This window comes from Pleurodeles waltl, chromosome 9 (assembly GCF_031143425.1).
Source record: "Pleurodeles waltl isolate 20211129_DDA chromosome 9, aPleWal1.hap1.20221129, whole genome shotgun sequence".
Taxonomy (NCBI): Eukaryota; Metazoa; Chordata; class Amphibia; order Caudata; family Salamandridae; genus Pleurodeles; species Pleurodeles waltl.
Genome location: NC_090448.1, coordinates 170172481 through 170244569, shown reverse-complemented (window position 1 = coordinate 170244569; position 72089 = coordinate 170172481). Strand labels below are relative to the sequence as shown.

The 72089-nt window shown below is 44.6% G+C and overlaps 1 protein-coding gene across 1 annotated transcript; it reads left to right on the top strand.

Annotated features, from left to right (window-relative positions):
- Nucleotides 1-22431: 22431 nt before the first annotated feature.
- Nucleotides 22432-71459, top strand: C9H3orf49 (chromosome 9 C3orf49 homolog). Its single transcript, XM_069205954.1, has 5 exons — nucleotides 22432-22585; nucleotides 45026-45360; nucleotides 50763-50893; nucleotides 64737-64847; nucleotides 69404-71459. Exons 1-5 carry the CDS (start codon nucleotides 22503-22505, stop codon nucleotides 69596-69598), a joined length of 855 nt encoding a protein of 284 aa, XP_069062055.1. The 5' UTR covers nucleotides 22432-22502; the 3' UTR covers nucleotides 69599-71459.
- The last annotated feature ends 630 nt before the right edge of the window (nucleotides 71460-72089 follow it).

Sequence of the window (72089 nt, the reverse complement as noted above, 5' to 3'; positions counted from 1 at the left end):
GGCCTGGCGGGGATGGGGGGCATGTTGGGCCTGGCGGGGGGCCTGGCGGGGATGGGGGGCATGTTGGGCATGGCGGGGGGCCTGGCGGGGGGCCTGGCGGGGATGGGGGGCATGTTGGGCCTGGCGGGGGGCCTGGCGGGGATGGGGGGCATGTTGGGCATGGCGGGGGGCCTGGCGGGGGGCCTGGCGGGGATTGGGGGCATGTTGGGCCTGGCGGGGGGCCTGGCGGGGATGGGGGGCATGTTGGGCATGGCGGGGGGCCTGGCGGGGGGCCTGGCGGGGATGGGGGGCATGTTGGGCCTGGCGGGGGGCCTGGCGGGGATGGGGGGCATGTTGGGCATGGCGGGGGGCCTGGCGGGGGGCCTGGCGGGGATGGGGGGCATGTTGGGCCTGGCGGGGGGCCTGGCGGGGATGGGGGGCGTTGGGCCACTGGAAAGGAAAATGCTGAGTAACTTGAACGTGGTATTTCTCCCTCCCTGTACGTGTCACATAGGTCCGCGCCCATGAGAAGATCGGGATTTGGCGTGCCATCGCCAAGGAAGTCCGGGCCCTGGGGGTCCACCATCGATGGGGCACCCACTGCCGCAAGAGGTGGGAGGACATCCGCCGCGGGACCAAGAAGACCGCCGAGTCTCTGCTGGGGATGGCCTCCCAACGTAGGCGGGGTGCCTGCCGTCAACTGAGCCCCCTGATGTTCCGGATCCTGGCGGTGGCCTACCCTGAATTGGATGGGCGCGTGAGGGCAGCACAGCAGACACAAGGGGGTGAGTACAAGCATTATCTACTCTGTGGTCGCGCAGTGGAGGTGTCTGGTTGGGGGAGGAGGGCTGGGGGTCCCCCTAGGCCAGGGCGATATCTGTAGGCTGGGCACCCCCGTAAGCCCCTGTGTCCCCAGCCACCACCCTCAGTAGTTTGTCAGTACAGCCATCCCTGGGCCGTGTCATCCATGGGTGCAGTTGTCAACTCTAGGCGTGTAGGGCATGTTCCACGGAATGCGTAGCGGACCCCAAGTGCGCAACTTAGTGCTGGGGGCATCTGTGTCTGTCATGTCCGCTAACTGTACCGGAGATCCATGTACTCAATATCCCTTTATTTCTCTCTCCCCCCCCCTTTTTGTTTGTCTTTCTGTGCTTGTGTGCATCAGCATCATCAGGCGGAGGAGAAGTGGCATCGGGGCAGGAGGGAGCTGCATCTCACATGGCCCAGGAGGGCCATGCCACAGAGTCAGACTGGACCAGTGAGACGGAGGGCGAGGGGAGCTCCACGACGGGGACGACTGGAGCCTGCAGCGACACGGACACGTCCTCGGAAGGGGGCTCCCTTGCGGGGGTGGCACCATCCGTGCCCCCCGCCATTACAGGTACAGCCGCCACCCAGCGCACCATCTCCGCCCTCCCAGCAGCCCCTCCGCGTTCGCCCCGTGCCCGCTCTGCCAGGAAGCCGGGCATCTCCTTCGCCCCAGGCACCTCAGGCCCTGCCCCTGTTACCCCCGCTGCCCTCAGTGAGGAGGTCATTGACCTCCTCCGAACGCTCATTGTTGGGCAGACTACCCTTTTGAATGCCATCCAGGGGGTGGAGAGGGAGGTTCATCGCAGCAATGCGTACCTGGAGGGCATTCATTCGGGTCAGGCTGCCCATCAGCGATCGTTCCAGGCTCTGGCCTCAGCACTGACGGCAGCCATTGTCCCTGCCTCCTGCCTGCCTCTACTAACTCCCTCCTCCCAGTCTCCTGTTCCTCTGCCTGTCCCACCCACACCATCAGACCAGCCTGCACACACCTCAACACCCAAGAGAAGCTCATCCAAACATAAGCACCACAGATCACGCAGACATTCACACACGCAACATTCCGATGCAGACATGCCAACAGTCACTACCACCTCTGTGACCCCCACCTCCTCGTCTCCCTCCTCCCTCCCTGTGACGTCTACACTCACACCTCCATTCACCTCACCATCAGCCAGTGTTTCCATCACCAGCACACCCTCCACTCCAGTCCGCACACGTGCAGTCACCACCCCCACTGCCATTTACACGTCCCCTGTGTCCTCTCCCACTGTGTCTGTCACCCCCTCTTCCACACCACACAAACGCAGCCACCCACCCACCCAACAGCCATCCACCTCACGACAGCCTATCCCTCCTGCACCTGCACCCAAAGACAGCAAACGTGACTCACCTACAACCACATCCTCTCCCTCCACTCCCATTCCCACTGTACCTACCACTCTCCATTGTCCCAAGAAGCTCTTCCTCGCCACTACTAACTTCTTTCCTGACCCTGAGCCCCCCCCTCCTTCTCGTCGGGGTAAGAAGAGCACCTCAGCCACCACCAGCCCTGCAGCCCCCTTGACAAGGGTGCAGGGGTATTGGAGCCCGCCAGCCCGCATGTCTGGATCTTCGCCCAGCAGCAAGGGGACAGCCAGCCCACCCCCTGGGAAGAGGAGCAGAAGGCGGAAGGGTCGCCGCAGGAGCCCGCCTTCTACATCCCCCCCGGACACCACCCAGAGACAGTCACCAGCCACAGCTCCAAAGGGAGGAAAGGGCCACAGGCCGACGACTAAGGAGGGCAAGGGCAGCAAGTTGGAGAGGTCAGGCAGCAGGCCTGCTGCCCAGGAGGAGCCCACAACCCCCATAGCCGCTGCCCCGGGAGGAACCGGCACAGCTGCCCCGGGAGAGCCCACCAGCCCCATAGCCGCTGCCCAGGGAGGACCCAGCCCAGCTGGCCAGGAGGGCCCCACCACCCACAGCCCAGGTGGGCAGTGAAGGAGCACCATCCCCGCTGCCCAGGAGGGCACCACCAGGCATTTAGCAGTTGGCCATAGACCGTCCGCCGTCTCAAGAACCGCTGAACTGGGCCCTTCAAGGCAAGAACCGCTGAACTGGGCCCCGCCGTCTCAAGAACCGCTGAACTGGGCCCTTCAAGGCAAGAACCGCTGAACTGGGCCCTTCAAGGCAAGAACCGCTGAACTGGGCCCTTCAAGGCAAGAACCGCTGAACTGGGCCCTTCAAGGCAAGAACCGCTGAACTGGGCCCCGCCGTCTCAAGAACCGCTGAACTGGGCCCTTCAAGGCAAGAACCGCTGAACTGGGCCCTTCAAGGCAAGAACCGCTGAACTGGGCCCTTCAAGGCAAGAACCGCTGAACTGGGCCCCGCCGTCTCAAGAACCGCTGAACTGGGCCCTTCAAGGCAAGAACCGCTGAACTGGGCCCTTCAAGGCAAGAACCGCTGAACTGGGCCCCGCCGTCTCAAGAACCGCTGAACTGGGCCCTTCAAGGCAAGAACCGCTGAACTGGGCCCTTCAAGGCAAGAACCGCTGAACTGGGCCCCGCCGTCTCAAGAACCGCTGAACTGGGCCCTTCAAGGCAAGAACCGCTGAACTGGGCCCTTCAAGGCAAGAACCGCTGAACTGGGCCCTTCAAGGCAAGAACCGCTGAACTGGGCCCTTCAAGGCAAGAACCGCTGAACTGGGCCCCGCCGTCTCAAGAACCGCTGAACTGGGCCCTTCAAGGCAAGAACCGCTGAACTGGGCCCTTCAAGGCAAGAACCGCTGAACTGGGCCCTTCAAGGCAAGAACCGCTGAACTGGGCCCCGCCGTCTCAAGAACCGCTGAACTGGGCCCTTCAAGGCAAGAACCGCTGAACTGGGCCCTTCAAGGCAAGAACCGCTGAACTGGGCCCCGCCGTCTCAAGAACCGCTGAACTGGGCCCTTCAAGGCAAGAACCGCTGAACTGGGCCCTTCAAGGCAAGAACCGCTGAACTGGGCCCCGCCGTCTCAAGAACCGCTGAACTGGGCCCTTCAAGGCAAGAACCGCTGAACTGGGCCCTTCAAGGCAAGAACCGCTGAACTGGGCCCCGCCGTCTCAAGAACCGCAGAACTGGGCCCTTCAGGGCAAGAACCGCTGGCCCTTTGGCAGACGTGCCAGGGCAGGATCTATCTCGGGCAGGGCTGCAGGATGTCCTCTGGCCAACTTGCCTCCTCCAGTGGCAGTGGGGTCTGTTATGGACTGTATGGACTGTGGCTTTGCTCTCCCCAGGATGGCCCAGTGGGCAGGCCACCCACTGTATGGACTGTATGGACTGTGGCTTTGCTCTCCCCAGGATGGCCCAGTGGGCAGGCCACCCACTGTATGGACTGTATGGACTGTGGCTTTGCTCTCCCCAGGATGGCCCAGTGGTCATGGAGTCCCCTCGTGGATCTGGCGTCGTGTACTCAAGTGGCTGAGGTGCCCCCCATTCCCTTCCCCCTGAGGTGCCTGTCCTATTTTCTTTCTGATGCCCCTGCAGTGTTCTCTCCGTGGAGTTCTTGTCGTGGGACTGGGCCTTGCCCCTTTGCACAGGACCCCTGTGATCCACGGACAGTGGTTGGACTACATTTAGTAGCTGTATATATTTTGTACATAGTTTATTTATTTATTGGGATTACTGGTGTACATATTTCAATATATCTGCCCGTTTATGATCTCTTCTTTTGGTCTTTGCATTATTTCGGAGGGGGGTGGTTTGTGGGTTGTGACAGTGATCTGTGGGAATGCATTGATGTGTGTGTTGTAGTGGGTGTGGGTGGGTGGGTGTGTGCCGGTAATCTTTTCCCTCCCCTGTGTCGTAGGTGCAGTACTCACCGATGTCTTCCGCGCCGCCGGGCGTGCTCCTGGTATATGAGGAGGAATAGGAGTGCGGGGATGACCTGTAACTCTGGCTCCATACTGCCGGAATCTCGCGTGGAGTGCGTAGAGGTGAGCGTTTTCCCGTTCGTAGTCTGTTTCCGCCGTGTTCTTATCGGCGGTGCTCCCGCCCCGGAAAAGGTGGCAGATTGGTGGGTCGTAATAGGGTGGGCGGTACTTTGTCTGCCGCCGGGCTGTTGGCGGGAACCGCCGCGCTGTTTGTTTGTACCGCTGTGGCGGTCGGAGTGTTAAGTTGGCGGGCTGTGTTGGCGGTTCCCGCCAGGGTCAGAATGCCATTTTTAATACCGCCGGTCTGTTCGCGGTCCGACCGCCGCCTCTCCGCCGACCGCCAAGGTCAGAATGAGGGCCATATTGTTATTATTACTTCACCACAAGGTTCCTGAAAGACGAGATTAGTAGGTTGGAAGCACACGTTTAAAAGTAGTCGCAGCAATGAAAGCAAAATATATCAAAGTACTTCTCAATTGCAATGTACATAGCAAATACATGTGATTATATTATAGCATAACTTCAAAGCAAAGAATAAAAGTCAAAATTGCATCACCGTAGGGCCTATCAATGCTTGTCCTCCTTCTCCTATCTTCAAGTTGATGACTCCAGTTCAACTGCGAGAAAGAGACTTTCCACCCAAACGGGAGATAGGCAGCTGACGTCCGCTCCTGACTGAAGTCCTGAAAGATCTCCCCTCGCTGCTGCCCAGGGCCATCGTTCCAAAAACGTGCCCCTTCCTCTCAGACTCAGGAAATGAAAACAAGCCTTTGGAGACTTGCCAGATCTCCTGGGCCCCTCCTCTTCCCAAGCCTGAGCAGAAAGGAAAACACCAAATATACGCTCTCTTATCACGTTAGGGTTCGTGTGAATTCAATTTGAAAAACACAGCTTGGTCTATCATGTGGAAAAACACAGCTTGGAAAAACACAGCTCATCTGCAATGTCTCAACTGCAATGTCTAACTCCACGTTAAAGCCAATAGGCAGCTAAACTGAATACCAAATGTAATGTCTAATGCCATGTTAAAGCCAATAGGCAGCTAACCTAAATACCAAAGGTAATGTCTAATGCAACGTTAAAGCCAATAGGCAGCTAAACTGAATACAACATGTAATGTGCTACTGGTGAACATTGAGCAACTAATATGCGCAGTGGTGAAACACAAAGTCATTGGTCAAACATAATTAATAGCAAAACACCCCTGAGTGCCACGCCCCCACACCCCCATGGCAGTGCTGGAAGGGGAATTGCTTCCCCTTCTACCCCCGACCCCCCAGTGATGTCTGATGACGTCAGCACGCGACTGCGTGCTGACCTCATCAGAGGTCACCTCCAATCCAGCGCGATGCGGAAGAGAAATGTTCAACATTTCTCTTCCACTCAGGGGGAGTGGGCAGGCAGAGGCATGAAAGGAAAGGAAAGGCCTTTCAATTCATGTCTCTGCAAGCATTTCTGCTGCCCAATCGCAATGCGATCGGGCAGCAGAAATGCACACTAGACACCAGGGAATGTTTTTTATGTGTACACTTACCCATAAAGGTAGCCGCTCCTTGGGCAACTGCCTCTCCCCAGGGGGGGAAATATTTTAGTCCCTTTTCTGCCCCCGCGGGCAGATCGGCCTATTATAATTAGGCCGATCTGCCCCCGGGGGGGCAGAAACCCCAAGACACCAGGGATTTATATTTGTTTTGTTTACTTTAGGTTTTGATGTATGGGGAGCGACCCATTAGGCAAGGGGCACTCCCCTGGGGGGCAACTTGTATTTAGGCCATTTAGATCAGCCTATTTTTATTCGGCCAATCTGCCCACAAGGGGGGCAGAAACAACTTAGGCACCAGGAATTGGTATGTGTGTATGTGTGTGTTTTTTTTAGGGGGGCAGTCCCTTGGGTAAGGGTCGCTCCCCATGGGGGCACATTACTGTTGGCCATATATCCCCACCTTGGGGGCAGATCGGCCTGTTTTTGGAAGGCACATCTGCCCCCGAGGGGAGCAGAAAGCCCACCAGAGACAAGGGAAGATTTTTTTTTTCAAAATAAGAGGGTGGTGGTATGGCCATACCCCCACCCCAAATAAATGGGGCCAAAGTTGTTCTGCCCACCAGTGGGCAGATGGAGCAATTACCCCTGATCCACACCCTGGGGGGCAGAACATCTACTAGATGCCAGGGAATAAAAATAAAAAAAATAGTGTGATGGTAGCTACCAATCAGTATGGGCATGGTTATGCCCACATCCCAACTGAAGAGGGTAACAGTCCTTCAGCTCTTGCCCCGCACAGTAAAACATCTTATCCCACGGCAAGCAAGAGGAAATTTGATTATTTGGGGTTTTGGTTTTACATTTGGGCCATGAGAGCTTGGCTAACTCTCAAAATCATCCCACTTGGAATGGTGAGGGTTGCACTTTTTGGACTTTGGGACGCTGCCATATAGAAAAATCCACAAGACCTAGACACATCTGAAAATGAAACATCTGGGTGAGTCCAGGGTGGTGTGCTTCACATGCACCCCACACCATTTTCTTACCCACAATGCCCTGAAAACCTCCAACTTTTTCGGGGCATTGTGGGTAAGAAAATGGTGTGGGGTGCATGTGAAGCAGACCACCCTGGACTCACCCAAATGTTTCATTTGGAAATCACAAATTTTTTCCACATTTTTGTGATGAAACCTTCTGGAATCTGCAGGAATCCACAAAATTCCTACCACCCAGCATTGTCTCATCTATACCAATAAAAATGTTGCCCACTTGTCAGCCTAAAAATTCTTTTTTTTCAAACTGCCCTTTTGGACGCGCTTTGGTTCCCCCTCAATTTCAACATGTTTTTGGCTCTTCCTTGTCACGGGCACTTGGCCCACCTAAACAAGTATAGTACCATTTTTACCGGGAGACTGAGGGGAACGTTGGGTGGTAGGTAATTTGTCCTGGTGCATTAATCCCACACAGAAATGTGAGAAAAATTAGATTTTTTAAGCTAAATTTTAGGTTTTGTCAGGAATAAGCCTGTGCGCAGTCCAGGACCCGCCCTGACCTCTGCCTCACGTCTTTGCGGCACATCATGCACGCCGCTTGTCATCCCCGCTTGCTCCAGAAATGGTCATCAGCATCACCTGCCCTGTGGTACAGCTCATGTAGCTGCAGGGTCAGGACCTTGGTGGATTAGATGCACTTATCAATGCCATTCTATGAAGGGACTACAACTCCCAAGTTTTTAGAGGCAGCGTATAAAGCCCAGCCACACCCCAAGCACATTGCTCACTATTTTGGAGACTTCAGTGCAGTCCGACCTCGTGGGGAGTTCCTCTGAAGAAAGCGGATTTCCTGCATGGCAGAGTGGCAGCATGTCAGAGTATCCTTGTTTCCATGGTGAATTAAAAGAGGAGTAGGTCGTACTCGTATCGGTAAGGTCTTGATAAGTCAAATCTTGAAGGGGGTTGTTTACTCCCAAAAGTAAAGCGCCCCTTAGCAAATAGAGCAAAACACTTTAGACCAAAAGTAAAGCACCCCTGGCACGACGATCAAAGCGATTCAGGCCACACGAGTAAAGCTTTCCTTCGCACAACGAGCAAAGCCCTTCAGGCTAAACGAGTAAAGCGCCCTGGGCACGACGATCAAAGCGCTTCAGGCTAAACGAGTAAAGCGCCCTTGGCACGATAATCAAAGCGCTTCAGGCCACATGAGGAAAGCACCCTTGGCACGACAATCAAAGCGCTTCAGGCCACACGAGTAAAGCGCCCTTGGCACGACAATCAAAGCGCTTCAGGCCACACGAGGAAAGCGCCCTTGGCACGACAATCAAAGCGCTTCAGGCCACACGAGTAAAGCGCCCTTGGAATCGACGATCAAAGCACTTCCGACAAAATGCAGTTCACAAAGGGTCTCAATCCGATATCACGGAGACACCTTTGTTCCAGAGTTTATTGGTGAGTTTATACTGTTATGAAAGAGTATATGCATATTTGTCCTAACCATTTTCTTTTCAGATCTCTTTCCCTGCAGTTCCCTACCCTAATTCCCTTCCCCCCGTCTGGCTTCATCAATACTCTGCGCTCTGATAGCTTTCTGAGTTGTTGACGCCGGGAGGTGGGCCTTTTGGTCAGCAGCATGCAGATCCCGAGGAAAGGGCACTGTGACAGGTGTGCTGAGGATTCTGGGTAAGAAAACATTGGGAGATCCATGCAAGTCACACCTCACTGGATTCCCTCGGGTGTCTAGTTTTCAGAAATGTTTGGATTTCGTACGTTTCCCTATATGGCTGCAGAGACTAGGACCAAAAATGCAGGTCCCCCCCAGAAAATCAGGTAAATTAGTATTTGATAATTTTGATGTGTTCATGTTGTGTTTTGGAGCATTTCCTGTCGCGGGCACTATGCCTACCCACACAAGTGCGGTACCATTTTTATCGGGAGACTTCGGGGAACACTGGGTGGAAGGAAATTTGAGGCTCCTCTCAGATTCCAGAACTTTCTGTCATCGAAATGTGAGGAAAAAGGATTTTTTTAGCCAAATTGTGAGGTTTGCAAAGGATTCTGGGTAACAGAACCTGGTGAGAGCCCCACAAGTCACCCCGTCCTGGATTCCCCCAGGTCTCTAGTTTTAAAAAATGCACAGGTTTGGTAGGTTTCCCTAGGTGCCGGCTGAGCTAGAGGCCATAATCCACAGGTAGGCACTTTGCAAAAAACACCTCTGTTTTCTGTAGAAAAATGTGATGTGTCCATGTTGTATTTTGGAGCATTTCCTGTCGCGGGCACTATGCCTACCCTCACAAGTGAGGTACCATTTGTATCGGGAGACTTGGGGGAACGCTGGGTGGAAGGAAATTTGTGGCTCCTCTCAGATTCCAGAACTTTCTGTCATCGAAATGTGAGGAAAAAGGTTTTTTTTAGCCAAATTGTGAGGTTTGCAAAGGATTCTGGGTAACAGAACCTGGTGAGAGCCCCACAAGTCACCCCATCTTGGATTCCCCTAGATCTTTAGTTTTAAAAAATGCACAGGTTTGGTAGGTTTCCCTAGGTGCCGGCTGAGCTAGAGGCCAAAATCCACAGGTAGGCACTTTGCAAAAAACACCTCTGTTTTCTGTAGAAAAATGTGATGTGTCCATGTTGTATTTTGGAGCATTTCCTGTCGCGGGCACTATGCCTACCCTCACAAGTGAGGTACCATTTGTATCAGGAGACTTGGGGGAACGCTGGGTGGAAGGAAATTTGTGGCTCCTCTCAGATTCCAGAACTCTCTGTCACCGAAATGTGAGGAAAAAGTGTTTTTTAGCCAACTTTTGAGGTTTGCAAAGGATTCTGGGTAACAGAACCTGGTGAGAGCCCCATAAGTCACCCCGTCCTGGATTCCCCCAGGTCTCTAGTTTTAAAAAATGCACAGGTTTGGTAGGTTTCCCTAGGTGCCGGCTGAGCTAGAGGCCAAAATCCACAGGTAGGCACTTTGCAAAAAACACCTCTGTTTTCTGCAGAAAAATATGATGTGTCCACGTTGTGTTTTGGAGCATTTCCTGTCGCGGCACTATGTCTACCCACACAAGTGAGGTACCATTTTTACCGGGAGACTTGGGGGAACACTGGGTGGAAGGAAATTTGTGGTTCCTCTCAGATTCCAGAACTTTCTGTCCTCCAAATGTGAGGTAAAAGTGTTTTTTAGCCAAATTGTGAGGTTTGCAAAGGATTCTGGGCAACAGAACCTGGTGAGAGCCCCACAAGTCACCCCGTCTTGGATTCCCCTAGGTCTTTAGTTTTCAAAAATGCACAGGTTTGGTAGGTTTCCCTAGGTGCCGGCTGAGCTAGAGGCCAAAATCCACAGGTAGGCACTTTGCAAAATACACCTCTGTTTTCTGTAGAAAAATGTGATGTGTTCATGTTGTGTTTTGGAGCATTTCCTGTCGCGGGCACTATGCCTACCCACACAAGTGAGGTACCATTTTTATCGGGAGACTTCAGGGAACACTGGGTGGAAGGAAATTTGAGGCTCCTCTCAGATTCCAGAACTTTCTGTCATCGAAATGTGAGGAAAAAGGGTTTTTTTTGCCAAATTGTGAGGTTTGCAAAGGATTCTGGGTAACAGAACCTGGTGAGAGCCCCACAAGTCACCCCATCTTGGATTCCCCTAGATCTTTAGTTTTAAAAAATGCACAGGTTTGGTAGGTTTCCCTAGGTGCCGGCTGAGCTAGAGGCCAAAATCCACAGGTAGGCACTTTGCAAAAAACACCTCTGTTTTCTGTAGAAAAATGTGATGTGTCCATGTTGTATTTTGGAGCATTTCCTGTCGCGGGCACTATGCCTACCCACACAAGTGAGGTACCATTTGTATCGGGAGACTTGGGGGAACGCTGGGTGGAAGGAAATTTGTGGCTCCTCTCAGATTCCAGAACTCTCTGTCACCGAAATATGAGGAAAAAGTGTTTTTTAGCCAACTTTTGAGGTTTGCAAAGGATTCTGGGTAACAGAACCTGGTGAGAGCTCCACAAGTCACCCCGTCCTGGATTCCCCTAGGTCTCTAGTTTTAAAAAATGCACAGGTTTGGTAGGTTTCCCTAGGTGCCGGCTGAGCTAGAGGCCAAAATCCACAGGTAGGCACTTTGCAAAAAACACCTCTGTTTTCTGCAGAAAAATGTGATGTGTTCATGTTGTGTTTTGGAGCATTTCCTGTTGCGGGCACTATGCCTACCCACACAAGTGAGGTACCATTTTTATCGGGAGACTTCGGGGAATACTGGGTGGAAGGAAATTTGTGGCTCCTCTCAGATTCCAGAACTTTCTGTCATTGAAATGTGAGGAAAAAGGTTTTTTTTAGCCAAATTGTGAGGTTTGCAAAGGATTCTGGGTAACAGAACCTGGTGAGAGCCCCACAAGTCACCCCATCTTGGATTCCCCTAGATCTTTAGTTTTAAAAAATGCACAGGTTTGGTAGGTTTCCCTAGGTGCCGGCTGAGCTAGAGGCCAAAATCCACAGGTAGGCACTTTGCAAAAAACACCTCTGTTTTCTGTAGAAAAATGTGATGTGTCCATGTTGTATTTTGGAGCATTTCCTGTCGCGGGCACTATGCCTACCCACACAAGTGAGGTACCATTTGTATCGGGAGACTTGGGGGAACGCTGGGTGGAAGGAAATTTGTGGCTCCTCTCAGATTCCAGAACTCTCTGTCACCGAAATATGAGGAAAAAGTGTTTTTTAGCCAACTTTTGAGGTTTGCAAAGGATTCTGGGTAACAGAACCTGGTGAGAGCTCCACAAGTCACCCCGTCCTGGATTCCCCTAGGTCTCTAGTTTTAAAAAATGCACAGGTTTGGTAGGTTTCCCTAGGTGCCGGCTGAGCTAGAGGCCAAAATCCACAGGTAGGCACTTTGCAAAAAACACCTCTGTTTTCTGCAGAAAAATGTGATGTGTTCATGTTGTGTTTTGGAGCATTTCCTGTTGCGGGCACTATGCCTACCCACACAAGTGAGGTACCATTTTTATCGGGAGACTTCAGGGAATACTGGGTGGAAGGAAATTTGTGGCTCCTCTCAGATTCCAGAACTTTCTGTCATTGAAATGTGAGGAAAAAGGTTTTTTTTAGCCAAATTGTGAGGTTTGCAAAGGATTCTGGGTAACAGAACCTGGTGAGAGCCCCACAAGTCACCCCATCTTGGATTCCCCTAGATCTTTAGTTTTAAAAAATGCACAGGTTTGGTAGGTTTCCCTAGGTGCCGGCTGAGCTAGAGGCCAAAACCACAGGTAGGCACTTTGCAAAAAACACCTCTGTTTTCTGTAGAAAAATGTGATGTGTCCATGTTGTATTTTGGAGCATTTCCTGTCGCGGGCACTATGCCTACCCACACAAGTGAGGTACCATTTCTTTCGGGAGACTTGGGGGAACGCTGGGTGGAAGGAAATTTGTGGCTCCTCTCAGATTCCAGAACTCTCTGTCACCGAAATGTGAGGAAAAAGTGTTTTTTAGCCAACTTTTGAGGTTTGCAAAGAATTCTGGGTAACAGAACCTGGTGAGAGCCCCACAAGTCACCCCGTCTTGGATTCTCCTAGGTCTCTAGTTTTCAAAAATGCTCAGGTTTGGTAGGTTTTCCTAGGTGCCGGCTGAGCTAGAGGCCAAAATCCAATGGTAGGCACTTTGCAAAAAACACCTCTGTTTTCTGCAGAAAAATGTGATGTGTCCACGTTGTATTTTGGAGCATTTCCTGTCGCAGGCACTATGTCTACCCACACAAGTGAGGTACCATTTTTATCGGGAGACTTGAGGGAACGCTGGGTGGAAGGAAATTTGTGAATCCTCTCAGATTCCAGAACTCTCTGTCACCGAAATGTGAGGAAAAAGTTTTTTTTTTTTGCCAAATTTTGAGGTTTGCAAAGGATTCTGGGTAACAGAACCTGGTGAGAGCCCCACAAGTCACACCGTCTTGGATTCCCCTAGGTCTTTAGTTTTAAAAAATGCACAGGTTTGATAGGTTTCCCTAGGTGCCGGCTGAGCTAGAGGCCAAAATCCACAGGTAGGCACTTTCCAAAAACACCTCTGTTTTCTGTAGAAAAATGTGATGTGTTCACGTTGTGTTTTGGAGCATTTCCTGTCACGGGCACTATGCCTCCCCTCACAAGTGAGGTACCATTTTTATCGGGAGACTTGGAGGAACACTGGGTGGAAGGAAATTTGTGGTTCCTCTCAGATTCCAGAACTTTCTGTCCTCAAAATGTGAGGAAAAAGTGTCTTTTTAGCCAAATTTTGAGGTTTGCAAAGGATTCTGGGAAACAGAACCTGTTGAGAGCCCCACAAGTCACCCCATCTTGGATTCCCCTAGGTCTCTAGTTTTCAAAAATGCACAGGTTTGGTAGGTTTCCCTAGGTGCCGGCTGAGCTAGAGGCCAAAATCCACAGGTAGGCACTTTGCAAAAAACACCTCTGTTTTCTGTAGAAAAATGTGATGTGTTCACGTTGTGTTACGGAGCATTTCCTGTCGCGGGCACTATGCCTACCCACACAAGTGAGGTACCATTTTTATCGGGAGACTTCGGGGAACACTGGGTGGAAGGAAATTTGTGGCTCCTCTCATATTCCAAAACTTTCTGTCATCGAAATGTGAGGAAAAAGGGTTTTTTTAGCCAAATTGTGAGGTTTGCAAAGGATTCTGGGTAACAGAACCTGGTGAGAGCCCCACAAGTCACCCCATCTTGGATTCCCCTAGGTCTCTAGTTTTCAAAAATGCACAGGTTTGGTAGGTTTCCCTAGGTGCCGGCTGAGCTAGAGGCCAAAACCACAGGTAGGCACTTTGCAAAAAACACCTCTGTTTTCTGTAGAAAAATGTGATGTGTCCACGTTGTATTTTGGAGCATTTCCTGTCGCAGGCACTATGTCTACCTACACAAGTGAGGTACCATTTTTATCGGGAGACTTTAGGGAACGCTGGGTGGAAGGAAATTTGGGGCTCCTCTCAAATTCAAGAACTCTCTGTCACCGAAATTTGATGAAAATGTGTTTTTTAGCCAAATTTTGAGGTTTGCAAAGGATTCTGGGTAACAGAACCTGGCCAGAGCCCCAAAAGTCACACCGTCTTGGATTCCCCTAGGTCTTTAGTTTTCAAAAATGCACAGGTTTGGTAGGTTTCCCCAGGTGCCGGCTGAGCTAGAGGCCAAAATCCACAGGTAGGCACCTTCCAAAAACACCTCTGTTTTCTGTAGAAAAATGTGATGTGTTCACATTGTGTTTTGGAGCATTTCCTGTCACGGGCACTATGCCTCCCCTCACAAGTGAGGTACCATTTTTATCGGGAGACTTGGGGGAACACTGGGTGGAAGGAAATGTGTGGTTCCTCTCAGATTCCAGAACTTTCTGTCCTCAAAATGTGAGGAAAAAGTGTTTTTTTTGCCAAATTGTGAGGTTTGCAAAGGATTCTGGGTAACAGAACCTGGTGAGAGCCCCACAAGTCACCCCATCTTGGATTCCCCTAAGTCTCTAGTTTTAAAAAATGCACAGGTTTGGTAGGTTTCCCTAGGTGCCGGCTGAGCTAGAGGCCAAAATCCACAGGTAGGCACTTTACAAAAACACCTGTTTTCTGTAGAAAAATGTGATGTGTCCATGTTCTGTTTTGGAGCATTTCCTGCCGCGGGCACTATACCTACCCACACAAGTGAGGTACCTTTTTTATTGGGAGTCTTGGGGGAACGCTGGGTGGAAGGAATTTTGTGGCTCCTCTCAGATTCCAGAACTCTCTGTCACCGAAATGTGAGGAAAAAGTGTTTTTAGCCAACTTTTGAGGTTTGCAAAGGATTCTGGGTAACAGAACCTGGTGAGAGCCCCACAAGTCATCCCGTCCTGGATTCCCCTAGGTCTCTAGTTTTCAAAAATGCACAGGTTTGGTAGGTTTCCCTAGGTGCCGGCTGAGCTAGAGGCCAAAATCCACAGGTAGGCACTTTGCAAAAAACACCTCTGTTTTCTGCAGAAAAATGTGATGTGTCCACGTTGTGTTTTGGAGCATTTCCTGTCGCGGGCACTATGCCTACCCACACAAGTGAGGTACCAAGTTTATCAGGAGACTCGGGGGAACATAGAATAGCAAAACAAGTGTTATTGCCCCTTGTCTTTCTCTACATTTTTTCCTTCCAAATATAAGAGAGTGTGTAAAAAAGATGTCTATTTGAGAAATGCCTTGTAATTCACATGCTATTATGGGCACGCCAGATTTCAGAGATGTGCAAATAACCACTGCTCCTCAACACCTTATCTTGTGCCCATTTTGGAAATACAAAGGTTTTCTTGATACCTATTTTTGACTCTTTATATTTCAGCAAATTAATTGCTGTATACCCGGTATAGAATGAAAATCCACTGCAAAGTGCAGCTCATTTATTGGCTCTGGGTGCCTAGGGTTCTTGATAAACCTACAAGCCCTATATATCTCTGGAACCAGAAGCGTCCAGCGGACGTAACAGTATATTACTTTCAAAAATCTAACATTGCAGGAAAAAGTTACAGAGTAAAACGTAGAGGAAAATGGCTGTTTTTTGCACCTCAATTTCAATATTCTTTTATTTTAGTTGTTATTTTCTGCAGGAAACCCTTGTAGGATCCACACAAATTACCCATTGCTGAATTCAGAATTTTGTGTACTTTTCAGAAATGTTTAGGTTTCTGGGATCCAGCAATGGTTTCACACTCATTTCTGTCACTGACTGGAAGGAGGCTGAAAGCACAAAAAATCATAAAAATTGGGTATTTCCCAGTAAAATGCCAAAATTGTGTTGAAAAATTGGGTTTTCTGATTCAAATTGCCTGTTCCTGAAAGCTGGTGCTTTTATCACTGCAAACCCTTTGTTGATGCCATTTTCAGGGAAAAATAAACAATCCTTCTTCTGCAGCCCTTTTTTCGCATTTTAAAAACAAAAAAACAAAAATGTCACTATATTTTGGCTAATTTCTTGGCCTCCTTCAGGGGAACCCACAAAGTCTGGGTACCCCTAGAATCCCTAGGATGTTGGAAAAAAAGGACGCAAATTTGGCGTGGATAGCTTATGTGGACAAAAAGTTATGAGGGCCTAAGCTAGAACTATTCCAAATAGGCAAAAAAAGGCCTGGCACAGGAGGGGGAAAAGGCCTGGCAGCGAAGGGGTTAAACTGAGATTATCCCTTTCTCACATGAACAACATGGTTCAATCAAACACAGGCAATGAAGAAGATGCAGTAAAGTTTTCAATAGGTTTTATTAACAAAACTGCAATCTACGATAAGTGCCTGGGCTGCAATGATAAGGGTAATGAACAATGCAAGAAACAGAACTGTGAAGACAAGAGTCATTAATACAAAAACCCCCACCATCTTGCAGTGATATGAAATGACATGAGATGTGAAATATGTTCTAATACCCTAGCATGATGAACATACTCTCTAACCTAGAAGAGAGCTAGGTGTGTTAAACCTAATCTGCCAATGCCATGTCCATGAGAAGAGCCCCCCAACCCCCATTACCTTGGAATGAGGCCTCTAGCTCAGACTCAGTAGGGTTACGAAGACTGGGTTAGCATCAAGGTGACGTGCAGCATCGAAAGCAGCAATGGCATCTGGTCGGAATCCCTCTGACTATCTGTCTAAGTGAGGTGCATTTATACCGATCTGCTCAGACCCTTGACATAGGTCTGTTCCCAAACAATAGCTAACAAGACATGCTTGGGACGTTAATTTATGTAAACAATTCCTGTGAAAGCGTGAAGAGGGAAAGTACCTCATGTAAATACCTACAGTTGGTTTATATTTATTGCTTCATATTGACGCCTAAGCGCGTTGTACTGATGAAGAGAAACTAAAACATTGGCCTAACTAGAAACAATGCAGCCATCTTGGAAACATATAATTAAATAATTGCACTAAAACAGAGTAAGCTTAGTAGAGTAAAAGTCACTAGGTGAAGGGGGCACAGGTCCGCAAACCAGAAGGCTAAGCTAACTCCTGTTTCCCATTAAAACAAGGTAGGGTTCACTACAATGTATTTTATGTTTTTCACAATAGAATTATTCCCTTGTCTTGGTTATATTCACAATAGGATATTGAGTAAATTGTGTAGCGTTTTTTAGATAAATGTGTTTAAAATGTATGTAATCTTTGTATGTGTTTGTGACAAGGTCAGAAATAATGGAGGCTTTTCAGCGTTGTAGTATTTGGTTTTTTTCCTCTTTTTCGTAGTACTGTGTGTTATAGTCTTTCTACACGATTGTCTCTTTTCTCTCTCTCTCTCTTCTGGTAAGTCTTCCAGGAGTTATTCAGGTTCTTGACTCTGTTTCATCTTTCTTCTCTCTTAGCTTTCAGATGGAGTCTCAGGGATCATCCGGGAGGTTCATAGGAGAAACAAAGAGAAGAAAAGACCTATAGAAGGTGTGTATTGTTTCATTTTCTCTTTACTTTCTTTTATGACCGTTGTTTTCTTTCTGCTGTCTCTTCTTTGTCCCTTGGTTTTGTCTGTCTCTTTCTCTTCTGCCCTTTTGTTTTCTGTCAATACTTTTTCTACTCTTGGTTTTCTCTTTTCCTGTCCTTCGGATTTCCTTTCTTTCTTTCTTTTGTATTCCGGGCTCTTCTGTAGTTTCCTGTCTCACTCTGTAATACCTGGACTGTCTTTACTTGCCCTTTTCCTTGTATTTATTCTACTAATAGTAATACTAGCTGTTTTGTTCTTCTCTGTTTCCCTTTCGTTTTCTCTATCGTACCTATATATATATATATATATATATATATATATATATATATATATATATATATATATATATATATATACATGATTCTCTCTTCTAGTAATATCTTTGATGCTCCGGAGGTAAAAGAAATTAACAAAACTTATTTTGTGCACTCTCGTGATGGTTCCCTTCGGTCCCCACTCCCCCTTCTGTTTTTATTTAAAAAAAATCCCGCCTCCCCGTGTCTGCTGTAGCCCGTACCTGACTGGGCTACGTTCTTCCCAGAACGTGGCCAGCCTTTCCGCTTCTCCTTCCTCCAAGATGTCCTCCGTGATCTCTGCTTCTGTAGTGGTCGGTGCTTCCCCTCCACGCATTCCTCTTCCGGGTTTCAGCCTCAACACTGGTCCGTCCTTCTTTCTGTCCTCCATTCGTCTTCTCCTCCTGGGGAAAACAACACCACCTCCTCTTCGTCCCGCTCAGGGTTTAAAACCCATATGGTTTCCGAGTCATTGTTGCGGTCACGCCCCCCAGAAGCTCCCACCTCTTCCGGGTTAGCGTCAGCACCATCTGGAGTGCCCCCGGGGTACTCCTCCTCCGGCTCCGGGCTCCGCGCACTGCCACAGTGTTATTTTGTTTAACCTTAAAGTTCCTTGTTGTTATGTATATTTGTATTTATATGTGTTGTTTGGCACACTGTAAGGGGATTATATTTATTGTATTAGAGCCCTGAAGAAGTCCTCTTTTAAGGATGAAACGTGTTGGTTGTTTCTGCTATGAATATGTACTGTTTTAAGAAAAAAGAATAAAGAGAAGATTTAAATGGAGCTACATTAAATAATTGGACTTTTCAATATTGTTGATTGTGGTGCGCTGCCATTGTTCAAACAGGCAGGAGGTATCAATGGAATCGCCAGTCCACTGGCCCACTCAATATGCAGCATCACCTGGCCCCAGAATAACTGGACGCCAACACATTCCCATGCAAGGTGTAAGAAGGAAACATCTTGTACCCCACAGCGTCTATATTTAGCTCCCTTGGTGGGATCCATCCTGTTTAACCTGCAGGATGTAATATAGATGTGATGTAAGAAGTGGAAATGGAGCAATTTAAACCTGTGATTACACAACACTGTGCGTACTAGAGCAGGGGCTCGCGTCCAATCAGTGTCAGCTGTGGGTTCCCCCAATTCTTGTTCCCAGGCCCAACGGCCACCAATGCAGTTCTTTTCATATCTCCCCTTAGGGACTTGTACAACAATGTAATCAGATGACGACCCCCCAGACATCGTATGATTACTTCCAGCACCTCAGAGGAAAGCAGAGTCATAGGAAATTCAGTCCATAACTCTCTCGCCACACTCTTTAATTTGGCATATTGTAGGAACTGGCCGGGGTCGATCCCAAAAGAGTCCTGGGCATCCTGAAAAGTAATAAAAGTCTCTCCGGGATACAGGTCCTCCACCACTTGACAGCCCCCTACCCTCCAGTGTTCCATGGATATAACCGAGTCCATAGCATGACAATGTGCAATATTCCATATATATAAGTGCCTGCTATAGGGAGACTATGGAGAATTTTCTGGACCACCTGTTCCCAGACAGTGGCTGTGGTGGCTGCTGGCTATGATAATATGTGTCATAATTAATATAAATGAATATTCCATTTTAATTTGCTCTAGTTACCCTATATGAGGCCTGCAAGGCCTTGCTTCATTGAATGTGTAGAAAAATGTTCAGTCATCCTTGCTAATGTCATTCTTTACAGATTTCTTTCAGATGAAATGTTAGCTTGGAAATAGATGTTTTATTGTTTTATGCATAGTGAGTCTGAGAAAGCAACCTTGAACCCAGTACATTCAGGAACTGTGGAAATGAACGATATACAATTGTTTCAAGTCATACAAATGAGCTAAGATGGATGCCTTTCTCACCTTAGCAAATCATTCCTGATATTTCAAGTGACTGTCATATGATAGACTGTGATCGGACAGTTCAACCTTCTGATTCATATGGAGTGATCGACTGACAAACCATTGTGTATTTTGGACTTTACTATACCATTACCCATGTGAATTAGCAGCATTATTCCTGCCCTTCCTTTCAGGAACATATTCCCATGGACTCTGAGAGGTACAGACCTCTCCGGCCTTACCCTTTATTTTCAATGCTTTGCTGAGACTTAGACATTTTCCCCTGACCCAAGGAGAAGACTCTTGTCCGAGCTTCTGAAATGCTGACGCCTTCCCTTGCTGATGCAAACTCTTTTTACCTCCTTTTTGCCAACCTTGGTTACTCACATTTTGCCACAGATGTTGTATTTCCAAATTATTTTTGTTCTTTATTTTCTTTTTCTTTTTTCCTCATGTGCTGTAGATCAGCACATGCTAATTTAAAACATGCCAATTTGTAGTGTTTTCCCTTTGTCCTAGCTAGCTAATGTAGATGACTTTCAAACTGCCTTCATCCTTAATAGAATTGGACAGTGCTTGTTTTCAGGTCATCAGACAATTCTGTTGATCTTTTGCATTGCTATTGTTGAATGCTTAGTCCTTTTGGTGCTAGTTCAATTAAACTTCTTTCGTCCCCGTGGTCAACCCATGGTCATTCTGTAACTTTATAGTTTTGTTTTGAGAATCACTTACAAAAATTTGAGCATGAGTCTGTAATAAAATCCTTAACTTTATTCCCGACTGGAGTTTTCCTTGTTGAATTGTTTGAGTTTTAATGCCTAACCTTTCTACCCCTTTATGCTGGGTGAAAAGACCCACTGACCTTGTTAAAAGCATACCTGAAAATGCTTTACCACTTTCACTTGACAGTGACAATAAAAGATGAAAAGTGCGGCGAAGCGAGTAGAAGTAGTTTTGCTGCTCCCACCCCTCGGAGCAGACTCATTGTTTGCTCTCACTTGGCAGGAGATGTCAAAGCTCCCTCCAAGCAGGGTCACCTCCAAACATTTTCCATCCATTTTTTGCTAAACTTGTTTTTGTTGGCTTCAGGACTCTGTGCACTCTATCACTGCTAAACAGAGCTAAAGTGCATGTGCTCACTCCTTAAAACATGGTAAGATTGGTATATACCTAATTGTCATATTTAATTTTCTTATATGTCCCTGGTAAAGTGCATTACATGTGCTCGGCCTGTAAATTAAATGCTACTAGTGGGCCTGCAACACTGATTGTGCCACCCACTTAAGTAGTCCGTTGTGTACAGATTTAAACTTCCATGTCGACCTGGCAAAGTCAACCTTTTGCTAGGCGTAAACCATCCTTTTTTAATACATATAGGTCACCTCTAAGGTAGGCCCTAGACATCCCCAAGGGCAGGGTGCAGTGTATTTAAAAAGATGGACGTACGTTTACATTTTACATGTTGTAGTAGAAAAATACTCTTAAATTCGTTTTTCACTACTGCAAGGCCTATCTCGCCAATAAATTAAGATAGGGATTAACTTATTACATTTTGTAAGTGTAAATCACAATCTGGAAGAGACGCATTTTTTGAGATTGGTGTCCTTGGATTTTAAATTGTAATTTTGGAAATGCCACTTCTAGAAAGTTGGCTTTTCTTACTTTAATCTTCTGCTGTCTTCTGCCTGTCTCTGAATACAGGTCTAGGGTGAGTGGGGAATTGTAAAGCCCTACCCAAGCCCACTTGCTCTCAATTTAGCACTGGAATTCACCCAACACATAATTAGACTACATGGAATCCCCAGGGTCATTATTACCGACCGAGACTCTCAATTCACCTCACAGTTTTGGCGAGAGTTATGTAAGTTATTAAACATTGATCCTCGTTTATCTACTAGTCATCATCCGGAGACCAATGGTATGACAGAGTGTCTAAATTAAACACTACGCCAATATCTATAAGGCATATCGCTACAACATGATGATGACTGGTCAAAATATTTCTGGATGTCTGAGTTCGTATACAATACTTCCGAGCATAACACTTTGGGTTGTTCCCCATTCTACTGTTTGATGGGCTTTCATTCAAACACTGTACCCTTGCCTTGCCAGGGAAATCCAACTTACCTTCTGCAGAGGAACATCATAGACACTTGAGCCGTATTATGCAGGGGGCTAAACAGCACAGTGTCACAATCACCGAAGGGTAGCGCAGTGCTACGCCCCAAACTGCTGAGCGAAATGTTATTTTCACTGCTCGTACGCACATTTGAATATAGAAATGTGGTTCGCACAGTATTGTGTTTAGAATTATTGCAGCTCTGTACTACACTGAGACGTGGTAAGGGCACACATGCATCTACGTGCGTAATTACATTTTTACAATAAAAGGTGGCAAGAATTTTCTTACTTAAGTGTAAACTTCTGATTATTGCAGCACACATAACTAGCAGTACGACGCACTCCCAAACACAGTATTGGCAACTTTTTTACTGAGGTAGGGAGAAGTAAACGGCATTTTTCAGGGCTACGACAAATTTCTCGTCTCCAGCCTATAACATGTTTAACGAAAAGGAAGCCCTGATGATGAACTTAACAGATGCAAGTTAAGTGGTGATGGAATTTCAGAAAGGAGCTAAACCTCAGCTCAGCCTCTGGAAAAAAAAATAACAGAAATGTGTACTAGCTGTCTGCAAATCAATGTGATTATAATGCTTTAGTCCTAAGGGACGTGCAAAGCGAGGTGTGTTGTTCCAGATCTCCACAGATGCCCTGCAGAAAAGCGGCAGAATTCAGTCTGAAAAACGACAAAAGGAAAATTGCTCAGCCGAAAAAGAAGGGAATTGTTCGGTAAGTGTTAGTTTCCTCTTAATTAAAATTACTACGTTAAACGCTAATATCAGACTAAACGCACTCCTTAAATGATTCTATATTTTTCTACGAATATTATCAGTTTGATGTAGATTTTTTTGTACTTTATTTTTTAATTTTTTTAAAAAGTAAATAGAAGTAAACCATGTTAAAACATGCTAAAGGAATTCAAATGGTGCATCGATAACTTTCAAAGTATCAGACAAAAAGTAAAGCTAAAACCAGAGAGGTCACTTTAAACGTTTTGCTTCTTGGTGCATGGCGACTCTGTGCTAGTTTTAGTATCTTGGGCTAGGTCATGTAGTGCCCTGAGACGTTGCAGGATGGTGTCTAAGCTCGCGCTAGGGTCTGATTGTAGTTTAACCGATGAATCCGGTAAGGGTGGGTCAGCTTAAGTCCTTTTCATGCTTCTGATCTCTCACTCTAGTCACCTCGATTCCATAATAAATCGCACCTCATCTATGTTAGAGGTATGTTTTCTTTTAGTTTAACCCAGTGAAGTTTTTGTACATCGTGTCTTATGGATTATGACTATCGCTGTGATACTCACTGATGACTTTTGTTTACAGTCTTCTTTTTTCATGCATCGTATTAGAAGTGTCTTGTGCAATTGTTTGTCATAGTTTTTTTTTTTCTAAAAATAATAATAAAAAAATTCTGAAAAAAACATTTGTTTCCAAAAAGGGCCTTGTCCCCAGACGTTTTGGTGTGAGACAGATAACCAGCACTTCTGAGACCACGTTAACATCTAAATAAGCACATTCTCTCTTCATATTTCCTTTTCATTCCTGGAAAAAAATAAATTATGTTTGAATTTTTACGTGTTCCAATATAGTTGTCACTAGTTCAAACAAAAACATGGAAATTGACCTGCTGTTTCTGGTTAGGAAGCTATGGGTTCAATGTATGGGCAAGACACAGCCCTTGAAGAAGGACCTCTGAAAAGCGCAAGTTTCCAGCCTTAATAATTTACTTCTTCCATTTGAAAAATCTATGCAATTATTTTAATGTGCACAAACACGTGTATAACGTGTGGCATATTCTTGCTCTGTGAAGCCTCAGAAGGCCCTCCTCTCTAGTGCCTTGTTAAATCTGCAATAATGTGTTTGGAGTGGTAATTAAAGGACTGCAGTCTAGATGTACAGAATTGCCACAGGTTTTGTTTTTTAAACCAGTAATAACTGCAGAAATACCTTTCCTCCGGCATATTGGTGACGCTAAATGGGCACATTACTTCCATAGTGGTACCACACTTGTAATTTATTTTGTGGTTTTATATAGCACAAATTAGACCTCCCAGGCATCGGAGCGCTTTTCATAGGTGTCAGAGACACAATGTCATCATGTTGTAACAGCAGTAAGAGAACATACTCAAAACTATAGTATAGCATCTATTACATCATAGCACTGGTACAAAATAAAAATGGATTTGTATCCACCTAGATCAGCTGAACTTTTTGAGGTTGGCACTCTCCCATTATACACTCCTCTAACTTGTATCCGAATACTTGCCCAACCTCCTTCCATCCAACCTCACTTCCTCCACCAGTTCCTCTCACCGAGCTTCCCCTGAGCTGCAGGAGTTCATGGACCACTGACTTTTCAACTGTGTTTGTGCCATCATCTCCCTGGTGTGAGAACCAAAAGCCAGTAGAGTAATCTACTCACAGTGCTCTCTACCACAGGGCTGGCATGTGCCAGACACAGAATGTGAGACTGTGTCTCTAAAGGGTGGTGCCAGAGGGTGATGGTCCCCTGGTCTGACGGCGTGCATAGGACAACAATGAGGAATTCTGAAAGTTGCAAACCTGTGTTTCCCTTACAGACCAGACACAAAGCTTTGGCAACTTTTCCCTTCTACTGCAGCATAGAGCAATTCGTCAGAAGGCACATAGACAATTATTGCTGGATGGTGATTCATAACAGACCCTTATCTAGCGTTTTCTGTATTGTGGACTATATGATTATTTTAACTATTTATACTTAGTAAAAATAAAGGTTTATTATTTCAGAAAATGCTACCCCATGAACTTCAAAGTCTAAAATGGAACCGCTTGGTAATTAGAGTTTTAAGAACTTCATGAACAGCAATGCTTCGCACTAAAATTGCTTTGTTTGTGAATTCAGCTGACAATGAAGAAGAGATCTGGCATGTTGACATATTAACTGTGTGATTTTAGAGCAGAGTTTCCCATTATGTTCACATGTCCTTGAGCATTTTACCGTGGACAACCCTCTTCTGATTTACGGTGAAAGATAGATGAGGCTCCTTGGTACACGGGGTCAGCATTTCTCGAGTCCCTGGGTTAGGTGGGTGTTTCTCAGTAGGCATGGTCAAACCAACAGAGGTTGCACAGGGCAGCTCTAAATTCACCAGGGCACCAAGGCATGATCCATGCAGGTTTAGTTGAGGTGAGACCTGCTGAGCAGCTCAGTGTTCATTTCAAATTGGTGTGCCAGCCGCCAAATGCCATTCACAGATAGTGCACTGTTTAACTTTAAAACTGTAGTCACTTAGATTAGACTAGGTAATCTTGCTCATGGCCTGGGTTGGTCCTAACACACACACTGTACCACTGAAAAACTGTGTGATACCACACAAACAGGAAGCCACGGCAGGGCTTCTTGGGTAGCCCACTCAGAAAGTCACTGGGGATGAAAAGTGAGAATGAGCTTTCCTTGTATCTGTGGGTAACATTCATGCTCCACCTTGGACTCATCACTTGCTCTAAAAGATGTTTGTAATCAGCAACATGTAACATACCTCTTGCACATTGGAGAAGAAACGCAGTCCTTTTCCCACTCTCATGATCATTTATGAAACTGTAATTCAGGCTCACGATCATTAATGTTCATTAAAATATAAGCATACCAGAAGTCCCTGTTACTATGATGTTACTGTATGTAATTTAGATGGAACGTTGCAAGATTACGGGTCTTACAATAGGCTACCGCATACCAAATATATTTATGTGGTCACCAAGTAGCTAAGTAAAGGGCTCAAAGGGAGGAATCTGCTTATGACCAGTATTGGGTATACATGTTCCATAGCAAAGCACTGGATTTGCTGCTTGAGGGGTCTCTTCTGTTAGGGACTTCTCAAGCTGAGTAAAAAGTGCAAAGGACCATCTCGGGACAATAAAACAGTGTGGTAGATATTGGTAGTCAGTGGAGTTAGCGGGGTCACTTTTGTCCTTACATGCATCAACGTTAAACAGTATGTAGTAGATTTCAAGTTTCAGATTTTATTTAAAAAGTGTATAGTTAATTAAAACCATTACACCAAAATACTTTTTAAAACCATTGCAATAAAAAATGACATGATAAAACAATAAATACGTCAGAAGATAACAATGTCTTGGTATTACATGTGTTAAAAGGTGCGGCAGCTCCAATGGGCTAGCTGCTTCATTTCATGTATCGATTTCACCTGTAGTTTTTAGGGTCGAGCGTGAAAAGCCCTCTGTCCCTGTTGTAATCTCTCTATGGGCTTGTAACCACACCCATGTCACACCCATCGGTTTGGTTGGTTCATGGGCTTGCCTTTTAAAATTCGTTTAATTTCATTAGTGAAAGGCATGTATGCGTCATGCCTTTTCCGGTGTTGAGCCCTCCTCGAGCGCACTGGTAATCTACTGAAAACATACAAGGCTCCATGTTTTCCCTATAGGTTTCTGAACTACTTTTTCTCTTTATTTCGTGGGCAGCGCGATCTCGCTGTGTAGTATTCAAGCGCTTTGTATGAAATCTTCTCTGTTACATAATTAATTGCACTTTTGCCGGTTACATGGATAATTGCACTTTTGCAATACGTTTCACTGAGAGCAAACTTCTGTTCCCTTTTGTGTGTCTGCTTCGCGCTCATGGCGGCCATCGGCTCGCTTATGTGAAACTGTTTTACTTTTCATTTTCAATTTAGGTGGCAAGAAAAGTCTGGTTAGGAGTTCACAACGCCAATAGCTCCAACTCGATCAAACGTGAGATCCATTGCATTGCAAATGCTTGTTTGTTTTGCACTCACTGGCTGGGCATTTGTTCTTGCCAAAAATAACTGTGCAAATTTGGCAACCCATATATTCAAGCGTGTATTTTCAGGGTTGAGGCCCTGTGTGAGTGTTGTCTACAAGTTCTTACTCCAGCTTGAATGAAAGAGCCCCTTAATTTTCTTCTTATGGCAAGTAATGCTGGGTAGGCAGATAAGATGTGAACCATCGTCTTCTTTCTCGATCCACAGAGCCTGCATTAGTCCCCTTGAGCTGTCCTGGTGCAGTCAGAGATCTAGTCCAGGGAGGGTTGGTCACTGAAACGCAGGAGCATGAGTGCTAACTTCAGATGGAATAGGTATTATTGGTCAATATAAGTTTTAAGACTTTGTAGTAATTAATGACTTGCCAAGCGGGCTTTTTCTTAGCCAGGGTGGCTTTGTCTTCCTGTAAGGAAAGTGGCCTAGTGTTATGGTTGAGATGTCTCTTGAATTCTTTGGACGAAATTTGCAGGACCCGTATGTTTCCTGGATGGTGGAAGTGTATTACATTCTTTAGATAGATGTTTAGTCCTTCCTTTGATTTACAGTCAGAACCAGTGTTGTTTTTGGCCTGGCAGAAGGAGTGGCACGTTTTCAAGAAGGCATTTTTAACAGCCCTGCAATGCTTCATAATGCCAAATTCAAGGCGCAGCTGCGCCTGCGTGATATGAGTAGGCAAGTTACAAACCGAACAGTAGGTCTTGGTTAATAAGCTGAAAGGTTTTGTCATTTTCTCTCCCACAATTTCGGAGCCATATGGTGAGCAGGAGTTTAGCTGCCATCACCAGCTGTAGAAGACCGAGGATGAGTCCATGCAAAGGTTTTGTGAGCTGCTGAAATCCTCATGCAAAACAGGCAGCATTTAGCTTCATGTCCTCCATGTGTGGGTAAGAGAGTGCTGACCGGATCGACGCATCGCTCTCCTGCGGAGAGAAGAAACAACGCACACCGACCCGACTAAAGGAGGAACGCTACAGGTCTCACTCATGAGTGAAATCGACACACCGCAAGCCCTTTTTGACGCACACTCGCCCATGCGGGGTTATTTTTGATGCACCCAAGGTACATTTTCACACTAACAGCATTAGTGTGTGTTCAATATTACATGAAGAACCTTGTTGCATTTTTTGTGATAACTTGACTTGTGTATTGTGGATTTGTGTCATTTTGTAGTGTTTTCATTAAGTTACTGTGTGTGTTGGTACAAATACTTTACACTTAGCACTCTGAAGTTAAGCCTACTGCTTGTGCCAAGCTACCAAGGGGGTAAGCAGGGGTTAGCTGAGTGTGATTCTCTTTTACCCTGACTAGAGTGAGGGTCCTTGCTTGGACAGGGGGTAACCTGACTGCCAAACAAAGACCCCATTTCTAACAGTGCCGAATAGAAATCATTTGAATAATATGAGAAGCAGACCCTTGCCAAGTGATTGATTTGAACAAAAAAATCCCACCTTATGCTGTCAAAAGCTTTCTCTGCACCCAGTGTGAAAGGGACAAAGAGACATTTAAATGAAGGGGATTTGCTAAAAATATAAAAAAATGTTTGAACATTACTGAATGATGAGATACCCTTCACAAAACCAATCTGCTAATTACTAATCAATTTAGGGACAACTGAGTCCAGTCTCAGAGCAATACGTTTTGCAAGAGCTTTGGGTCTAAAGTTCATGCAAATAGTTAGATCTATATCCTGTTTGTCATCAAATGTGTTGTAGCTTCTGTAAATGGTGCACTAGACTTTCCTTGAGCCAGAAAATCTGAATACAATTGGAGCAACCTATAGGAAGTCCAATTTGTAAAGGCAGAGTAAAATCAATTGGTAAACCACCTGGCCCAAGAATGTTACAATGTCTCAACAAAATTAGCATCCATCCCGTTCTCCAAGAATATCTTGTTTTTCCAAAATAGATGCATCAACATTTGGTTAATAATGCTGTGGAATGAAAAAAAAGTAATTATGTGCATCCTCCAAATTAATTATTGAGGCCTGCGTACATAATACCTTATAAACGTTAACAAAAGAATCAATTAACTCTGAATGAGCAGACTGCCGTTTACCATTCTCATCAATAATACAACAAATTACTGATCTTTCTTTTAACTTTTTAACTTCTCACTATCACTATCCCCACCTTATTGCTTGAAATTTGGCATTCATTCTAAATCTGGGATTATGAAGTAAACTTTTCACCTCCACATTTCTAATATGGTTTAATATTCGCCAAGATTTCCTAAACAAAAAGCATTTTTGAAGTTATAATTATTAATAAAAACTCTAGAGGAAGCACAGAAAGGCCCTCAGTTGTTGGAGTTAAATGTTTTGTCAGGCAAATTAAAAGGCATGATTTCATCCAAAAGCAACTGAAATTCCTTCAATGAACTGAATTATTTAGTATGTCAGGTTTAAATCTCCACCTGTTTAATCAAAATGCAAGAGGAAAACTGTTGCAATCAGAAAACATGTTATTTGATGTAGTAATGAAACCAGTTTCATGGTTAAGTAAAATATTGGCAAGAGTAGGACTTTCAAAATATAATCAATTCCGAATTTTGAAAAGTGAACAGGAGAACAAAATTACAGTTTATCTGGATTGCATGTTCTCCATGACTATAAAAGATTGGCTTGCAAATAGTATGTTTGAAAGCTATGAGTGACAAATTTACATGCTGATTTTATATCTAAAAAAGGATTAAATACCTGATTAAAATTCCTTCTAAAATCATATTAGTATCACAATTAGAAATTATTAATTCTCTAATTGTGTTCCATAAAGTATATTCAACTTTTTAGGGCAATAAATATTTATTGTCGTTAAGGAGAACATCAACTAAAATAGCTAAAAAAATACCTACACATTTTTTTGGGAAATATCTTGAATAATAAGAAATAATTGCATCACATTCTTTTTTGCGTAGTGCAAAGGAGCAGCAAATCTGAAATATGAGTTTCTAAAGTGGAAGAATCTTAGTACCTAACCTAGGCAAGTGAGAACAAATTATTTGCCATTTGATAGGGCTGTTAATTCCCATCACATTCCACATAACAATTTTAAGGATCAGCAGAAAAAGAAAAAAGAAAAACCAATCTAAGCTCCATGACAGCAATGAACGTTTTGGCAATATAGCTTTAAAAGACTCAAGAACATTTACCAGATAACCATATGGACATCTGAAGAAAAATGGACACAAACGAGTATAGAAAACAAAACATAAAAAGGAGGGGCAATATGGAAGTATAACAATATAGTCAAGAACAACAGCTAAAAGACTGAGAAAAGCCCCTAACTCTGAAATACTTTGAAAGGGGATGGTGAAAGTCATTAGGAGAAACAGACACCAGACTGGTGGATTGAGGTGTAAATAAAGATTTCAAAAGTAATAAGAAATAGATAAACCACTCAAGATAAATAGCAAACCCCAATAAAACAAAAATACAATACCTTAAAACAAAAAGAGCATTTTTACAATAACTCAATAGGTCAAATACATAAAAAATATACAGTTGAGAATTTAATAATAACTAGATGAGTAGACAAACAGGAAGTCACTAAGAAAGACTCTTTCATAATCCCATCTTCTTTTTGGGCATATATATATGATTTCATGACTGCTATACATAATGATTTTATCCTTGTGATTAACTCTGATGAGACGAGAATGATACAACCATATATTGTTTTAATTATGTTTATGCCAGCCTCAAGTGGAGAATTGTTATTCTGTGAAGTGCAGTGATTCTGGCCTCATCCTGTGAAATGAAAATCTTAATGACTGGCTAAGGTAATTATCCCTTTCTGTACCTGCTGTAATAACTTCCATCAAATGTGAAATCCAGAAACAGAACAAATATTCCACTTGTTTTGGATGTTTTGTTTATATGGAACTGTGGACGGCCAGAGTTTAAAGGTTTCTGCCCAAACCTATTCACTGCTTGAATGTTCACCTTAGAAAACCTGGAACCACTAGTTTAGGAAAAAATATTTAATGAATGAAATCATGCCATTGCCCTCCAAACCTCTGGGGGCACCATATAGTCTGAGATTTCTAAGTGGTTCAATTTTTCTAAATCTTTGTCATATTTCTTGAAGTGCAATTTGTCCAACTCAAGTTTAAAAACTCTCTGTGTCCCATACTCTGAATTGATTGGATGCTGTTTACACACCCTTTCAATAATTTCTGGTTTAGAGCCAGGAGGTTTCATAGACCTTCCGTTTTTTAGACAAGTCCACTGTAACACCCACCATTACTTTTTAAACTTAGGAAATAGGAGAGGGAGGAGAACTGTTAGCAGCTGTCTATAGTCTATCTTGTGTCCGAGTGCATTTGGAATGGCTGGGAAAGAGATTTGCCTTGTGACTAGCAGCACAGCGTACATTTATCGCTGTACCGATGGCAAAAGGGAGGTGGCCTTTATTGGCTTGTAACTTTATTGCTTAATAAAGGATGCCACACATGCTGCTGATCCTCTATGGGAGAACAGTTTTATTTTTCACATTATATTTGGCATTCACAAGCTGTACACAACAGTGCCCCTACCAATGAATGAGAATGACATGATTTACTATTTGGCCAGCTTTAACAATGATAATATTGCACTGAAAAAGTTTGAAGTCAAAATAGGTTTAAAAGAGCAATATAACATATTAAATTCTGAGAGCTATCATAGCACAGGACATTAGCACCTCATGCAAAAAGGCTTTTTGGGAAACATGCTTACACAAGACGGCCAGACTTGAATGGCGTGGAAAGTGGAAGCGTTGAGAAATTTTAAGATCCATCACTTGTGCGGCCTGGTTAATGAGTTGTTAACTCATCTTATAATACATGAGATCCTGCAATCCCTATATCAAAAATCTGTCCCTAAATTCTTTATAATCTGAGATTTCTGACACACCCAGTTGCTGTTCATAAAGAAATGACATAGCCACTCAACTGTAGTACCTTATTACAGTTGAGTTCTGACTCACATTACCTGCTGACACAGTCAGCAGCGAAGAGGAAAGGCAGGTCAGGTCACAGAGCATAATTAAAGCAGCTGTTTAAAGAACAAAATGGAAACATTGCTTTTCTTTTTTCTGCTGTTTTTCTAGCTGTACAGTGACAAGCAGAAAGGAGATTCTTGTGGTAATACATATATTCTTTTGCCCTCTTAGGTAATTATAGGAAAGTCAGGATACTTCTGCATGTTTCTACACATTGTAAATAAGGCTCCAGTTTTTTAACATTTACATCTGTGTTTATCCATATTTATTTTTTGGTCATATTTTTGGTATTTATCCATATTTATTTTGTATTTTGAGAATAAATGGAGTCCCAAAATGGTAGATTTCTACATTAATTTAACTGATAAATAAGCTGTCATATTTTAATGCTGTTGTGTGTTAGGAAATTAACCGGTTCTGTGCCGAGGACGTAATGGTTACGTCCTGCGGCACAGTGCTCCCTCTCTGGGGTTCCCCTCCACCCCCCCAAGTCAGGGATGGAAGGGGAAGCCCTTCCCCTTCCACCCCCGACCCCACCCACCCCCCCTGTGACATCAGCACGCGAGCGCGCGCTGATTGTCATAATGCCTCCTCCTTCGCGCTGGAAGCTCAGCTTCCAGCGCGATGATCGGAAGAGAAATGCAAAGCATTTCTCTTCCGATCACGTGGAGGAGGCACAGAGGCTTCAAAGGGAAGGAAATGTATTTCCTTCCCTTTGAAGTCTCTCTCTGCGTTTTGGCAGCCGGATTGAAAGCAATCCGGCTGTCAAAATGTCCACTAGACACCAGGGATATCTTTTTGCAAAATAGAAACTGGCATAAGGGAGCGACCCCTTGGGCAAGGGTCGCTCCCAGGGGGGGCATTTTTTTTTAAGGCCTTTTCTGCCCCCCCTGGTGGCAGATCGGCCTATTATTAGGCCGATCTGCCGCCGGGGGGGCAGAAACCTCTAGGCACCAGGGATAAAAACAAAATGTTTTGTTTTTTTTTGTTTAGTTTTTGGTTTTTGAGGTGGGGGGCGACCCCTTAGGCAAGGGTCGCTCCCCTAGGGGGCAAATTATATTTAGGCCATTTCTGCTCCCCTTGGAGGAAGATTGGCCTATTTTTATGAGGCCAATCTGCCCCCAAGGGGGGCAGAAACCACTAGACACCAGGGAGTTTTTTTGTTTTGTTCGTTTTTCACGTAAGGGGAGCGACCCCTTAGGCAAGGGTCGTTCCCCTGGGGGGCAAATTTATTTTAGGCCATTTCATCCCCCCATGGGGGCAGATCAGCCTATTTTAATTAGGCCGATCTGCCCCCAAGTGGGGCAGAAACCACTAGGCACCGGGGATTTTTGTTGTTGTTGTTGTTTTACAGATGGGGAGCATCCCCTTAGGCAAGGGTCGCTCCCCTGGAGGGGCAAATTGTATTTAGGCCATTTCTGCCCGCTTTGGGGGCACATCGGACGATTTTAGGTCAATCTGCCCCAAAGGGGGGGCAGAAACCACTAGGCACCAGGGATCTTTTTTGTTGCGCCGTCACGCAAGGGGAGCGACCTTGTAGGCAAGGGTCGCTCCCTGGGGGGTGTGGGGGGGCAAAATTATTTTAGGTCATTTCTGCCCCCCCTGGGGGCAGATCGGCCTATTGTTATTAGGCCGATCTGCCCCCAGGGGGGGCAGAAACCTCTAGGCGCCAGGGCAATTATTATTATTTTTTTTTTTTTTTTTTTTTTTTAGAGATGGGGAGCGACCCCTTAGGCAAGGGTCGCTCCCCTGGAGGGCAAATTGTATTTAGGCCATTTCTGCCAGCTTTGGGGGCAGATCGGCCGATTTTAGGTCAATCTGCCCCAAGGGGGGCAGAAACCACTAGGCACCAGGGATTTTTTTTTGCGCCATCACGCAAGGGGAGCGACCTTGTAGGCAAGGGTCGCTCCCCGGGGGGGGTGAGGAGGCAAATTTATTTTAGGCCATTTCTGCCCCCCTGGGGGCAGATCGGCCTATTGTTATTAGGCGATCTGCCCCTGGGGGAGCAGAAACCTCTAGGCGCCAGGGCAAAAAAAAATTTTGTGTTTTTTTTTGTTTGTTTGTTTTTTTAGAGATGGGGAGGGACCCCTTAGGCAGGGGTCGCTCCCCTGGAGGGGCAAATTGTATTTAGACCATTTCTGCCAAATCTGGGCAAATCGGCCGATTTTAGGTGAATCTGCCCCAAGGGGGGCAGAAACCCCTAGGCACTGGGGATCTTTTTTTTTTTGCGCCGTCACGCAAGTGTCGCTCCCCGGAGGTGGGGGGAAAAAATTATTTTAGGCCATATCTGCCCCCCCTGGGGCCGACTGAGCTAGAGGCCAAAATCCATAAGTAGTCACTTTGCAAAAAACACCTCTGTTTTCTGTGAAAAAATGTGATGTGTCCACGTTGTGTTTTGGGCCCTTTCCTTTCGTGGGCGCTAGGCCCACCCACACAAGTGAGGTACCATTTTTATCGGGAGACTTGGGGGAACGCTGGGTGGAAGGACATTTGTGGCTCCTCTCAGATTCCAGAACTTTCTGTCACCGAAATGAGAGGAAAAAGTGTTTTTTGGGCCAAATTTTGAGGTTTGCAAAGGATTCTGGGTAACAGAACCTGGTCAGAGCCCCACAAGTCACCCCATCTTAGATTCCCCTAGGTCTCTAGTTTTCAGAAATGTGCTGGTTTGCTAGGTTTCCCCAGGTGCCGGCTGAGCTAGAGGCCAAAATCCATAAGTAGTCACTTTGCAAAAAACACCTCTGTTTTCTGTGAAAAAATGTGATGTGTCCACGTTGTGTTTTGGGCCAATTCCTTTCGTGGGCGCTAGGCCTACCCACACAAGTGAGGTACCATTTTTATCGGGAGACTTGGGGGAACGCTGTGTAGAAGGAAATTTGTGGCTCCTCTCAGATTCCAGAACTTTCTGTCACCGAAATCTGAGGAAAATTTGTTTTTTTAGCCAAATTTTGAGGTTTGCAAAGGATTCTGCGTAACAGAACCTGGTCAGAGCCCCACAAGTTACCCCATTTTGGATTCCCCTAGGTCTCTAGTTTTCAAAAATGCACAGGTTTCGTAGGTTTCCCTAGGTGCTGGCTGAGCTAGGGGCCAAAATCTACAGGTAGGCACCTTGCAAAAAACACCTCTGTTTTCTGTAAAACAAAATGGGATGTGTCCACGTTGTGTTTTGGGCCATTTCCTTTCGTGGGCCTGGTGCCACAAGTACAAGTGAGGTACCATTTTTATCGGGAGACTTGGGGGAACGCTGGGTGGAAGGAAATTTGTGGCTCCTCTCAGATTCCAGAACTTTCTGTCACCGAAATGTGAGGAATTTTTTTTTTTTAGCCACATTTTGAGGTTTGCAAAGGATTCTGGGTAACAGAAGCTGGTCAGAGCCCCACAAGTTACCCCATCTTGGACTCCCCTAGGTCTCTAGTTTTAAAAAATGCACAGGTTTCGTAGGTTTCCCTAGGTGCTGGCTGAGCTAGGGGCCAAAATCTACAGGTAGGCACTTTGCAAAAAACACCTCTGTTTTCTGTGAAAAAAATGGGATGTGTCCACGTTGTGTTTTGGGCCATTTCCTTTCGTGGGCGCTAGGCCTACCCGCACAAGTGAGGTACCATTTTTATCGGGAGACTTGGGGGAATGCTAGGTGGAAGGAAATTTGTGGCTCCTCTCAGATTCCAGAACTTTCTGTCACCGAAATGTGAGGAATTTTTTTTTTTTAGCCACATTTTGAGGTTTGCAAAGGATTCTGGGTAACAGAAGCTGGTCAGAGCCCCACAAGTCACCCCATCTTGGACTCCCCTAGGTCTCTAGTTTTCGAAAATGCACAGGTTTGGTAGGTTTCCCTAGGTGCCGGCTTAGCTAGGGGCCAAAATCTACAGGTAGGCACTTTGCAAAAAAACACCTCTGTTTTCTGTAAAAAAAAATGGGATGTGTCCACGTTGTGTTTTGGGCCATTTCCTTTCGTGGGCGCTAGGCCTACCCACACAAGTGAGGTACCATTTTTATCGGGAGACTTGGGGGAACGCTGGGTAGAAGGAAATTTGTGGCTCCTCTCAGATTCCAGAACTTTCTGTCACCGAAATCTGAGGAAAATTTGTTTTTTTAGCCAAATTTTGAGGTTTGCAAAGGATTCTGCGTAACAGAACCTGGTCAGAGCCCCACAAGTTACCCCATTTTGGATTCCCCTAGGTCTCTAGTTTTCAAAAATGCACAGGTTTCGTAGGTTTCCCTAGGTGCTGGCTGAGCTAGGGGCCAAAATCTACAGGTAGGCACTTTGCAAAAAACACCTCTGTTTTCTGTAAAACAAAATGGGATGTGTCCACGTTGTGTTTTGGGCCATTTCCTTTCGTGGGCCTGGTGCCACAAGTACAAGTGAGGTACCATTTTTATCGGGAGACTTGGGGGAACGCTGGGTGGAAGGAAATTTGTGGCTCCTCTCAGATTCCAGAACTTTCTGTCACCGAAATGAGAGGAAAAAGTGTTTTTTGGGCCAAATTTTGAGGTTTGCAAAGGATTCTGGGTAACAGAACCTGGTCAGAGCCCCACAAGTCACCCCATCTTAGATTCCCCTAGGTCTCTAGTTTTCAGAAATGTGCTGGTTTGCTAGGTTTCCCCAGGTGCCGGCTGAGCTAGAGGCCAAAATCCATAAGTAGTCACTTTGCAAAAAACACCTCTGTTTTCTGTGAAAAAATGTGATGTGTCCACGTTGTGTTTTGGGCCAATTCCTTTCGTGGGCGCTAGGCCTACCCACACAAGTGAGGTACCATTTTTATCGGGAGACTTGGGGGAACGCTGTGTAGAAGGAAATTTGTGGCTCCTCTCAGATTCCAGAACTTTCTGTCACCGAAATCTGAGGAAAATTTGTTTTTTTAGCCAAATTTTGAGGTTTGCAAAGGATTCTGCGTAACAGAACCTGGTCAGAGCCCCACAAGTTACCCCATTTTGGATTCCCCTAGGTCTCTAGTTTTCAAAAATGCACAGGTTTCGTAGGTTTCCCTAGGTGCTGGCTGAGCTAGGGGCCAAAATCTACAGGTAGGCACCTTGCAAAAAACACCTCTGTTTTCTGTAAAACAAAATGGGATGTGTCCACGTTGTGTTTTGGGCCATTTCCTTTCGTGGGCCTGGTGCCACAAGTACAAGTGAGGTACCATTTTTATCGGGAGACTTGGGGGAACGCTGGGTGGAAGGAAATTTGTGGCTCCTCTCAGATTCCAGAACTTTCTGTCACCGAAATGTGAGGAATTTTTTTTTTTTAGCCACATTTTGAGGTTTGCAAAGGATTCTGGGTAACAGAAGCTGGTCAGAGCCCCACAAGTTACCCCATCTTGGACTCCCCTAGGTCTCTAGTTTTCAAAAATGCACAGGTTTCGTAGGTTTCCCTAGGTGCTGGCTGAGCTAGGGGCCAAAATCTACAGGTAGGCACTTTGCAAAAAACACCTCTGTTTTCTGTAAAACAAAATGGGATGTGTCCACGTTATGTTTTGGGCCATTTCCTTTCGTGGGCCTGGTGCCACAAGTACAAGTGAGGTACCATTTTTATCGGGAGACTTGGGGGAACGCTGGGTGGAAGGAAATTTGTGGCTCCTCTCAGATTCCAGAACTTTCTGTCACCGAAATGTGAGGAATTTTTTTTTTTTAGCCACATTTTGAGGTTTGCAAAGGATTCTGGGTAACAGAAGCTGGTCAGAGCCCCACAAGTCACCCCATCTTGGACTCCCCTAGGTCTCTAGTTTTCGAAAATGCACAGGTTTGGTAGGTTTCCCTAGGTGCCGGCTTAGCTAGGGGCCAAAATCTACAGGTAGGCACTTTGCAAAAAAACACCTCTGTTTTCTGTAAAAAAAAAAGGGATGTGTCCACGTTGTGTTTTGGGCCATTTCCTTTCGTGGGCGCTAGGCCTACCCACACAAGTGAGGTACCATTTTTATCGGGAGACTTGGGGGAACGCTGGGTGGACGGAAATTTGTGGCTCCTCTCAGATTCCAGAACTTTCTGTCACCGAAATGTGAGGAAAATGTGTTTTTTTAGCCAAATTTTGAGGTTTGCAAAGGATTCTGGGTAACAGAACCTGGTCAGAGCCCCACAAGTCACCCCATCTTGGATTCCCCTAGGTCTCTAGTTTTAAAAAATGCAGAGGTTTGGTAGGTTTCCCTAGGTGCCGGCTGAGTTAGGGGCCAAAATCTACAGGTAGGCACTTTGCAAAAAACACCTCTGTTTTCTGTAAAAAAAATGGGATGTGTCCACGTTGTGTTTTGGGCCATTCCCTTTCGCGGCCACTAGGCCTACCTGCACAAGTGAGGTACCATTTTTATCGGGAGACTTGGGGGAACGCTGGGTGGAAGGAAATTTATGGCTCCTCTCAGATTCCAGAACTTTCTGTCACCGAAATGTGAGGAAAATGTGTTTTTTTAGCTACATTTTGAGGTTTGCAAAGGATTCTGGGTAACAGAACCTGGTCAGAGCCCCACAAGTCACCCCATCTTGGATTCCCCTAGGTCTCTAGTTTTAAAAAATGCACAGGTTTCGTAGGTTTCCCTAGGTGCCGGCTGAGTTAGGGGCCAAAATCTACAGGTAGGCACTTTGCAAAAAACACCTCTGTTTTCTGTGAAAAAAATGGGATGTGTCCACGTTGTGTTTTGGGCCATTTCCTTTCGTGGGCGCTAGGCCTACCCGCACAAGTGAGGTACCATTTTTATCGGGAGACTTGGGGGAATGCTAGGTGGAAGGAAATTTGTGGCTCCTCTCAGATTCCAGAACTTTCTGTCACCGAAATGTGAGGAATTTTTTTTTTTTAGCCACATTTTGAGGTTTGCAAAGGATTCTGGGTAACAGAAGCTGGTCAGAGCCCCACAAGTCACCCCATCTTGGACTCCCCTAGGTCTCTAGTTTTCGAAAATGCACAGGTTTGGTAGGTTTCCCTAGGTGCCGGCTTAGCTAGGGGCCAAAATCTACAGGTAGGCACTTTGCAAAAAAACACCTCTGTTTTCTGTAAAAAAAAATGGGATGTGTCCACGTTGTGTTTTGGGCCATTTCCTTTCGTGGGCGCTAGGCCTACCCACACAAGTGAGGTACCATTTTTATCGGGAGACTTGGGGGAACGCTGGGTAGAAGGAAATTTGTGGCTCCTCTCAGATTCCAGAACTTTCTGTCACCGAAATCTGAGGAAAATTTGTTTTTTTAGCCAAATTTTGAGGTTTGCAAAGGATTCTGCGTAACAGAACCTGGTCAGAGCCCCACAAGTTACCCCATTTTGGATTCCCCTAGGTCTCTAGTTTTCAAAAATGCACAGGTTTCGTAGGTTTCCCTAGGTGCTGGCTGAGCTAGGGGCCAAAATCTACAGGTAGGCACTTTGCAAAAAACACCTCTGTTTTCTGTAAAACAAAATGGGATGTGTCCACGTTGTGTTTTGGGCCATTTCCTTTCGTGGGCCTGGTGCCACAAGTACAAGTGAGGTACCATTTTTATCGGGAGACTTGGGGGAACGCTGGGTGGAAGGAAATTTGTGGCTCCTCTCAGATTCCAGAACTTTCTGTCACCGAAATGTGAGGAATTTTTTTTTTTTAGCCACATTTTGAGGTTTGCAAAGGATTCTGGGTAACAGAAGCTGGTCAGAGCCCCACAAGTCACCCCATCTTGGACTCCCCTAGGTCTCTAGTTTTCGAAAATGCACAGGTTTGGTAGGTTTCCCTAGGTGCCGGCTTAGCTAGGGGCCAAAATCTACAGGTAGGCACTTTGCAAAAAAACACCTCTGTTTTCTGTAAAAAAAAATGGGATGTGTCCACGTTGTGTTTTGGGCCATTTCCTTTCGTGGGCGCTAGGCCTACCCACACAAGTGAGGTACCATTTTTATCGGGAGACTTGGGGGAACGCTGGGTGGACGGAAATTTGTGGCTCCTCTCAGATTCCAGAACTTTCTGTCACCGAAATGTGAGGAAAATGTGTTTTTTTAGCCAAATTTTGAGGTTTGCAAAGGATTCTGGGTAACAGAACCTGGTCAGAGCCCCACAAGTCACCCCATCTTGGATTCCCCTAGGTCTCTAGTTTTCAAAAATGCAGAGGTTTGGTAGGTTTCCCTAGGTGCCGGCTGAGTTAGGGGCCAAAATCTACAGGTAGGCACTTTGCAAAAAACACCTCTGTTTTCTGTAAAAAAAATGGGATGTGTCCACGTTGTGTTTTGGGCCATTCCCTTTCGCGGCCACTAGGCCTACCTGCACAAGTGAGGTACCATTTTTATCGGGAGACTTGGGGGAACGCTGGGTGGAAGGAAATTTATGGCTCCTCTCAGATTCCAGAACTTTCTGTCACCGAAATGTGAGGAAAATGTGTTTTTTTAGCTACATTTTGAGGTTTGCAAAGGATTCTGGGTAACAGAACCTGGTCAGAGCCCCACAAGTCACCCCATCTTGGATTCCCCTAGGTCTCTAGTTTTCAAAAATGCACAGGTTTCGTAGGTTTCCCTAGGTGCCGGCTGAGTTAGGGGCCAAAATCTACAGGTAGGCACTTTGCAAAAAACACCTCTGTTTTCTGTGAAAAAAATGGGATGTGTCCACGTTGTGTTTTGGGCCATTTCCTTTCGTGGGCGCTAGGCCTACCCGCACAAGTGAGGTACCATTTTTATCGGGAGACTTGGGGGAATGCTAGGTGGAAGGAAATTTGTGGCTCCTCTCAGATTCCAGAACTTTCTGTCCCCGAAATGTGAGGAAAATGTGTTTTTTTAGCCAAATTTTTAGGTTTGCACAGGATTCTGGGTAACAGAACCTGGTCAGAGCCCCACAAGTCACCCCATCTTGGATTCCCCTAGGTCTCTAGTTTTCAAAAATGCACAGGTCTGGTAGGTTTCCCTAGGTGCCGGCTTAGCTAGAGGCCAAAATCTACAGGTAGGCACTTTGCAAAAAACACCTCTGTTTTCTTTCAAAAAATGTGATGCGTCCACGTTCCGTTTTGGGGCATTTCCTGTCACGGGCACTAGGCCTACCCACACAAGTGAGGTATCATTTTTATCGGGAGACTTGAGGGAACGCTGGGTGGAAGGAAATTTGTGGCTCCTCTCTGATTCCAGAACTTTCTGTCACCAAAATGTGAGGAAAATATGTTTTTTTTGCCAAATTTTGAGGTTTGCAAAGGATTCTGGGTAACAGAACCTGGTCAGAGCCCCACAAGTCACCCCATCTTGGATTCCCCTAGGTCTCTAGTTTTCAAAAATGCACAGGTTTGGTAGGTTTCCCTAGGTGCCGGCTTAGCTAGGGGCCAAAATCTACAGGTAGGCACTTTGCAAAAAAACACCTCTGTTTTCTGTAAAAAAAATGGGATGTGTCCACGTTGTGTTTTGGGCCATTTCCTTTCGTGGGCGCTAGGCCTACCCGCACAAGTGTGGTACCATTTTTATCGGGAAACTTGGGGAAACGCTGGGTGGAAGGAAATTTGTGGCTCCTCTCAGATTCCAGAACTTTCTGTCACCAAAATGTGAGGAAAATGTGTTATTTTAGCCAAATTTTGAGGTTTGCAAAGGATTCTGGGTAACAGAACCTGGTCAGAGCCCCACAAGTCACCCCATCTTGGATTCCCCTAGGTCTCTAGTTTTCAAAAATGCACAGGTTTCGTAGGTTTCCCTAGGTGCCGGCTGAGTTAGGGGCCAAAATCTACAGGTAGGCACTTTGCAAAAAACACCTCTGTTTTCTGTAAAAAAAAAATGGGATGTGTCCACGTTGTGTTTTGGGCCATCTCCTTTCGCGGCCGCTAGGCCTACCCGCACAAGTGGGGTACCATTTTTATCAGGAGACTTGGGGGAACGCTGGGTGGAAGGAAATTTGTGGCTCCTCTCAGATTCCAGAACTTTCTGTCACCGAAATGTGAGGAAAATGTGTTTTTTTAGCCTAATTTTGAGGTTTGCAAAGGATTCTGGGTAACAGAACCTGGTCAGTGCCCCACAAGTCACCCCATCTTGGATTCCCCTAGGTCTCTAGTTTTCAAAAATGCACAGGTCTGGTAGTTTTCCCTAGGTGCCGGCTGAGCTAGAGGCCAAAATCTACAGGTAGGCACTTTGCAAAAAACACCTCTGTTTTCTTTAAAAAAATGTGATGTGTTCACGTTCCGTTTTGGGCCATTTCCTTTCGCGGCCGCTAGGCCTACCCGCACAAGTGAGGTACCATTTTTATCAGGAGACTTGGGGGAACGCTGGGTGGAAGGAAATTTGTGGCTCCTCTCAGATTCCAGAACTTTCTGTCACCGAAATGTGAGGAAAATGTGTTTTTTTAGCCTAATTTTGAGGTTTGCAAAGGATTCTGGGTAACAGAACCTGGTCAGAGCCCCACAAGTCACCCCATCTTGGATTCCCCTAGGTCTCTAGTTTTCAAAAATGCACAGGTCTGGTAGGTTTCCCTAGGTGCCGGCTGAGCTAGAGGCCAAAATCTACAGGTAGGCACTTTGCAAAAAACACCTCTGTTTTCTTTCAAAAAATGTGATGTGTCCACGTTCCGTTTTGGGGCATTTCCTGTCGCGGGCACTAGGCCTACCCACACAAGTGAGGTATCATTTTTATCGGGAGACTTGAGGGAACGCTGGGTGGAAGGACATTTGTGGCTCCTCTCTGATTCCAGAACTTTCTGTCACCAAAATTTGAGTAAAATATGTTTTGTTTGCCAAATTTTGAGCTTTGCAAAGGATTCTGGGTAACAGAACCTGGTCAGAGCCCCACAAGTCACCCCATCTTGGATTCCCCTAGGTCTCTAGTTTTCAAAAATGCACAGGTTTGGTAGGTTTCCCTAGGTGCCGGCTGAGCTAGGGGCCAAAATCTACAGGTAGGCACTTGGCAAAAAACACCTCTGTTTTCTGTCAAAAAATGGGATGTGTCCACGTTGTGTTTTGGGGCATTTCCTGTCGCGGGCGCTAGGCCTACCCACACAAGTGAGGTATCATTTTTATCGGGAGACTTGGGGGAACATAGAATAGCAAAACAAGTGTTATTGCCCCTTGTCTTTCTCTTCGTTTTTTCCTTCCAAATATAAGAGAGTGTGTAAAAAAGACGTCTATTTGAGAAATGCCCTGTAATTCACATGCTAGTATGGGCACCCCGGAATTCAGAGATGTGCAAATAACCACTGCTCCTCAACACCTTATCTTGTGCCCATTTTGGAAATACAAAGATTTTCTTGATAGCTATTTTTTACTCTTTAAATTTCAGCAAATTAATTGCTGTATACCCTCTATAGAATGAAAACCCACTGCAGGGTGCAGGTCCTTTATTGGCTCTGGGTACCTAGAGTTCTTGATGAACCTACAAGTCCTATATATCCCGCAACCAGAAGAGTCCAGCAGACGTAACGGTATATTGCTTTAAAAAATCTGACATTGCAGGAAAAAGTTACAGAGTGAAACGTAGAGAAAAATTGCAGATTTTTCACCTCAATTTCAATATTTCTTTTTTTCAGTTGTTATTTTCTGTAGGAAACCCTTGTAGGATCTACACAAATTACCCCTTGCTGCATTCAGAATTTTGTCTACTTTTCAGAAATGTTGTGGTTTCTGGGATCCAGCATTGGTTTCATGCCCATTTCTGTCACTGACTAGAAGGAGGCTGAAAGCACAAAAAAATGTAAAAATGGGGTATGTCCCAGTAAAATGCCAAAATTGTGTTGAAAAATTGGGTTTTCTGATTCAAGTCTGCCTGTTCCTGAAAGCTGGGAAGCTGGTGATATTAGCACTGCAAACCCTTTGTTGATGCCATATTCAGGGGAAAAACCACAAGCCTTCTTCTTCAGCCCCTTTTTCCCATGTTTTTGAAAAAAACTAAATTTTCACTGTATTTTGGCTAATTTCTTGGCCTCCTTCTTCCTTACCTCTAGAATCCCTACGATGTTGGAAAAAAAGGACGCAAATTTGGCGTGGGTAGCTTATGTGAACAAAAAGTTATGAGGGCCTAAGCGCGAACTGCCCCAAATAGCCAAAAAAAGGCTCGGCACAGGAGGGGGAAAAGGCCTGGCACCGAAGGGGTTAAGCAGTCATATATAACAAACACTACACCTTTAGGTAAATATTAGCATTTTATGCAAATATAGGTAAACAAAGGCATGTCTCATCCTGTTTTTTTACTCCCCTAGTTGTCTAGCTGCTCAGCTGTTGGCTTGGAATACATGAAGAACAACATGGAGAGTCGCTCACAAGAAGCACAATTTCATGTATTTGTCTTTTATAAAAATAAATGCAAACAGGAAACACACTGTTTCTGTCTGTATTTATCTGTAAAAATGAGTAAAAACTGAAAACTAGGAGCCCTAATTATGAATTACTACACCTTTTTAAAAACACTGACTTGTGAAACTAATTCTAGTATTTCTTTGCTACAAATACAGCTTTTTTGATGTGTTTATTTTGCACTGGAGATTCAAATTTTTCCTTCATGTTTGCAAACATCCTCTCTCTTTCATATGAAAGAGCTGCACACCAAGGATTTAAGTGGTTTGTGGAAAAGGTGATGGTGTGACCATATATGATAAGGAGTACCCCCTGCCACACAATATAAGGATATTGCAAGTCACCTCAGAGTTCTATAACCTTATAAAGGAACTCCGCCTTCAGCCTAGTTCATGGAACTCTTCAGTGACTTGCAATATCCTTATAATGAATGGCAGGATACTTTATCGCAACATTTATAGAGTGTTTACTTCCTGTTTTTGGGGCACTGATGAACTTGCCTAAATAGGTAGCTTGTTTCACTGTGTAGACTGTATGGTAGGAAGGGTGTTGTCTTTGTTTTGATCATATGTGGAAAGTCATTCCATGTAGTGCGCGATGACCACCAAGGTGCAGTTTTTGTGTAATGGGACACAGCACTTAGCAGTCTGATTGATGGAGAAGTGTGAGAGAGAGGCACATTGTTTATGGTTTTAAGTAAGAGTGCCTCATTGAACAGCCTTTATGGCATTTCTAATGTTCATAATCCACTTACGAGGTTACTACACTGGGTTGCCCATTCTGAGATATTTTGTTTAAATGTATGACCCAGAGCAGGCAAAGGGTGGAGGGAGAAAAGGTGGAGAGATCTGCTGGAAGGACTTAATTTCGTCCCATATCAGAATATCATTGTGAGCTGTGAAAAGGCAGTCACACTATGTAGCTTGTTGAGGCCATGGTTTTATATCTGTTTTAAATGATTGATTGCTTTGTCTCTTTTTTCCTTATTAGATGTATATCTACTTAGGTGTTTACCTAAATGCTAAAAAAAACTTTGTTTTGATTTGATGAATGACAATTGCCTGGTTTTCTATTTGGCTTTTCCCCATGATATTTGTATATTAATGTAACGCTTGTTTAAAGGCATGATGTGTGTTTGCTAGTCATTATACCGGAGACTGTCCCCACTTTAGATTTTTTTATCCCATTGTATAATTACTACATGGTACTTTTTTGTGCTAAAAACACGGCTTTGTATTCAAGGTGGCACAGAGCTGTATCAACTAATTTATCGAACCCAAATTTGCTGCTTCCCAAAGACGACTCATCCAGTGAAAATGACTTTGAAACTTTCGACATCCAAGAAGAAAAGAAAAATAATTTTGTTAAGAAGATGAAGACTTCATTGGGGAAAATTTTTCCATCAAATAAAAGAGAAAATAAATGTATGCAATTACAAGACACAAAGCCCCTCTGCCCTGCCGAAACTAAAGGAACTCTTATTTCATCAACACAGGGCCTTCTCCCGAGAATTATTAAGGATTTGCCCTCTCCAAAAGTACTGCCAAAACTCAAATCGTGGAGGGTTTCACAGAACGGTAATTGTATTGTAATTAGCTATCATGGTCATTACATGTAAATCTTGTTTATGTATTTACACACACACACATTCCTCCCACCTGTGCTAAGCCTTTTTTGGTTATTTGGGGTTGTTCATGCTTAGGTCCCCATAACTTTATGCCCAAATAAGCTATCTATGCCAAATTTGCTTCCGTATTTTTCAACATCCTGGGGGTTCTAAAGGCACCCAGGGTTTTTCGGATTTCCTTGGTGGGGACTGAGAAATGAGCCAAAATACAGCTCAAATTAGTTTTTGGGGGGAAAATAGGAAAAAGGTGCTGCAGAAGAAAGCATCTATTTTTTTTCCTGGAAATGGCATCAACAAAGGGTTTTGGTGATAAAATCACCATCTTCCCAGCTTTCAGGAACAGGCAGACTAGAATCAGAAAACCAAATTTGTCAACACAGTTTTGGCATTTTACTGGAACATACGCTATTTTTTGTGCTTTCATCCTCCTTCCAGTTAGTGACTAAAATGGGTGTGAAACCAATGGTGGATCCCAGAAAGCTATACATTTCTGAAAAGTAGACAACATTCTAAACTCAGCAATGGGTCATTTATGTAGATCCTTCAAGGTTCTCCTATAAAAAGTAACAGTTGAAATAAAAACATACTGAAATTGAGTTGAAAAAAAACAGCCATTTCTGTCTACTTTTTCATCTAAAACTTTTTCCAGCTATGGCAGATTTTCAAAGCAATATACCGTTATGTCAACTGGACCATTCTGGTTGCGGGGATATATAGGGCTTGTAGGTTCACCAAGAACCTAAATGAGCTGCAACTTGAAATGTGTTTTCATTGTGTACAGGGTATACAAATCGTTTGATAAAATATAAAGAGGGAAAATAGGTATCAAGTAAACCTATGTATTTTTGGAAAATGGGCACAAGATGAGGAGTTTAGAAACAGTGGTTATTTGCACATCACTAAATTTGGGGGTACCCATACTAGCATGTGAACTACAGGGCACTTTTCAAAATGACTTCTTTCTTGCACGCTGTCTTTCATTTGGAAGGCACAAATGCAGAGAAAGGCAATTGTTAATTACACTTCCACCCAGTATTCCCCCTTGTCTCCCAATAAAAATGCTTTCTCACTTGTGTGGGTAGGCCATGTGCCTGTGACAAGGAAGGGCCCAAAACACAAGTGGACACATCAGAATTATCTATCACAAAATGACCTGTTTTAGCAAGTGGGGGCACCTGTTTTTTTGCCCTGGGCTCGGCGGCCATCCAGAGAAGCCTACCAAACCTAGACATTTCTGAAAACTAGACATCTAGGGGAGTCCAGGGAGGTGTGACAATCGTGGATTCCCCAAATCTTTCTTACCCATAATCCCCTGCAAACTTCAAATTTAGCTAAAAAATCGCAGTTTCCTCACATTTAGATTTTGAATCAGTGTGCTGGCACACATTTTCTACCACCTAGTGTTCCCCTCGATCTCCCAATAAAAATGTTACCTCACTTGTGTGGGTGCCCAAAGCATGGTCAGCCTAAAAACTTATTTTAAAAACTGCACTTATAAACATGCTTTGGTGCCCCCTCAATCTCTACAAGTTTTTGCCCCTTCCCTGTTGCAGGCACTTGGCCCACCCACACAAGTGAGGTATCATTTTTGTCTGGAGACCGAGGAGAACGCTGGGTGGTAGAAGATTTCTGGTTTATTTCTGTTTCTGGAAGAATATGGAAGAAAAATGCAAGGACAATGTGTGATTTTAGTCACATTGTGAAGTTTACAGGGCATTGTGGGTAAGAAAACATGTTGGGATCCACAAGAGGCACACCACCCTATACCCTGGGTTGGTAGATTTTTCCTAGACAAGAAGCGAGCACGCTACCAAGTCTTTTACTACTGTGATGTCCCAAACACTCAAATTGTGAAAAAACCCTCTTAGGTTTTGTTAAAAAGATCCCTCCCCCACCAACCTAGTTGGTGGCATGCTTCATCATTGGGGTCCCACCGAGACACATAGCATGTCAGGGGTGTGCTTCTACACCTGATCACAGCAGAACCGGTTCTTTTAATGACAACATATACATACTGGTTGGATTTGGCACAATTGCTAGTGATGGTTCAATATATACAATTTTATTAACAAGGGATTTCACAGAAATGAAATGCTCTGTCAATAATTGATAAGTCAAAAAACTGAAACAATGATTCACGGCTTGTGAGCTGTACAGTCACAAAAAGGAACCAACTGCTTTACAAGCCATTTACATTCCTTTCATACATGACACACAGAAGATCATTCACACCACCAGCCGTGGGCCCAGCACTTTACAACATTAACGACAAGGGTAAAATGTAGAAACAAGGTACACCCTGGCAGAAAAAGACAGTTATTACTGCACAACTATATATTCATTAAATACACACTTATATTGGTTGGATTTGGACCAATATGTGTGTGCCAGGGTTTTACAGCTCAAGGTTTGTGAGATGCAAAGCCGCATCAAGGCACCAACTGCTTTACAGTCCATTCACACACCTGTCATATGTGACACACACAAGATCATTCATGCTGACAGCCAGTGGCCCAGCACATTACAATACTCACATCAATAGACAGCGCCATTCAGGGGCCCACTACTTTCACACGCCCACATGCCTGCACAGCAAGTCACTACTCACACACCGTCAGCCAAGCGTCAGCTCACACACCCCCCCAGCCAAACGTCAGCTCACACACACCGCCAGCTAAGCACCAGCTCACTCACACTACCAGCCAAGCACCAGCTGACTCACACTACATGCACACCGCCAGCCAAGCGCCAGTCCACACACACTGTCAGCTGAGCGCCAGTTCACTCACACCACCATCACATTTTTTTAACAAAAAAGAAAACACAAACCAACTGTAAGTAAATACAAAAGTACAAAAACAACAGCTCTAGCTAAACACATCACACTAATGCGAACCCGTGAAACTGAACAAAAAATATAAAATTATGCAGACCAGGCTACACTCACGGGTGCTCCCAAGTCTTTTTTATGTGCTACAATCGAAAACAAGCAGGCACACATAGCCCAGATTCAGAAGGATAATCAGGACAGTGTATACAGCTCTCCTTCCTCATGCCTCTTTTCATACAGACTCAACATCGCTCACAGGGATTTTTTTGGGGGGCGTGTGAGGAATGTGATCAAGAAAGTGGTGATCTTTCAATCCAGCCACATCCTCCACCACTCCAACTCTAGGAACACTTGCCTGTTCTGCTACAACAAGGCTGCCTATCACAGATTCCTGAAACTAAACAAAAGTCATCCTTGACTCTGGAGAACAATCCTTGAACACAACAAAAGCATTAAAGATTGCTAAGTGGCATAAATGGATAGCCAACCTCTTATACCAAACATAAGCCTTACTAACAGCAGTGTAAGGTTTCAACCTCTGATCTACTCTACCTACACCACCCATGTGCTTATTGTAGTCTAAAATGCGCACATGATTCTGCACTCCAGCTAACGGGCCCCAAACAGTTACAAGCAGTTACAGACCTCTGTACTAAAAAATGATACCACTTACTTGCAAGAGGCAACTAGACTCACCAGCACCTACTCTGTACAGACCTCAGCAAGCACCAACAATACCCACTAAAGAGGAAAAACAAAGTAAAATTACACATAAGATAACACAATACACATAGTGCACAAATCCAAGAAGAATTTCACACACAATAAAACCTAAGCTACATATGCTGCTATTATTACACCATTTATAATAAACTCATCCATCCATGACAGTGATACACATTGCAGTAAATAGTACAAAACGTTTTTCTTACCAAACACAAGCAACTAAGCAACCTGCATATCTACCTAACATTGCAGAAATCGCAAGCAGGAGTCACAGCAAAGGAATCAAAAGCTTTGCACTAGAATAAAAAGGAAAAATAAACATTACGATCACAAATGCAAATAATGCACCAGTCCACACACACCAAGCTGGGAGGGCTGATGGGCCCAAAACGTGAACAAAACATTCACCCCCTAAAGGGGAGCAACCCTTGCCCAAGGGGTGGCTCCCCCAACAACAGCAGCAACATAGTGAATAAAACATCTTTGGTGTCTAGTGGTGTCTGGCCCCTTTGGAGACAGATGGGCCTAAAAAAAAGAGGCAGATCTGCCCCAAAATGGGGGGGGGGGTAGAAACAGACAAAATATGTGCCCCTCCTAAAAGGAGCGACCCTTGCCCAAGAGGCCGCTCCCCAAAATTGCCAAAATGGCTCATTCCCTGGTGTCTAGTAGTTGATGCGCCCCTTGTGGACATATTGGCCTAAGTAAATAGCCAATCTGTTCCCAAGGGGGGAAGAAATGTCCAAAATATATGCCCCCAAAGGGGAGCGACCCTTGCCCAAGGGGCCGCTCCCCATACGTGCAAACACACACACACAAAAATCCCTGGTGGCCCAGTGGTATTGCTGCTGCACGATCGCAACCCCATGCGCGATCATGCAGCAGGAATCCATTTCAAAGAGACACTGGGGGAAAGAAAAAACCTCTTTCCTTTTCCACTGGTGCCTCTTTGAAACACCCCCACCCTCCCAAGGAGGAAAATGTTACCTCCTTTTCCGATCGGCACAGGAGCAAATGGCTTCCAGCACTGCCGGCCTCCTCTGATGACGCCGGCGTGGGGGGTGAGTGCTGGCATTATCAGGTCGACGGGGGGGACTCGTGAATGGCAGCAGCATCGCTTCCACTGCCATCCCAGGTAGGGGGGCAAAGGGGGCTGCCCACAGAGGGGTGCAAGCACTTCCTCCATGGGTGGGTACTAGGATGACAGGGACTGGCCGAAGCACATGCCAACCGTGGCGTTGAATGGCCCCCAGCCATGCTTAGCACCCAAGGAGTTAAAAACACTTATGGCCTAGAGCACTGGTTTTCAAACTTTTTAACGCTGCACCCCCTGGTGAAAAAATAAATATCATGGGGGTCCCCTCTGAATTTTTCACAATTATTCTATTAAGATGGCAATATTTAAACATGACTAGGCTTATCTAAATATTGCAGTTATGTTACTTTTTTTAAAAAATGCAATATATTGTTTTCTACTTAAAACAAAGCACATTTATATGCATAATGCTTCTTTTGGTGCCCCCCTGGGATCACTGGAGGCTGCTGTAGGGGAGCCCACCCCCAGTTTGGAGACCCCTGGCCTAGAGGAAGGTACTATTATTTTAAATCGAACAGTGTTTCAGATCTCTGTGCCATTGTTAGTCCAACGAAAAACCATTAATCCGAAATCTCACAGTGATCATAAAATGATGAAATTAACGTTTTTCTTTGCAGTGAAATAAAGCCGGGGTAAGAAAGCATGTTTACTTTTTTGTATACTTTGATGGCGGCACCTTTATTATTTTTTTCTTTTTTCAAAGCCACGATCCAACTCAACGTGAATGTTATAGAAGCAGAGTCCGAAAGGATAACACACAACAATGTGATAGTGAGATCCAGGCGCATGTCAAGAAGAGTTTCTGTCACGTCTGTACCCACTGGACTTCAGAAGGTAAATAGTTAAACAGATTGCAAAGTAGCCTGGCTGGGTTACTTCTTCTAAGAAAATGTGTGTTGGATTGAGCTATTTAAGTGATTTGTTTGAGTTTAAAGTTCTATTACAATGCAACTAGCAGAATTTAGAACATTAGAATGTTTAGAGCATTTTTTTAAGACATTGCAGATCAAAGGGCCAGTTATGGCTGATTCAGAACTTCGGCTCCAACATTCCAATGGTTGTTTTAGGTCTTGTTTACCCACGGCTTTAGCTATTGTCTCCAATACACTCAAATATAACAAAGATTGAGCTTTGGCTCAGCTCATTACTTATCATTGGTTGGCCTTCTTGTCAATCTCATTTGCTTGTGACTTATTCAATTGCTTTGCTTACGCTCCTTCTGGTAGTACCGTCCCTGCAGCAAGTACATAGTTTTTAAAAGAACAAGTGCCATAGCCTACATCTTTCTCAGAGCCAATGGATGGCAGAACTGAATGTCGGTGTCATAGAATAAAATTGCTGTCTAGTTTTGATTCCAACTCATGCCTCTTTCATCCACTATTCTGTGCTGTGTTATCTCACTCTTGCAGGTTCTTTTTCATTCCTGATTCCTCCCCTTGTCACTGTTTTTCTATCTTTCCCTTCCCCTTCATTTCACTTTTTTTTAATTCCTTTTTTTTTGTACTGAGTCGAAGTCTGATGATGAAAAAAAAATCCTGGTGCCCAAAAATGAGTGCTGGTGGGCCCACCTGCAACTACTGGCGCAAATTAAGCACTGCTTGCAGCACAGAATCTTTACCACCTTTTTCATTGGATAACCTGCATCCTTTTACTGTTTACATTCAGAGAGCCCCTTTTTTTAGAGCTCCATGGAAGTGTATGTCTTTTCTTGCTTTCTCTGTCCTGTGTTGTATCCCTCTTCAGATTTACATTTGTAAACTACAAAGAGAGACCAATTGGTCTTGCCAAAGCTTGATCTGTTTCTCGCCATTTAATTTAGAGCATTCAACCTTCAGTGGTGGGATGTTCTAATCTTATTATAGGCCTGCCTTACTCAATGCCCAACTCTAAACACTGCTTAGCTCAGCTAGACTCCCGTTAATTACTGGTACTGCTCTCAGCAGCAGACTGTAATGCTATAATACATGGCATTCAGCAATCCCTATATTAAAAACCTGTTTCTAATTTCTTTGTGATCAGTGACATGTGACATACCCGCTCGCTGATTATAAACAAAAGTTGTCATAACTGGATTATTTTAAGTTATTGCAGTCATGTCCTGGTGTCACAACACCTGCTGCAAGAGCCAGTAGCCAAGGTGCAAGGCATTTTAAGTCACATAGCAACTTTTTAAAGTAATGAAAATGAAAGTTGCCTTTCTTCTGCTTTATTTTTCTAGCTTACAGTGACTAGAAGAAAAAACATGATTATTACTTAGATAATTATAGAAACGTTAGAATCGTTCTGCATGTTTCTACACATTCTGATCAACTGCAGCTTTTTTTAAAGACTTGTATTGAACTGTTTTAATATCTTTTTGCAACATGTATCTACCAGGCTTTTAATGTGTTTAGTTTTGCACTCGTGGTTCCATTTTCATTCTTCATGTTTGCAAACATGCTCTTTCTTTCATATGAAAGAGCTACATACCAAGGTTTTAAGTGTTTTGTGGAAAAGCTGATGGTGTGACGATGTATTATACATGATAAAGTACTCCTTGCCATTTGCGGTAAGGACATTGCAATACACCTCGGAGTTTCATAACTTTATAAAAGAACTCAGCCTTTTGCTTCGTACCTCTATGTCGTTATGGAACTATTTGGTGACTTGCAATATCCTTATAATGTACGCCAGGGAGCTACTTTATTCCTTGTATTTCAGCAGCTATTATTCAGTGCTAAACTGTGTCACATATAATTCTTTAGTGATGTTGTTACTACTTAGCAGTATGATGTAACACTGCTTCTTTGAAAGAGATTGAGCTGTAGTCTGTGATAATCATTTTTGTCTAATATCTACTCCATGCATGACTAATTCTTTCCGGACTTTCAGCAAGTCAGCAGAGTGTAAATATGAGTATTTTGTTGCACATGTGTGAAATGCATGTGGATGCTTATCTGATACTGTAGGGCATTGGTATTGGGAAATATCAGAATTTGTGGATATATTTCTACAGCCCCTGGTGATAAATCTTCCATCATATATAAAAGATACAAAACATATTCGGAGCTTAATGAGTGACATACAATGGGAAACAGACATGATGATGGATGATGATTGGATGTGGTGGCACTCTATACAAGTATAAAATATGAGTTTGGTACAAAGGCGTTAAGACGTATGTTGAGTACAAGATCGGCCAGTTTACTGGAACACACAGAAATGTTATTAGAGATGATAGATCTAAATTTAAATCACAACTTTTTTCTATTCAATAATGAATGGTTCAGACAGAAACCGGCAGTGGCGATGGGATCAAGGTTTTCTCCCTCGTACACAAACCTCTTCATAGGGTGGTTTGAAGAAAAGTGGATCTGGTGAACTGGAGCAGCAGAATGGCAAACATATATTCTGTATATTGGGGACGAGACATAGATGACTGTTTTATGATCTGGACAGCTAGTTTAGTCCGGTTAAGGGAAAGCTTGGAATATTTGAATACCAACAATGCCAATATTAGATTCACATACAAACATAGCTCACTACACATAGAATATTTGGACGTGGAACCTTTTGGGAAGGTAATACGATTGAAAGTAAATTATATTGGAAACCAACCACATGCAACTCTGTCTTGCATGCAACAAGTGCACACCCCACATATCAAATTGAGGCAGTACCATTTGGGAAGATGATAAGGGCAAGACACAACTATAGCAAGAAGATGGATTTCCAGAAGGCTTGGCTGAAGTTGGAGTCAAAAGAGAAAATAAAGAAGACTACCGTACAAACCGGGAAATGATTAAAGACGCATGCCTTATTTACATTGTATTGGTGTAACAATCGTTAGATTGCTATTTTAAAGGGTTTAGGGTGTATTCCCTGTAAGAGCACCATCTTACAGATAAGCAGGGCAGGGACAAGAGAAAATAAAATAACGGGTATATAGGGTTGTGAGCACCAATTTTCTCCACCAAAACCACCTATTTATAAAAGCATTGACAATGGGAAGCATCAATAGATTCTTTCCTACCTTTATAGAAATATTGTCCATCTTCACAACTTCAGCGGTCTTTTCTAAAGACCGCCGAAGCCACGGGTGCCGAAATACCACCAGGGCTGGCGGTCTTAAGACCGCCCTAATATGACTGATCTCAGATGATAATACAGATATCTTAATAAGAATTTTTTAATGAATGTTTATGTATTCTGAATAATGGCTTTTGTAGAAAAATTAATAACGTAGAGAAATAATGTGTATGCTTGAAATTGTGACCTCAGAGATTGGCCATCAGTATTCACGAAATGTACTAAATCAATTGTTCCCAACCTTTTGATTTCTGTGGACCCCCACTTTAACATTAATGGAACCCAGGGACCGCCACTATATCATCATTGGAATCCGGGGACCCCCTCCTGAGTCATGACTGGAAGCTGGGGACCTAATTTGTCAATATTTGTTAATATTATTTAATTTTCTAAGCAGTCGCGGACCCTCTGAGAAGGCTTTGCGGACCCCCAGGGGTCCCCGGACCACAGGTTGGGAACCACTGTACTAAATAATGATTAATCTATATGAAATATTGAAAATGTACTAGACTAATGTAGTAATATGTCATATTAAGGCTTATGAATTGCGCTCTTGCTTATTAATTGTAGGCCTTAACTTAGCGAGTGTCTTGGCCTAGTTTTGCCAGGCCTCATGCAGAAGCTGTATTTCTTAGAGTTTAATGAAAAATGCTGACAGAGTGAACTAACTGTGAAATGCTCATTGTTTTAATAAAATGCTTAGCAGAGGCTTTCTATGAGAACCGACAGACAGGAGATGAGGTCTTTAGTAAAGTAACTAAATGTGTGTAAAGTGTGCAAAGGGTTCTTTCCCAGGACGCAAACAATGAAGAGACTAAATGGAGACGAAGATGCAACAATTTTGATACCTGACGAGCCAGATGATGAGGACATTGTAAAGCTGACCAATCAACGACATGTGAACTGAGAAATATTAGAATTCATAGATTTGGTAAAGTGAAATTACTGGGTAGAGTAATAACGTACGATTAATTGACCAATCAGAGATTGAGGGATGGTTTGGGGAACGTTGATATAACAACGTGACAGAGGGAAAAGACTTCAGACTTATCCTGATTTTGTTAGGTGATATTTAGGAAAGGAGATTCGAGATTCTGTCATTGGGCTTATACTCTCTGACTGAGAGCCTGATGTTTTGCTGATCGACTGATGACCTGAGGACGAAGACTGATTCTGCTTGCTGACCCATACCGTGGATAGGTAGATGTGACAATGACTAAATTGCATTTTCATGCCTTTTCTTTCTAGGTACCAACTGCGCTGACTTAGTATTTTGTTTAGATAGATGTTTTCCAGATTTGTGTTCTAAAATGTTTTGCATGTAGCCTCACACGCTGATGCTAACTGGAGTTAGTTAAGGTTACTTACATGACGACTGACAAAATCTAGGGACAAATGGTTGACAAACTATCTTGCTGAGCTTAATGGATGTCATAGTTTTACTGAATTGGGTTTAATTATGTTTTATGTTGATGCATTAGAATGTCTTTTGATTCATGCTTTGATTAGGTCACGTCTTCTGCGACTTGCTGATTAACAAGTATAATTTGAGTTGTTTTGATTAAAGTTGATGATTAAAATTTGTGACAGTATTGTTAATGAATATAGAATAAACTTACTAAACTTATATCTAAAGGTGTGGTTATTCATGACTGAAAAGTCATGGTGAGTGAAAATTATTGACTCCATTGATTGTTGGATTGAGTAATGTTTATTGTCTATTGTGTATTGATTTCTGATTTTGTATCGAAACTATGGTAAGAACACTCTATACGAATTAAAAGGTTCTTCGACCTATACGTGTTCCCTTGTAAGTTTACTTACCAAGGACTGACGTGCCAACACAGACTTCTGCTTGAAATCGGGTGGAATTCCGAGGCCAGTCGTGCTGGCAGTCGGAGGTACAGAGGCAGTACCGCAACGGGTACCGCCATACCAACAAGAGACCGCACAAAATTTTACAACCCGTAATACGGTGTGGAGGTGTCCAGATGGCGAGGTGCTGTTGGCGGTGGAAGCGCCAGGACCCGGATGACCTAATTGACAGACGACATAAGTGGATTGTCCGACAGGGGACGGGATGGGTGTGTGTGTGTGTGAGTGCGTGTGTGAATGTCGTGAATGCGGAGGGAGGATTGGTGTTTGTGGGTGTGTGCCTGTGTGCGTGTGAGTGAATATTTGTGGATGGGGTGAGGGGAGTGAGTGAGTATTTGTGGATAGGGGTGGGGAGTGAGTGTTTGTGGATGGGGTGATGGGGTGTGAGTTTGTGGATGGGGTGGTGGGTGAGTGAGTGTGGATGGAGAAGGGAGATGAGTGCATGAGTGCGTGTGTGCGGGTGTTCGCGATTGAGCAGATGGAAGGGGTGAGTGCGTGTATGCATGTGCATGTGTATGTAAGTGGACACGGAGGGGGGTTGTTTTTGTGTGAGTGAACATGGAGAGCTGGTGCATGTGTGTCAGTGGACGGGGAGAGCGGGTGACTGCGTGTATGCGATGCATGGGGGAGGGGGCGTGAATGTATGTATGCGCTGGGGGAGGAGGGTGAATGTATGTATGCTCTGGGGGGGAGTCTGAATGTATGTATGCACTTGGGGGTGGAGGTGTGAATGTATGTATGCCCTGGGAAGGGGAGTGTGAATGCGTGCGTGTATGTGGTGTTTGTCAATGTGAATGGGTGTGTATGTCGCATTTGCGTGGGTGAGTGGGGATGTGTTTGTGTCTAGAAGTGTGTGAGTGAATGTGTGCAGGTATGTGGACGTGTGTGCGAGTGTATCCTGGCCACAGGAATTATTATTCCTGTCACCAGGGTTCAAGACTGCCAGCTTTTTCTGTCAGTGCAACCACCAGAAAAATGCTGGTTGTCTCCCGCCTCGTGATAACACTAGCAGGATCACGCCATCCGCCATGCTGGAGGTGCTTACCTCCAGCCCAGCAGAACGCAGTAATGAGGTGGAACGGGTGAAGGCTTGGCGGTTTGGCTTTGGCCAAACCGCCAAACTCCTAATTTGGCGGTACTCACCATCGGCTATGACACCGCCACAGCCACCCTGGCTGTCTTCGAACCACCAGTGTCCTAATGAGGGCCATAATGTCCCTTTGAAGCTAATAATCTTTGTCTATGGCTGCTGCATAGAAGTTTCTGTGAAAAACAGATTTCTTGATTGTTTTTGCAGAGTTCCAATAAATTCTGAGCATTTTCAGAAACATTCTTTGTCAGCATCACAAAACGACGGAAGACTAAGTTGCATCAAAGCAAGCACTTGGCTACTCATCTGGGCACAGACACTTAAAGGTGTGTAATGCTAGGTGTGTGAGGGTGCATGAGCCCTGGCATCCAACCACGCAAGCTAAGAAGAGATACGTTTGAGGGTGGCATTTGGGTGCACAGAGTAGGGCTGTGGAGAAATATGAGCAAGTGGATCATAGAGTCCACGTTGCTCAATTTGTGCACGTTCTAAACATTTTGGGACTCAATCATGATCCCATTCTTTGTACTGCGTCGACGCATAAGGGGGCTGCGCATTTCTTTTTTCCATCCACGGAGCATATATTGAGTCGAAAAATCTCTGACGGTGGTGCATGTGCTGCTAAGAAATACAAAGAGGCAATTACTGCCTTATTTCTCAGTTCCGCTCTCTGAATGTGTTGCAAAGACCCCTTCTGCATGGCCACAGTACAGAGAACACGATCATGATTCCGGCCCTGAATGCTGACTTAGTACAGGGCGTGCAGTATAACTTAGTTTGTTTTAATGATTTTGACATAAAACGAAGTCCACTGTTTCCGAGGATTTATTTTGCCTTTTACTTCGGGATTTTATTCTTTTATTTCAATAGAAATTAAGAAGCATTCCTGTGAACTTTCAAATATTTTCTCAGGATTTAGAGTGTTCTTATCTATGACCTTGGTAACGTCTGTCCATATTTGTTGCTCTAAAGGAACACGCCTCAATAACCTAAAAGCCTATCAGCGTATTTATCCATAGATGGTTGCCCTGCATTGACCTCTTCACAATTCGACATGCTTGAGTTCGTATTTTAATGTTTTTGTTTCTTCAGAATTATGTTCCAATTCATTTCTCATCAGACAATACGATTCATGGAACGATTCAATTACATTCTTACTCATACAAGTGTCTTCAATGTATTTTAGATACATCAAACGTGTTTGCAAGTTAAAAGGAAAATAACATTTATAAATGGTAGATTGTTCTCTATGATCACCAGCCATAGACGTTTGGTTTGAAAAATATTTGCGAACTATTTCCAAATTTAAAACAAATCTGATTGGCTTATTGTGCGTATTTACCCATTGTGCTTTTGTTATTTATTGACCGTGATCGGTAAGCAGTTAGTCTGTGGGCAGTTCACAAATTGCTGCATTGAGATTGGCTGTTGTGACTTGCATATTTCTTTTTCACCTGCCATTGCTCGATGCGAAGCCTCAGAGCGAGGAGATATGGACTAGGTGATCACAGAGGTCTGTGAACATGTTCGCTTTTTATTAGTTCTCTGAAGCATGCTCTTGGTCATGTGAGCACTGTACAAGCCCATCACATACATATATTATTATAAAACATAGAAATGAGAGAAGAACTTTCAAAAGTAAGTTATTATTTTGTGAAGTCACTTCAATAGTAACTCTTCCTCATACTAGAGGATAGTTCAGATTCTAATTGACAAAGTACCTGATGTACATAGGACAGGTCATCAGGTCATTAATAGTGGTCTGAAATTACCCACCTACTTATTTGCAACCTGTCTCTATCTTTGCAATCTGACTTGTGTACAAATAGTTCACATCACAAAATCTCCAGACACACTATGTTGCAGACAAACAAAAGTCGTAGCACTCGTGGTATAAAAACAGAGTTAGATTGTACGTATATCCAGTCTTCTTCGTAAATTATCAACCAAACTTGTGTTTGTATCAAGGTCCAAGTTTTATTAGTACTGTTCAGAAATCCTCCAAAGGAACAGCCTATTTATAATGTTCAGATATCCTCCATAAGAACAGCCAACACGTGTTTCATCCTCTGAGAAGTATCTCTCATTAAGGACTTCATCAGGGCTTACTGTACTTCATATATTCACAATAATCATATCGTTAGGTAGTCATCGAATATTATCTCCATCAAAGTGTCAGAGTGACTCAATATCGGAAAAAAGGGGAAAAACGCCGCGCGGTCTTATTCACCCGCAGTGTTCCCGAATCTAGTGGCCGCAGTGTATATGTTGCAGAGCTACCCGCCGAATGAATGTTAATTAGGCAGCTCACTATTTGAGACCCCCTTTGTGATGAGCTACAAACACCACAATGGTGGCCAGCAAGGAGCATCAAAGTATCATGCTTGTGTTTTTAATCCCAGATCCGAAAACTTGTGTTTTTCAAAGTGCTCCATAAATGAGGTCACAGATTAGTTCCTCTGGCGGTTATATGTCGGAACCACGGGTGCCTAAACCACCCGTGGCTCAACAACGAGGTCAGAACAACGACCTCGTTCTAAACACTAATGCCTTTACCACGAATGCGTTTACAACGATTTTACCGTTGCAAACGCATTCCTGGTAAAGGCATTACCAATCAGCATGCACAACCCAGCATGCTTCCACCCAGCCCCCCACCCCTTAAACCTAAACCCTGACCCCCCCTAAACTCTAATCACCTCCAGCCCCCACCCCACCCCAAAAACTAAAAGTACCCAGAGTCCCCACCCACCCCTAAAACCTAAACCCTGCCCCCCTAAACCCTAATCACCCCCACCCACTGCCCCCCAAAACAGCCCCTGTCCCAGCCCAACTTACCTCCTCCTTCACCGTGTCCACTCCAACTCCCTTCTGTACCTTAACCACGCATTTACGTTGTTCAGACATGCATGGTTAAGGTACCGAAACCAGGGAGTCATGGAAAACGAAAGCATTGTTTTGCTTTTGTTTTTCACAACCTCGTGGTTCCGGACTCGTTCTTCCGGGTGTTTCCCTCCTCTGGCAATAATCCCTGTGAATAGTTTACAGGAAAGAGAATATTGCCATTCATGTACATTCTGCATCTTTACTTGTTGTGGGAAAACAGGGCTGATTGCAGAGCCCCCCTAACTTTTTCCACTTTTTGCTGGTGTTTTCCTGACTCTGATGGTGCCCTGGGTAGTGCTAACCAGTCCCAGGGCCTGTGCTCTGTGTAAAATGGATATGCACATTAGGCTAATTATAATTGGCTAAGTTAACCTACCTATAAGTCCCTAGTATATGGTAGGGCATGTAGGTTTAGGGACCACAGCATAGGTGGTGCACGCATAGGGGCACTGCTGAGGTGCCCAGTGTCATTTTAAAGGCACGCCTGCCATGCTGGCTGCTTTTAAATTAAAGTTATGTGCAAATTAGACTTTGGAATTAAAAGTAGTTCCAAAGTCTTAAACCACCTTCTTTTTACATATAAATCACCCCTAAGGTGTGCCCTATGTGCCCCTAGGGCTGGGTGCCATGTAACTATAAGCAGGGACTTTATAAAAATAGTTTTATAAGCCCTGGTGAGGTAAAAACAGCCAAATTCGTTTTTCCCTCATTGTAGTAAATGGCCTTCATAGGCTAGAATGGGGAGACTTTATTTTAATTTTTAAAGTCTCCTTAAATGATGCATACCAAGAATTCGGTATCAAATTAATTGTTGTAATAAATCCCACAACTTCCAGTTGTGGGATTTAATATAACTTGTTCAGTTAAAGAGTTTTAAACTTTACCTGAAAAGTTGCCAATTTCAGCCCTACATTGTTTTTGCTGCTGTGCTCTGATTGGCCAGCATCTAGCAGCTTGGACAAGCTGCCTTGATGAGGTGTGAAGTGGCCTGGCTTCACACAAAGGAATGTGCCTGTGGGAAGGAATCTCCCCTCAGCAGATGGTGAGGCAGGAAGGGGGAGGGCTGCCAATCTGGTCTTCAAAGGCAGAGAAGGACATTTGGAGCAACCAGCAACACCCCCACATCCTGCAACCCCAGACAACTAGGTGCCCCCTTGATTAGATTAGGAGAGGGCAGGAGAGGGGTGTGTTTATGATTTTTAGCCACACCAGTGGGTGGGCTCAGCCAGATGTAACCTCCAAAAATCAGATTCAGCCATGATGGATTTTTAGAGAATGTTGTCTCCTGGGATTGATTTTTGCCACACTTCCCAGGAAGTGGTCATCACAGAGGGAAGGACCCTGCACCTGATTGGAGAACCAGGACCCCCTGCTATTCACCCAGGAGCAAGGATAAAACTGGCAGACCTGCACCCACACCTCAGTTCCCTACCACATCCAACAAGGAAGAACAACAGAAGAAGAAGGACTGCCCTGCTGGACCCTGGCCTGCACCTGGAACCTGCACTCAGAAGGACTGCACCAGCTGCACACTTGGGCTTCACCACAAGAAGGACTTTGCCTGGCTTCAACTGGTTCAAGGAGGGACTCCCTGTTTGCTACAGGTGAATAATTGCTATCCAGAGTCCCCTGCACCAACTCCTGAAGAAAGCGACCTGCTGACCACTGTCCAGTGGCCAAAAAGAAGTTTGCGCCAGGTGCATTCTGGGAGTTGTAGTCCGCACCCCCCAAGGACCATCTCAGAACTTCTGGACCCTTGGGGTGAGCTGTGGACCCCAAAAGAACCTTAAAAGGACATCTGGGAGAAGCCCCAGAAGTTTGGAGAAGTTTGGACAACTTTTGTAAAAAAGCTCCATAGAGGGACCGACCCGCCGCGGCAAACCTAGCCGGCTTGCCTCAACCGCGACCCCGCCTGATTTGCTGGTTCGTCCCGGTAAAGAAAATCTCTGAAAAAGAGACTAAGTCCGAAGGTAAAACGTTGACCGGGACCTCCCAGCCAGCGTATCCGAGGAGGGCTCCATGGACATCGGATCAAGATCCAGGTTTACCCCGGTCGAAGGATTTTCACCTCGAAAAAACAACTAAGTCCGAAGGTAAAAAGCTCCACCGAGGATTCCAGCATCGCGTATCCGGAGAAGGGCTCCAGGAGGTCGGATTGGACTGGCAGGTTCATCCCGCTGAAGAAAATCTTCGAAAAAGAGACTAAGGGGGTTATTCTAACTTTGGAGGAGTGTTAATCCGTCCCAAAAGTGACGGTAAAGTGACGGATATACCACCAGCCGTATTACGAGTTCCATAGGATATAATGGACTCGTAATACGGCTGGTGGTAAATCCGTCACTTTTCCGTCACTTTTGGGACGGATTAACACCTCCTCCAAAGTTAGAATAACCCCCTAAGTGTGAATTTAAACTTTTAACCGAGGCCTCTCGCGGCCTGTAGCCGAGCGGGGCTCTATCGCGGTCAGCCTGAAACTTTGACTTTGCCCCGGTCGAGGTGCAACCAGATGACCCGATTGGCGCTTTTTGTTTCTAGGCGCTAAAAGAAAAAAAATTCTTTAAAAATTCAGATCTCCGGTTCCCCTTATCTGATTTTATTCGTTTTGGTGTAATTTTAAAGATCAAAATATAATCTATTTTTATAAATTGGTTTTGGATTTTTAAACTGTTTCCTGTGTTTTATTTAATTACTGTTTTGTGATATTTGAATGCTTTACACTCTGTCTCCTAAGTTAATCCTTGACGCTCGTTGCCAAGCTACCAAGGGTTGAGCTGGGTTTAATTTACTGAGACCTAACTGGACCTTAGTGGAGGTTAGTGGCCTATTGCTAAGTGTAGGTACCCACCTGCCCTTACCAATAACCCATTTTCCAACACTTGTGACAATACACCCGTCCACTAGACCCTGTAGCCCTACTTGAAAACGTCAGCTGTGAAGGTTGCAAGCAGGCTGCGCACAAGCAGTCTAGAATTAATGGTCATTAGAGTGATAAAGACTTTTAGAAATAGGGCATCAGTTCGCAAAGTTCGTTAATATCACAAAGTCAGTTTTGCATTTCAGTAATATGCAACCCTTTGTTTATCAATATATTGCAAATTAATAAATCTATGTTACACCAAAGAAAACCCTCATTAAGACCCTGGCGGTCCGAAGACCGCCAGGGCGGCTGTGGCGATGTCACTGCCAACGGGCCGGAGGTGAACACCGCCAAATAAAGAGTTTGGTGGTTTGGCCAAAGCCAAACCGCCGAGCCTCCACCTGTCCCGCCACATTACCGCATTCCGCCAGGCTGGAAGTGAGCACCTCTAGCACGGCGGATGGTGTATTAGCCACTAGTGGTATCACGAGGCCGGAGATTGCCAGCATTTTTCTAGTGGTCTGACTGACAGAAAAAGCTGGCAGTTTTGCACTCTGCCAACAGGAATAAGCATTCCTGTGGCCAGGTACACTCGCAAACACCTCCACATGCCCACACACATGGACTCACACAATTCTACACACAAACACACCCTCACCCAAATGCGACATACACACCCATTCACACTGACAAATACCGCAAACATGCATGCATTCACTCCCCCAGAACATACATACATTCAGACCCCCCTTCCCCAGCGCATACATAAATTCACACCCTCCTCCCCACCAATGCATACATACATTCACAGCCCCCTGCACTGCATACACTCGCTCACCCACTCTCCCCGTCCACTGACACACAAGCACCCGCTCTTCCCATTCACTCACACAAACATGCACCACCCTCCCCGGTTCACTCACAGAAAACACGCACCCCCCTCCCCGGTTCACTCACACAAACAAGTACCCTCTCTCCCTGTCCACTGACACAAACACACCACAGTTCACTCACACATACACGCACTCCCCTCCCCCTTACACTTACATACACATGCACACACATATACGCATTCACCCCTTCCATCACACTCACGCACTCAATCGCTCACACCTACACATGCACTCATGCACTCACCCCTCTCCCCATCCACAAACACTCACACAGCCCCCACCCCATCTACAAACACTCACTCACCCCCTCACCCTGTCCACAAACATTCACTCAAACATGCAAACACGCCCCCACAAACACCTCCTTCACACCACATTCACACACACACGCACTCACACACACACACACACCTCCCCTGTCTGATGATCCACTTACCTTGTCTGTCGGAGAGTTCATCCGGGAGGGGATGTGTCCACCACCAGCAGCACCTCGCCATCTGAACACTGCCACACAGTATTCTGGGTTATAATATGGTGTGCGGTCTCTTTTTGGAGTAGCAGTACCGCCTTTGCACTGCCGACTGCCCGCACGATTGGTCTCGGAATTCCACCTGATTTCAGGCGGAAGTCAGAGATCAGTCGTATTGGAACGGTTTGAAGACTGCATGCACTGGTGGTATTTTGGCGCCCGCCGCTTCAGCAACCTTTGGAAAGGACCGCCGAAGTCATGATGAGGGCCTATATTTAGTATATATAATAAATATATTTAATACACGTTAAATTACTGCCTCTTTCTAGCTAGAAAATATAAGTGCATTTGGTTTCAAAAAGCCTTGCACACATTTTTATACTGAAGACGTTGTTTGATAGTCATGGATATTTTAAGTCATTCTTTGTAATAAACAACATGAATGTTGCCTATTTTATTAAAATGGCACTAATAAGAGTTGTTTCACTGAGCAAACGTGCAAATAAAAATGTTAATAATATTTTTGTAACATTTATTAGATTCCTTATCAACCTAAAAAGAAGCATTTCCGTGGTGTCAAAAAGAAAAACAAGAAAGTGGATAACAGCAGAAGACACTCGGATTTAACTATTGGAAATCTTCAAATGCAGGTAATGGTCTCAGCTAACAAATTAATGATGAAGATGAACTTTCAAACATAAAAACAAATAAATATATATATATATATATATATATATATATATATATATATATATATATATATATATGATAGTCAACACTGTGCGCATATGTGCAGTAACATAACAATTTGCATTTTGTAAGGAAAATCCACATTTCCCTATGTTTTCACTAAGACTAGCTGCATGGCATGTATTTCAGTTTCAAATGTAATACATTCATTAAGACTTTTTATTTAGCATGGCCTCGGTAGTCTATAGAGTATATGTCACTTCATCCTTCTTCTTGATCCTTATATCACGAGATGTGTACGTGTCCTCAGAACGACACCCACTCCTGTCCCTTTAAATAATGTAGCTCGTCTTTAAAAAAAAAAAATTCCTTGATCCACATCTGGAGTTGTCTGAATCTGATGGAAAATTGCTGCAGAAGTCATCCATAAGCTCGAAAACTGACTGGAACATCTAAGCAGATTTCCGTTAATACATTTTTAAATGTATCATCACTTTTAAGTGATGAAGAAAAGTATATTGTATAATTATGCCTTTGATTTAGGAACCTTACAAGAAGAGAGTATTGCTTTAGAGAAATAGTGATTAGAATATTTGATGAGAGTGGGCTACGAGCAAGCATTGGCAATCGCGCTTTTTCGGATTTGCAAACAAAAACGCAATATGCAAAAAAATCAATAATATTAAAAAAATGTACAAAGAAACAAATATCCCAGAAGCACAGGATTTTTCCTTTTAAGGCGACTGTGTACATGTGGTCTATCAAATTACCATCACTGAAAGTACATAAGTGTAGGAAATGTGAGTATTAAAAACTGGTTCTATACATTTCTATATAACATCAGCTGTGCAATGAACTACATGCACCAGTCCTACTGTTTGGAGTGCATGTGATAATGCAGTTTTAAGTGCATTGAATCTAGTTATTTAGACCCCACTAATAATGTCCTAAAGGTAGGGACCGCTGGGTTTCTTGTCAAGGTCGACCTTAATTATTATATTTGATAAAGTGACTGTATGGCGAGGATGATTTTTGTGCCTTTTTTATCCTGTTTTCCTTTACAATCTTACGTCAATGTGTTTCTATGCCTCATGACTTGGGGGCTCTCCTCAAGACAAGGGCTAGTGTGCTGGGTGTAGAGAATTCAGTCGAGGGGTACTGAGTGCCAAATAGGTTGATAGAAGCATACCCTGATGAGATTGGTCCACACAAGTGTGAAAGTGTCCTTTGAATTGAAATGTTTGCAGCTCTATCATCAGCTGAAGCAGTGTCAAAGGATTGCTTTGCGGACACCCCCAAAATGAGATATAATTCTCACACAATCTGAGATGTGTTTCCTGAGGCAAGAGGCACCACATAGGGCATCAATACTGATGCTGTGCCCTACAAGAATTACAAGCAAATGCATAAGCTTCACTGCAAAAAAAAAATACCATCAAAGGTCAACACCATTTCTAGGGGCTATGCAAGTTTTATCCAGAAACAGCCATTGGAGTTGCATCATAAATCACAAGAGAAGACACTGAGGCACACAGGCTTTGTTATGACTCAGAAGAGTCTGATTCAGAGTCTTAAAAAGCAACCAGTGTGGAGTTAATTGGCAAGTAACTGCATTATCAGCAGGGGTGTCATAGTGGAATGTCATAGAATATAAGGCCCTCATCATGACTTCGGCGCATTTTTCCAAAGACCGCCGAAGCCGTGGCCACCGAAATAGCGCGAGTGCTGGCGGTCTTAAGAATGCCTAAATACGACTGATCTCTGGCTTATGCCCGAAATCGGGTGGAATTACGAGACCAGGTGTGATGGTGGTAAGGGGTGCTGAGGCAGTATCACCACTGGTACCGCCACGCAAAAAAAAAAACTGCACACAGTATTACAACCCGTAATACGATGTGGCGGTATCCAGATGGCGAGGCGCTGCCGGCGGTGGAAGCGCCAGGACCTGTCCCCTCCCGGACGACCACCTCGACAGGCGAGGTAAGTGGACTGTCTGACAGGGGAGGGGTGTGTGTGTGTGCATGTGTGAGTGTGTGCATGTGTAAAGGTCATGAATGCGGGGGAGGTGGGTGTTTGTGGGTGCATGTCTGCGTGTGTGAGTGAATGTTTGTGGATGGGGTGAGGGAGTGAGTGAGGGTTTGTGGATGGGATGGGTTGGGGTGTGTGTGAGTGTTTGTGGATGTGGAGGAGGTGAGTGCATTAGTGCGTGTGTGTGAGCGATTGAGTGCATGAGTGCGATTGAGCGGATGGAAGGGGTCAATGCGTGTGCATGTGTATGTAAGTGGACGAGGGAGGGGGTGCGTGTATGTGTGAGTGAACCGGGGAGGGTGTGCTTGTTTTTGTGAGTGAGCGTGGAGGGCAGGTGCATTTTTGTGTGTGAACCGGGGCTGTGTGTGTATGTTTGTGTGAGTGAACAGGGAGAGCGGGTGCGTGTGTGTCAGTGGACGGGAGAGCGGGTGAATGCGTGCACGCGGAGCGGGGGAGGGGGTGTGAATGTATGCATGCTCGTGGGAAAGGAGGGAGGTGTGAATGTATGTATGCGCTGGGGAGGGGAGAGTGGATGCATGCGTGTATGCGGTGTAAGTGTGAATGGGTGTGTAAGTCACGTTTGCATGGGTGAGTGGTGGTGTGTATGTGTGTAAAAGTGTGTGAGTGTAGGTGTTCAGGTATGTGGGCATGTGTGCTTATTCCTGTCGCCAGGGTGCAAGACTGCCAGCTTTTTCTGGTGGTGCGACTGCCAGAAAAATGCTGGTGGTCTCCCGCCTCGTGAAACCACTAGCGATATCACACCATCCACCTTGCTGGAGGTGCTCACCTCCAGCCCGACGGAACGCCGTAATGTGGCAGGACGGGTGGGGGCTCAGCAGTTTGGCTTCAGCCAAACCGCCAAACTTCTTATTTGGCGGTATTCACTGCCGGCCCATTGGCAGTGACACGCCACAGCCGCCCTGGTTGTCTTCGGACCGCCAGAGTTGTAATGAGGGTCAAAATCTGGCAGACTGGACACTGGAGAGCCGATTTCCAAGATGTCTGTGTTCTGATCGGGGTCCCAGAGCTGCAAACACACTCCGGCACGAATATCTGCAATCCTGCCAAAATCAGACATCAATGACTGGCCCTGTGTACCCAAAACGCACTGTGCATTGGAAGTTGATGGCCACTGTGAGAAATGAAGAGCTACGAGTCTACTGGAGCTGCATTAATGGAAAGACAGATTGGCTGTGTCTGTTGGGCCTAAAGGCTTTGAGGCTGCCTGCGTGCCTTCAAGTAGGAGCATCTGCTCACCTCTCTGTGTGGACTGTCCCCTAACCAGGCCTATGTTCTCCAGGTGCCAAGAACTGCACTTGTGTGGGTTACAAGGCAAGCCCAGGCCCAGTTGCTGAGGTGCACTGCTTAGCCCAGTGCTCTGGGTGGCAGAGATCAGAGTTCCCTTGTGAGAGGCCCAGACTGGTAGCGGACATCTTTGCATAATTCATGGAGCTGTGCCTGGGATACTGAATGGTATATCCCAAAGTCATGGGTGAATGAGCCTGCATGATGGGCCAATGCATAGACCTACAGTGTTGAGAGTAAGACAGTCCCAGGGACGGATGTGAATTTCAGCTTGTGATTCATTGCTAGCTCATAGGGTGAGTTCGTATTAGTTCAACACACCAGTTGGATACTGGAACCTGTTGGTCCTACCCAGAATAGGTGGGCAGGGGGCTTGTGACATGATGGGTAGTAGGAAAATTGGGGTATGCTAACATTAGGGGTGGTCGGAGTGGGTGGGGAGGCTTTTGGGAAGACGTTTTATATTGCTAACATCATTCAAAAATGTGACTGATGAACCATATCCTCATGATACGTAGGCCCAGATTTAAGAGGGCCTAGCGCGTCCTTGCGGCGCATTAGCGTAATTTTTTATGAAGCTAATGTGGCCCAACGAGGCCAAATTTGCAGCGCCATATTTACAAAGTGGCGCAATGTATGCTTTGCGCCACTTTGTAACACTTTGCGCAACATTATGCCTGCGCCAGGCATAATGTATGCAAGGGGAACGTTCCCCTGTTAGGGGGACCGCAAAAATGGCACAGTGGAATGTAAGAGATTCCACTGTGCCATTTTTTGCAGCTATTTTTAACGCCTGCACAGAGCAGGCATTAAAAGGGGGCATACCATTGTTTTCAATGGGCCCCTATGTACTCGGCAGGATTAGCGCCAACATTTTGCATGGTGCGCCGTACATTAAACACGGTGCACTCATGGTGGCAGTAGGGAGTCGCTAATGGGCCCAAAGAAAGTGGTGCTGCATTGGTTGCAGTACCACTTTTCTTAAATTCGGGCCGTAGTATTATGCGACAAGGTGGTAGGAGTTCATCGGAGTAATTTGGGTCTTTTTCTGATCAAAAATGCTGTAATTCGTTTCTGAAATATTTCTATCGTACTCATTTCACTTAGACTGATGATCTCATAGATATAGCTGCCTGTATATTTATTGCTAATATAATATTTCTATTGCATTATTTTCACTTAGGTTGACGAGCTCATAGATACAGTTGCTGAAAAATCAACAAAGCTGCTCGCGCAAAGACAAGCTGAACTGCTGAAGTGCGAGTGTCTGGGAGATGAGATAGCTCAGACATCAAAGCAATTTGAACGGGTTTCAAAGAGGAGCACGCGGAAGTACAGATTGAAAAGCATGTGCTTTCCTTGCGCCTGCTGCTGCTAAGACTGTGCTGCGGGAAACTGCGGAAATAAAATTGTTAAACACGGCTTTATGCTCGTCGTGTCATCGTCGGCTGGGAAAGAAATTCAATGAGTATGAGTAGGAAACGCTGTCTCAAAATAGTCAGAGGAGTAAGCGGGCATGTCTGGGAAAAGTTTGGCAGCAAATATTTTACTCCAGCTGTAGATGACGGCTGATTAATGCCCACACCAGACACGTGTTCTCGTTGGCAAACATCACCTACTTGGATAGCTCATTCAATTAAATGGATACATAGTATATTAGCAACCACCTTTTGTTGACACAATTGTATTAGAAACTAACAGGGGTAGGGCAATTGAGCAGGATGATTGTGAGGTGAGGGCTTTTTATTCCACTGCAGTTCCGTTCCTTTGTTAACTAAGGTTTATGGGACAGCATTGGAGAGGTTTCCCTCCCAGAGCACCGGCAGTCCTGTCCACCTTCCTATGTGCTCTCACCCAAATTACGAGGGCGGGGGAAGGCTGACACACCTGAAGGTGGTATGTGCACGAGCTCTTCCACTTGGTCTGCCATTGGTCAGCGGTGACTCTTCAAAAAAATGCTTTTGGGTTTGTTGCTCTTTATAGTCTGGCAAGTCCACCACCAATAATACCTATGTGTAATACCTGCATTTAAACCATGGCAGTACAAATAAATCCCCGAATTGATCTGATTCATACAGGGAAAAAGCTGTCAGGACTTTAACAACGTTTGTAATGTGGGTATTGGAATGACGTGCACAATTTGAGGTACACTTTCATTACCCACATCTTTAACCCTGAGCTGACTCCTGCCACAGTAATGTGCACCACCTCCGAATTAAAACATCTGCTTTGGGTGTGAAAATTTTCTGAAGGAGATGGGCATTTGATTACTAGTGTGGCAGAGAGACTAGAACATCCAGCTGCTAGTCTTAGAGGACTTTAGGTATGCGCCATAACCTTCTGATATATAAACTAGAACATTACAAACATATTTTGAAGTAGAAGGGTGCCAACACTGTTGCCTATCCAAGACTATCAGTTTAATAGCTATTTTCTACGTGGTGAATTACTTTGTCAGAAACAACCCTCAATTTCGTTTGACCTCACATTGCAAAGATACAACTGTAGGCTTCAGGATCCTGAAAGATCATAGCTCCATGGTCAACAACATCTTCAATGAGAATGTGTGAAATTGACCATCGTTTACATTATGCTTCTTAAGTTTGAGGTGCAAATTCGATGAGTTTCCTTTGTACTGCTGTGGTGCACGAGGTCATTGCAAAACAGAAACAAGTTAAAATGAAGACTTAGTTGGATAGATTTGATTGAGAAATATGCTCTTTTGAACTGCAGCAGCTTACTCATTTTAGCCAGGTTGTACAAGCATATCTTTATGGTAGTAGCATGAATAGAAGACACAGCATAACGATGTTTTATTGCACTTTGTCAGACAGGAACAGGAAGTTGGTATGTTGTACTTTGCCCTTCTTTTTGTTTCCCAAAACACTATTTACAAGCATTTTCATACCCTTTACGAAAGAGCAGTACAAAAAGAATGCATTAACCCCTATTTTGCTCTCAACAATTCGCTGATTATAGATGCAATTGCTGGAAACACTTGAATTGCATTGATGATGAAAGATATTAGTTTGGTAACATTGCAGTTTGAGTTTAATTGCCCAAGAGTATAGGCCTGTATCTGCTCGAATCTAGGAAAGTCTGAAAATAAATTGTATCAGGAAATTCGAGATTAGGGGAAGGTTGAATTGTTTTTGTTGTAAGTTTTCAGAAATGTACAGTACGTATTGTTAATAATTACAGAAAGCACGCTGCAAATGAATAAATTATCAGCAACTGAATATTTGCACAGTTTCAATACATTTGGCTTAACTAAAAGAATTTCATCTCCTCTTAAGGGAATTTCATAGGCAGGAATATTTAAAACAGTGATGCAGTGGTGAAAGCTGCTTGGGAAACCAAAACATTATAAAGGTATCGGGTCTCCAGAAAATCATCTGCATGTACCAATTTCAAGCATACCCAAGCATCAGTAGAGATCTGAACACATCTCAGAGCCAATGTTGTCTGTGTCAGGATTAGAGAAATACCAATATTTAGTATGCCTGCAGTATGAAAACAATGTTTACATCTATTAACATGTACTAGAACATTGGAATGTTGGGAGCTCAATTGAAAACAATGGAGTGCTCCAGGCTTCTAAAGGTGGGTAGGAGCCCGGAGCTTCAACATTACAATGTTGTCGTTCACAGCTGAGGAGCTCGATAGGATTTGAATCCTCCGTAGCTCGGCTATACCGGCATTGAAATCTTGCTCCCTTGTTAAAGCCCATCACCTTCGGCTCAGGTCTTTAACTCTGGAACGGGCCTTTAATGGCCAGATAGAGCCTGCGACTGTAGCTATAGGGCTATATTAGAACATTGGAACTTTGCAAGCTCCATTAAACACAATGAAGTGGCTAAGTGCTAAAT

Excerpts from the sequence above, each read along its gene's own strand:
- C9H3orf49 (XM_069205954.1), top strand. The coding sequence starts at position 22,503 with ATGCCCTGCAGAAAAGCGGCAGAATTCAGTCTGAAAAACGACAAAAGG. Across the intron at positions 22,586-45,025 it reads AAAAAGAAGGGAATTGTTCG|GTGGCACAGAGCTGTATCAA; the intron begins GTAAGTGTTAGT and ends TTTGTATTCAAG. Across the intron at positions 45,361-50,762 it reads GTGGAGGGTTTCACAGAACG|CCACGATCCAACTCAACGTG; the intron begins GTAATTGTATTG and ends CTTTTTTCAAAG.